The sequence below is a fragment of the Daphnia pulicaria genome, chromosome 11, assembly GCF_021234035.1.
Source record: "Daphnia pulicaria isolate SC F1-1A chromosome 11, SC_F0-13Bv2, whole genome shotgun sequence".
NCBI lineage: Eukaryota > Metazoa > Arthropoda > Branchiopoda > Diplostraca > Daphniidae > Daphnia > Daphnia pulicaria.
The window spans coordinates 91504-163592 of NC_060923.1; the positions used below are offsets into that span (position 1 = coordinate 91504).

The 72089-nt window shown below is 44.8% G+C and overlaps 4 protein-coding genes across 4 annotated transcripts; all 4 read left to right on the forward strand.

Annotated features, from left to right (window-relative positions):
- Nucleotides 1-12962: 12962 nt before the first annotated feature.
- LOC124315850 lies at nt 12963-14217 on the forward strand. The gene is made up of 2 exons (XM_046781554.1): nt 12963-13253; nt 13465-14217. Exon 2 carries the CDS (start codon nt 13479-13481, stop codon nt 14184-14186), a length of 708 nt encoding a protein of 235 aa, XP_046637510.1. The 5' UTR covers nt 12963-13253; nt 13465-13478; the 3' UTR covers nt 14187-14217.
- A 4013-nt stretch (nt 14218-18230) lies between these two features.
- LOC124315858 lies at nt 18231-19486 on the forward strand. Its single transcript, XM_046781568.1, has 2 exons — nt 18231-18521; nt 18734-19486. Exon 2 carries the CDS (start codon nt 18748-18750, stop codon nt 19453-19455), a length of 708 nt encoding a protein of 235 aa, XP_046637524.1. The 5' UTR covers nt 18231-18521; nt 18734-18747; the 3' UTR covers nt 19456-19486.
- Nucleotides 19487-23499: 4013 nt separating this feature from the next.
- Nucleotides 23500-24755, forward strand: LOC124315859. Its single transcript, XM_046781570.1, has 2 exons — nt 23500-23790; nt 24003-24755. Exon 2 carries the CDS (start codon nt 24017-24019, stop codon nt 24722-24724), a length of 708 nt encoding a protein of 235 aa, XP_046637526.1. The 5' UTR covers nt 23500-23790; nt 24003-24016; the 3' UTR covers nt 24725-24755.
- Nucleotides 24756-28768: 4013 nt separating this feature from the next.
- LOC124315851 lies at nt 28769-30023 on the forward strand. Its single transcript, XM_046781555.1, has 2 exons — nt 28769-29059; nt 29271-30023. The coding sequence occupies exon 2, from the start codon at nt 29285-29287 to the stop codon at nt 29990-29992; it is 708 nt and encodes a 235-aa protein (XP_046637511.1). The 5' UTR covers nt 28769-29059; nt 29271-29284; the 3' UTR covers nt 29993-30023.
- Nucleotides 30024-72089: the final 42066 nt, after the last annotated feature.

The window sequence follows — 72089 nt, forward strand, 5'->3', positions numbered from 1 at the left end:
ATTATATAAAGGAAGCCCAACGCCAATTATCGGACGAAAAAACATACCGGGAGCTCTCCAAAGAAGAAATGCAAAAAGAACTTATCACACTTGCTACGGATAGAGACGCACTGGCAAAACTCCTTTTGCGCGATAAATTTATATCGAAAAAAGATTTTAACAACATCAGGAACCGACCACCAAAAGCCTCAGCCATCTATTTTCTCCCGAAAATACACAAAGAAACTAGAGCGGACACAAACACTTTCGCAGGGCGACCAATCCTAGCGGCCATGGCTAGTACAACAAGAGATTTCGACCTCTTCCTGGCCGATCTAACGGAACCACTATTACGGTTAATCCCAGGCTCACTTCAAGACACAACAGCTCTTATTAACGACCTGGAATCTCTAGGGACACTCCCGGAAGGTTGCTCTCTCTTTTCTGCCGACGTGGTCGGTCTCTACCCCAGCATACCCTGGGAAGAAGGGATTAAGTCAGCAACACAATTTTATGCCGCAAACTTCCACATACTGCTCCATGAAGCACAGGCAAATAACAGATTGCGACCACCCAACCCAAGATTATTTAGACACATGCTAACACTTGTGGTTAAGAAAAATATCTTACATCTGCAGAACCAGCAGTGGTTCCACCAACTGAGTGGCACAGCCATGGGCTGCTCCATCTCAGTGTACTTTGCAAATACATTTATGTACTACAGAACGGCTCACCTACTCAATAACCCACCTCCAAGCCTCATTTATCTAGGGCGATACATCGACGACCTGATTGGGATATGGAAAGGGGATAAAAATGAAATAATACCAGCCTTTGACGGGGTAGTAGACGAAGCATTAAAACTCACATTTGTGATATCTGATGAACCACTGGAAGCATTGGATCTCAAAATATCCATCAATCCTCAAAATTCGTTGGACTTTAAACTCTTCAGAAAGCCAACGGATGGTCACCAATACGTACATTTCACCTCAATGCACCCACCGGCATTGCTTAAAAGCATCCCATACTCACAACTCCTGCGTATACGACGTAATACCACACACATTAAGGATTTCGATAACGAAGCCGCAATGTTATTACAAAGACTCGACAGGAGGGGTTATCCGGCCCATCTACTATTAACAGCCTTCAAAAAAACACTATATAAAAGGAGAAGAACTCTGTTACACCCATCCAGGCCCAATCAAACTGAAGAGGGATTTACCTTTATTACAAAATACGATCTAGGAAAAGAAAAAACCACAAGAAAAGCACTCAACTACCTGTGGAAAGAAATATCCAAGGAATTAGAAATATACAACACCTACATGGAAAATCAAATACCATTAGATCCACCGCGCATAGCTTACCAAGTGGCCAAAAGAATAGGCGACGGGTTAGGAAAACAATATAAACAAGGAGCACAGGACAACCCCCCTCCTTGAAATAATGGAGCTGGCAAGCCATCTTCCGCCTATGTAGCATAGACGGACAGACTGGAATAACCAGGCATATTTCAGGAGGACCTTGAACGACGAGCCCAGGGATCGAACCCGGGTTGTCGGTATGCGTTGCCAGTGTGGTGGCTACTGACCCACACGGCACATCATTTTCTAACTCAGTTTATGTTTCCGACCAACTAATCCTGGATGCTGACACCCTCTTTCTTTCAAAGCTCAGAATATTATGAACCACATAATTTATAAATAACACATATAAAAACAGACGCGGCTTTTCGCCTTAGAACACTTTCGTGGACGTCTGCCAGGGGAGGGAATATCCACGCCGTGATTGTGGCTCGGGTCCGTAAGGTCCCACAGTTTAGAGTCGTGCACCCGCCGTAACTTTAAGGAACCAATGCCGTCCGCTACAACGGGCACCAAGATCCTCTCAGCTCGACTTCGGGCCGTCCATGAGCGTTTGATCACAGCATATGCCCCAGTGGCGGTAGCGGCTCCCCACTTTTACATGGTTCGCGCCCCTGGGGACACACACGGTGGCTACTACTCATTAGCCTTAGACTTTTTTGGCAGAATCGCCTATGTCACCCACCATTTAAGCGGTGTCTCCGAGATTCGAACCCGGCCCTTCTGGATACTATTCCAGTGCACTACCATTTGTGCTAAGTGACATATCAACCAGCTAACATATTTGTGACCACTATGTTGGACTCTAGGCACTCTGAGCCTTAAACACATTTGTTTCTGGGATAAAAACATTTCTTGGACATCAATTGGGACCAGCCCACCTGGTTCCATGATAATCTGGAATTGGACGCACCGGGATTCGAACCCGGACGTTCTGAACACGAGTTCAGCGCTCTACCAACCGAGCTACTTGACATATCAACAAATAAACTTTTTGTTAGTCACTATATTGGACTTCGGGTATAACCAAGGTAAACTTCAAAATACGGGAATAACATATAAACGTACGTGCTTGTACACATGCCAGTTGCACCGGAATAAATTATATGACCATCGAAACAAATCGAAACGACTACTAAAGGTCATTACATATAATCTTTAAACTGGCCTACCTAACCTGACAGGCGGCCTAAACATTCCTGGATCTAGGAAAAATATCACAGAATACCGGCTCCGCCGGAATAAAATCCTACGACCTCGGACACAAATAGAAACGATTATTATTTCACATATAATCTTTAAACTGGCCTACCTAACCCGACAGGCGGTCTAAAAATTCCCGGATCTAGGTCAAAATATCACAGAATACCGGCTCCGCCGGAATAAAATTCTACGACCTCGGACGCAAATAGAAACGATTATTATTTCACATATAATCTTTAAACTGGCCTACCTAACCTGACAGGCGGTCTCAACATTCCCAGATCTAGGAAAAATATCACAGAATACCGGCTCTGCCGGAATAAAAATTCTACGACCTCGGACGCAAACAGAAAAGATTAGATAATCTAAAATTGGATCCACTGGGATTTGAACCCGGACGTCCTGAACACGAGATCAGCGCTCTTCCAACTGAGCTACTTGACATATCAGCCAACAAACTTTGTGTTAGTCACTATATTGGACTTCTGGTATAACCAATGTAAATTTCAAAATCGATTCTGGCAAAGCTTGAAAAATGAAACCTGCAATAATCGACCTCTTTTCGGGATAATCTGGAATTGGATCCACCGGGAATTGAACCCGGACGTTCTGAACACGAGTTCAGCGCTCTTCCGACTGAGCTACTTGACATATCAGCCAATAAACTTTTTGTTGGTCACTATATTGGACTTCTGGTGTAACCAATGCAAATGTAAAAATACAGGGAATACCGCAGATACGTACGTGCCTGTACACATACCGGTTGTGCCGGAATAGATTATATGGCCGCTGAAATAAATAAAAACGACTACTAGTTTTTTACATTTAATCTTTAAACTGGCCTACCTAACCTGACAGGCGGGCTAAAAACATTCAAAACCGGATTTAGGAAAAATATCATAGAACACCGGCGTCGCCGGAATAATTCTATGGCCCTAGACGCAAATAGAAACAATTATTATTGCACACATAATCATCGATCCTGGCAAAAACTTGGAAAACGACTCGATCAAACCCGCAGTAACGAACCAGGCAAAATTCTTCAAAATCGATCCTGGCACAACTTGGAAAAATACCAGACTAAACCTACAGTAAAAGAATCAGTAAAAATTATTCAAAATTGATCCTGGTAAGGCTTGGAGGACGACCAGATCGGTTCTGCAGTGGCGGACCCACCGGGATTCGAACCCGGACGTTCTGAACACGAGTTCAGCGCTCTACCAACTGAGCTAATTGACATGTCGACCAATACATTTTTTGTTAGTTACTATATTGGACTTCGGGTATAACCAATGCAAATTTCAAAATACGGGGAATACCGCATAAACGTAGGTAACGAATCGGTAAAAACCTACAAAATCAACCCTGGCAAAGCTCGGAAAACGACCAGATCAAACCAGCAGTAACGAATCAAGCAAAATTCTTCAAAATCGATCCTGGCAAAGCTTGGAAAATATTTTCCAGCAACACAAAAAATACGAAAACGGCATTTTTTAATTATCCGACGGTCGACAACTGGCCACCGGCAGCAAACCAGTAGGGAAAGCGGATAAAACTGAACTCCCTCGCGGACATTACGACCGCCCGGGATAGCCTTAGAGCCCGGGAGGATCAGGGAATGACGGGTTCGGCGAGAACGGTTAATCTTGCGCCCAATACTCGGCCCGCCCAACCGGACCTTATTTAGACCAGACGATACAGCTTAAACAAAAAAGCTCACAATTTTAAGCCGAAAATGTATTCATGGGACACGCCGTAATTCCACGGCTTTTATTTATTTTACAAAAAACATAAAAAACCTTTCAAAAAAATATAAAATATGGACGACATATCTTGGATTAGTGCAACCACCACATGAATCCAATACGGAACGTTCTGGAAGATTCTAGAACGTCCTGGAAGGTTCGAGAAAAATCCTCGAACGCCCGCGATTTATTAATTGACACTATTGTCTGCCCAACCCACGGGGTATTCCTTACCCCCTGAACTTTAAACGCCACCGCTGCGAATCTGGGTATATAAACCCCCGACGTTTATCGTTCCTACATCATTCGACTACACGAGAGCCACGAACAGCTCGTTCCGGAATAGTCTACTAAGTATCTTTTTGCACTTTTTGGTATACCTTTTTGTTTAATTTTTTTGTCGTATCCAATTAAGTGCTTTGTTCGCGTCGTGTCTGGCTCCCCCAAGAGTCGGCACATGGTTTGCGGTTTTTTACTACTCCAGCCAAACGTATCTTCCTTCATTTGAACTACCGCCCGACGCCACAGCCACTGGACATCGCAGCACCAGCAGCCTGGATCTACCTCCTGCTAGGACCATCCTTCCAGCTGAGATAGAGCCACACCCACCGAAGGAGCCTTTTTTCAACTGACGTCGCTCCCGGCCCGTCCGCAATCCGAGACAACGCCGTCACTTACCTTCTCTTTACTTCATAAACAATCTCACTCTGCAGATTTGTAACATTGGTTACACGGCCTGGTATTTAATAATAACCCGCCCACTCGAAACACAGAAACCTGGTTTCTTTTTTATCCTGGCCTGGTGTTTAACACACACCTCCCAGTTGATTTATTTATCTATCCTGGCCCGGTGTTTAGCACACACCCCCCAGTGGAATCATTTTTCGGCTAAGCGCCAACCGGGATTCGAACCCGGGTCTCCTGAAACTAGAATCCAGTGCTATACCGACTGAGCCAAACCTCTTGTCCGACGGTTACAAATATAAAAATGTCAACGGATTAACACTTCAATTAAGCACCATTACCACAATTAACGAATGCCAGACTGGGCAACGGTGCAAGCAGCAGCATACAGCTCCCATTGCAAAATCATTTTAAGAGTGCCACTACCAGCACGGGAACACCGCTCTGCTTACTATTACCAGTTACATCCGTCGATTGCGATCCGCAATAAATATATCCTGGTCATCCCAACCGATTCGGGGGATTCAGCAATCTTCCACCGCTTCTACGCCAGTGACCAGCATAAATCAAGATACGGTTGCAGCAGATTATATAACATCTCACTCAAAGGCAACTGGGGTTTTTTCCTACCCCATCAAGGAAGCCAGTGGTACGAATACCTCACAATCCCAAAAACTCACTGGGTATTCGACGGACTTTGGGCCCACCCAAAAGAAGGACTAATCTCAACTGAACAACTACGCCGTGACCCCCAAATAATCTGGGAAAATCAAATACCGGTTCCTCCACACGACACAGAAAGTGAATCGGAAACCGAACACACATACCGTGGCGAAAACCAATCAGAGGAAGACGAAATTAACCTGGAAGAAGACGTCCCCAACTGCTCCGATTACCACGAAGCTGAACCGGAAGCCGTAGATAATTTATTCCGCCACTACCAGGCAGGGACAATTACACCCACAGTAATTTCGGAAACATTGGAATCGATTCTAGGTAGCTCAGGTAGCTCGACCAGTATCCCGTCTCCGGATTTACTTAATACATACGTTGAACAACTCATTGAGGTTGACGAACCCTACAGGGCGATCCTTCCAGAGCTGGGACAACTAGCAAACATAAGCCCTCCAGCGAGACCAAATTCCGACGACTTGCTGCAACCACCGCTATCACAGTCAACATCACCGGTAGAGAGACCAAACTCTCTCCAAATCCCAAGTTTCCAGCCACAAACAGCTTTTCACAAAACAAGCACACCAATGGATCGAATGGCCAACCTTCACATGCACCTGAAACAAACAGGCTTTGTAGCAGGTAGCTCACAACACCCTATACGAGCGGAAACTACCACTCCACATCCGGGTATAAATCCCAGAATGCTTTCCGACCAACGAATTCGGGAACTAGGCACATTGGATGCACAATTATCAAACCTGGAAACCGCCATTATTAGAAATAACAATAAATTGAGCGATGGGCGCCCCCCGATCAGCTTCACGGGTACCAAAATTCAAAGTCCGAGCCCCGAATTGGTACTCACGGACGACTTACTCACAGAGTTTAACACAATCGCATTGGCAGCAATGACAAAAATGTCGACTCTACTCATAGACGCACAATTAAAAGCTATGTCCACAATCTGGGAAAACAGAAAGGATCTCTTAGACCAATGGAAGCCCGACGAACAAGAAATAGAGGCCGCCAAAAAATTCGAAGCCTCTCGCACTCACAAGGAAACGGTCTTTAAAACCAAGCCAATAGCGGGCGGTAAAACAACATATAAATTCGAAGACCAGGAAAAAGGCATCGCGTTTGTCCCGGCGTTGGAAATCCCATCTGGAAACCGACCACCATCCACAAAAAATATCACACGCCCGCGGAGGCCTCAAACCCCGCCAAGGGATCCCGAGCGCTACACAGGAGCTAGACCACGCTCTACATCGACTCGCGCCCGAATGGACCGGCAAAAATACGGCGCCCAAGACGAGGACTCCGACCAGGAAAGACCCAGGTTTAACCAGCATCGTAATACAAGATTTTTCCAGCCGCACCCAAACTAACAAAGAGGCGACGGCACCACCGAAGGACAAAATTACGTAAAATCAAAACAACTACCAAAACAACAGATATAAACGATTTTGTCCTCAATGATGCCGAAATAAAAATCGGAACCGGCTTAGCCGAATTATTACACAAAGGTCTCTCCTTTATCCCTACTCCTACAAAGAAACAACCGACACAGATAAAAAATGATCTGCAACGACTTAGGCGTTCACTCAACCTTAAAATATACTGGGGCCTCAGAGGAAACCCCTCATTTCCTAAGTCACTGCTATCCAAACAGTGGAAATCCACATGGGAACCTCCAGAATACATCAAATTCACGGAAATATGGCAAGAAACATATAAAAAACTAGCTTCAACGGATATGACTCGCAGTAATCTATCGGAAGCTGGTAGAAAAGCCTGCGAAGAGCTTCACAAAGCAACGGAGGCTTACACCCTAAAAGCCGACAAAGGTGGCAAAACAGTCACCTGGTCTAAAAACAATTATATAAAGGAAGCCCAACGCCAATTATCGGACGAAAAAACATACCGGGAGCTCTCCAAAGAAGAAATGCAAAAAGAACTTATCACACTTGCTACGGATAGAGACGCACTGGCAAAACTCCTTTTGCGCGATAAATTTATATCGAAAAAAGATTTTAACAACATCAGGAACCGACCACCAAAAGCCTCAGCCATCTATTTTCTCCCGAAAATACACAAAGAAACTAGAGCGGACACAAACACTTTCGCAGGGCGACCAATCCTAGCGGCCATGGCTAGTACAACAAGAGATTTCGACCTCTTCCTGGCCGATCTAACGGAACCACTATTACGGTTAATCCCAGGCTCACTTCAAGACACAACAGCTCTTATTAACGACCTGGAATCTCTAGGGACACTCCCGGAAGGTTGCTCTCTCTTTTCTGCCGACGTGGTCGGTCTCTACCCCAGCATACCCTGGGAAGAAGGGATTAAGTCAGCAACACAATTTTATGCCGCAAACTTCCACATACTGCTCCATGAAGCACAGGCAAATAACAGATTGCGACCACCCAACCCAAGATTATTTAGACACATGCTAACACTTGTGGTTAAGAAAAATATCTTACATCTGCAGAACCAGCAGTGGTTCCACCAACTGAGTGGCACAGCCATGGGCTGCTCCATCTCAGTGTACTTTGCAAATACATTTATGTACTACAGAACGGCTCACCTACTCAATAACCCACCTCCAAGCCTCATTTATCTAGGGCGATACATCGACGACCTGATTGGGATATGGAAAGGGGATAAAAATGAAATAATACCAGCCTTTGACGGGGTAGTAGACGAAGCATTAAAACTCACATTTGTGATATCTGATGAACCACTGGAAGCATTGGATCTCAAAATATCCATCAATCCTCAAAATTCGTTGGACTTTAAACTCTTCAGAAAGCCAACGGATGGTCACCAATACGTACATTTCACCTCAATGCACCCACCGGCATTGCTTAAAAGCATCCCATACTCACAACTCCTGCGTATACGACGTAATACCACACACATTAAGGATTTCGATAACGAAGCCGCAATGTTATTACAAAGACTCGACAGGAGGGGTTATCCGGCCCATCTACTATTAACAGCCTTCAAAAAAACACTATATAAAAGGAGAAGAACTCTGTTACACCCATCCAGGCCCAATCAAACTGAAGAGGGATTTACCTTTATTACAAAATACGATCTAGGAAAAGAAAAAACCACAAGAAAAGCACTCAACTACCTGTGGAAAGAAATATCCAAGGAATTAGAAATATACAACACCTACATGGAAAATCAAATACCATTAGATCCACCGCGCATAGCTTACCAAGTGGCCAAAAGAATAGGCGACGGGTTAGGAAAACAATATAAACAAGGAGCACAGGACAACCCCCCTCCTTGAAATAATGGAGCTGGCAAGCCATCTTCCGCCTATGTAGCATAGACGGACAGACTGGAATAACCAGGCATATTTCAGGAGGACCTTGAACGACGAGCCCAGGGATCGAACCCGGGTTGTCGGTATGCGTTGCCAGTGTGGTGGCTACTGACCCACACGGCACATCATTTTCTAACTCAGTTTATGTTTCCGACCAACTAATCCTGGATGCTGACACCCTCTTTCTTTCAAAGCTCAGAATATTATGAACCACATAATTTATAAATAACACATATAAAAACAGACGCGGCTTTTCGCCTTAGAACACTTTCGTGGACGTCTGCCAGGGGAGGGAATATCCACGCCGTGATTGTGGCTCGGGTCCGTAAGGTCCCACAGTTTAGAGTCGTGCACCCGCCGTAACTTTAAGGAACCAATGCCGTCCGCTACAACGGGCACCAAGATCCTCTCAGCTCGACTTCGGGCCGTCCATGAGCGTTTGATCACAGCATATGCCCCAGTGGCGGTAGCGGCTCCCCACTTTTACATGGTTCGCGCCCCTGGGGACACACACGGTGGCTACTACTCATTAGCCTTAGACTTTTTTGGCAGAATCGCCTATGTCACCCACCATTTAAGCGGTGTCTCCGAGATTCGAACCCGGCCCTTCTGGATACTATTCCAGTGCACTACCATTTGTGCTAAGTGACATATCAACCAGCTAACATATTTGTGACCACTATGTTGGACTCTAGGCACTCTGAGCCTTAAACACATTTGTTTCTGGGATAAAAACATTTCTTGGACATCAATTGGGACCAGCCCACCTGGTTCCATGATAATCTGGAATTGGACGCACCGGGATTCGAACCCGGACGTTCTGAACACGAGTTCAGCGCTCTACCAACCGAGCTACTTGACATATCAACAAATAAACTTTTTGTTAGTCACTATATTGGACTTCGGGTATAACCAAGGTAAACTTCAAAATACGGGAATAACATATAAACGTACGTGCTTGTACACATGCCAGTTGCACCGGAATAAATTATATGACCATCGAAACAAATCGAAACGACTACTAAAGGTCATTACATATAATCTTTAAACTGGCCTACCTAACCTGACAGGCGGCCTAAACATTCCTGGATCTAGGAAAAATATCACAGAATACCGGCTCCGCCGGAATAAAATCCTACGACCTCGGACACAAATAGAAACGATTATTATTTCACATATAATCTTTAAACTGGCCTACCTAACCCGACAGGCGGTCTAAAAATTCCCGGATCTAGGTCAAAATATCACAGAATACCGGCTCCGCCGGAATAAAATTCTACGACCTCGGACGCAAATAGAAACGATTATTATTTCACATATAATCTTTAAACTGGCCTACCTAACCTGACAGGCGGTCTCAACATTCCCAGATCTAGGAAAAATATCACAGAATACCGGCTCTGCCGGAATAAAAATTCTACGACCTCGGACGCAAACAGAAAAGATTAGATAATCTAAAATTGGATCCACTGGGATTTGAACCCGGACGTCCTGAACACGAGATCAGCGCTCTTCCAACTGAGCTACTTGACATATCAGCCAACAAACTTTGTGTTAGTCACTATATTGGACTTCTGGTATAACCAATGTAAATTTCAAAATCGATTCTGGCAAAGCTTGAAAAATGAAACCTGCAATAATCGACCTCTTTTCGGGATAATCTGGAATTGGATCCACCGGGAATTGAACCCGGACGTTCTGAACACGAGTTCAGCGCTCTTCCGACTGAGCTACTTGACATATCAGCCAATAAACTTTTTGTTGGTCACTATATTGGACTTCTGGTGTAACCAATGCAAATGTAAAAATACAGGGAATACCGCAGATACGTACGTGCCTGTACACATACCGGTTGTGCCGGAATAGATTATATGGCCGCTGAAATAAATAAAAACGACTACTAGTTTTTTACATTTAATCTTTAAACTGGCCTACCTAACCTGACAGGCGGGCTAAAAACATTCAAAACCGGATTTAGGAAAAATATCATAGAACACCGGCGTCGCCGGAATAATTCTATGGCCCTAGACGCAAATAGAAACAATTATTATTGCACACATAATCATCGATCCTGGCAAAAACTTGGAAAACGACTCGATCAAACCCGCAGTAACGAACCAGGCAAAATTCTTCAAAATCGATCCTGGCACAACTTGGAAAAATACCAGACTAAACCTACAGTAAAAGAATCAGTAAAAATTATTCAAAATTGATCCTGGTAAGGCTTGGAGGACGACCAGATCGGTTCTGCAGTGGCGGACCCACCGGGATTCGAACCCGGACGTTCTGAACACGAGTTCAGCGCTCTACCAACTGAGCTAATTGACATGTCGACCAATACATTTTTTGTTAGTTACTATATTGGACTTCGGGTATAACCAATGCAAATTTCAAAATACGGGGAATACCGCATAAACGTAGGTAACGAATCGGTAAAAACCTACAAAATCAACCCTGGCAAAGCTCGGAAAACGACCAGATCAAACCAGCAGTAACGAATCAAGCAAAATTCTTCAAAATCGATCCTGGCAAAGCTTGGAAAATATTTTCCAGCAACACAAAAAATACGAAAACGGCATTTTTTAATTATCCGACGGTCGACAACTGGCCACCGGCAGCAAACCAGTAGGGAAAGCGGATAAAACTGAACTCCCTCGCGGACATTACGACCGCCCGGGATAGCCTTAGAGCCCGGGAGGATCAGGGAATGACGGGTTCGGCGAGAACGGTTAATCTTGCGCCCAATACTCGGCCCGCCCAACCGGACCTTATTTAGACCAGACGATACAGCTTAAACAAAAAAGCTCACAATTTTAAGCCGAAAATGTATTCATGGGACACGCCGTAATTCCACGGCTTTTATTTATTTTACAAAAAACATAAAAAACCTTTCAAAAAAATATAAAATATGGACGACATATCTTGGATTAGTGCAACCACCACATGAATCCAATACGGAACGTTCTGGAAGATTCTAGAACGTCCTGGAAGGTTCGAGAAAAATCCTCGAACGCCCGCGATTTATTAATTGACACTATTGTCTGCCCAACCCACGGGGTATTCCTTACCCCCTGAACTTTAAACGCCACCGCTGCGAATCTGGGTATATAAACCCCCGACGTTTATCGTTCCTACATCATTCGACTACACGAGAGCCACGAACAGCTCGTTCCGGAATAGTCTACTAAGTATCTTTTTGCACTTTTTGGTATACCTTTTTGTTTAATTTTTTTGTCGTATCCAATTAAGTGCTTTGTTCGCGTCGTGTCTGGCTCCCCCAAGAGTCGGCACATGGTTTGCGGTTTTTTACTACTCCAGCCCGGCAGCAAACCAGTAGGGAAAGCGGATAAAACTGAACTCCCTCGCGGACATTACGACCGCCCGGGATAGCCTTAGAGCCCGGGAGGATCAGGGAATGACGGGTTCGGCGAGAACGGTTAATCTTGCGCCCAATACTCGGCCCGCCCAACCGGACCTTATTTAGACCAGACGATACAGCTTAAACAAAAAAGCTCACAATTTTAAGCCGAAAATGTATTCATGGGACATGCCGTAATTCCACGGCTTTTATTTATTTTACAAAAAACATAAAAAACCTTTCAAAAAAATATAAAATATGGACGACATATCTTGGATTAGTGCAACCACCACATGAATCCAATACGGAACGTTCTGGAAGATTCTAGAACGTCCTGGAAGGTTCGAGAAAAATCCTCGAACGCCCGCGATTTATTAATTGACACTATTGTCTGCCCAACCCACGGGGTATTCCTTACCCCCTGAACTTTAAACGCCACCGCTGCGAATCTGGGTATATAAACCCCCGACGTTTATCGTTCCTACATCATTCGACTACACGAGAGCCACGAACAGCTCGTTCCGGAATAGTCTAAGTATCCTCCGCCTCTTTTGGTATACCAAACTTTTTTGTTTAATTTTTTTGTTAAAATGTATCCAAAACAGGTGTTTCTGCTCGCGTCGTGTCTGGCTTCCCATAGTCGGCACTTGGTTTGCGGAATTTCGCCACTCTACCCAACTTCTCTTCCTTCACTTGAATTACCGCCCGACGCCTTAGCCACAACTGGACATCGCAGCACCAGCAGCCTGGATCTACCTCCTGCTAGGACCATCTTTCCAGCTGAGATAGAGCCACACCAATCGAAGGAGCCCTTTCTACAATTGACGTCGCTCCCGGCCCGTCTGCAATCCGAGACAACGCCGTCACTTACCTTCTCTTTACTTCTGGAAAAACCTCATTCTGTAGGTCGATAACACAAACCCACTTTTTTTTCTGTGTTGCATTCCTGGCCTGTGTATTGTACACTCCCAGTCGAATTTTTTACTCTTTCCTGGCTTGGCAATACGCCCCCAGTTGATAAACCCTTTACATATTTTTTGATAAAAATATTGTGTACTCTGTACCATAAAAATTAAAATTAATTGTTTTTAATAAAACACCCCTCTAATATAGAGAGAGAACCCAGGATGGCCCACACGAACGAAAACATCATCAGAGCAGAGGCCATTGTAAAAGACTGCTTCACTGCCTCGCTCCTAGCCGGAGATCGGAACGGCATCCGCGAGAGACTCTCCCGGATTCTCCCAGCAGGAGCTTATCCACTCTGCAACCTCCGGAGCGGATATGATCCTACCCAATCCGGGCCCTCCGGATCTGGATATACAACTCGACATCAACCCATGAGACGCCGGGGAGCTCCATATGGAGCCAGACCTCCACCATCCATTCCGATGGCTTACCTCTCAGTCGCCCAGCGAGACGAACTGCAACAACTGGAGCAAGAAAAAAGCAGACAAATATTAGCCCGGGCTGAAGCACGGGAAGCTGGCAGCTTCATCGCTCAAGAGGAGCGCCGACTGGCTACCATGGCGAATATCAATCTACAACAGGCCGAATTGGACCGCCAAAAAGCGGCTCTCCAACGTCCACCATCATTCATCCCTGGAAAACGGAATGCATTCAGCCCAGGGCAGCAAACGTCATCACTGACTCCACAGATCCCACTGCTAAAAATTACAATTCCGGCCACTTCAACTACGGATGCTGAAAGCCAACTCCTTGCATCACCAAGCAAGGATGTTACAATGAAAGACAAAATTTCTGATCGGTCCGAAGAACTTTTTGGCCGGAATACACCACTTACCATTTCTGATGATGTAACACTCACAAAATAACCAAAAAAATAATAAATGGCACTAGCAACAACTACCTTGTTCACCCAATGCATTGATTCTATTACAAAAAAGCAAGTGTCATGGTAGCCCGGTACTGACCGGGGAGGTCTTCCCCAGTGGGGTGACCCCGTTCGGCATCACTGGGCGTCCCCAGGAGGCTTCGCCCTACCACAGCACCTGCATGTCGCAAGTCCCTGATCAATGGGATACACTGGCGATCCCGGGAATCGAACCCGGAATGGCGGCGTGCCCCGCCAGCTGGCTAACCATCAAGCCAGACGACATATCGGCCAATAAACTTTTTTGGCATATCTTTTGCCGCGACCACAAGTATTAATGAAATACGAATTAAAAACCAAGGATCTCGAGTGGAGAGACTCTGACGTACCCGGGGATCGAACCCGGTGCGTCGGAGTGCCTCGACGGCTCGCTACCAACTGAGCTATACTGCATACTACTTGGGCAAACTTTTTCAACATAACTCTTTTGGCTATGAGAATCAGCAGTAGATGTGTCATATCGCCCTCTGCGACAACCCAGACCACACGGTCGGCGGCTGTAGGCCTCCCCCAACTGAGGCGGAGCCTTATTTATCGATGGAGCCTTTTGCGGCACCAACGTAGCTCGTGGCCTGACTGCAATCCTAGCCCCACTCGGCGAGAGAGGGCTTCGGCATCAGCAGCTACCGGGTATCGAACCCGGGCCTCCCGTGTGCCTCCTGGAGACGTTCCAGACGAGCCATATGATCACACTAACGGAATCATGGCTTAGATACTCATATTACGAACCATATAATCTACAATGAACATATACATAAAAACAGACGCGGCTTTTCGCCTTAGAACACTTTCGTGGACGTCTGCCAGGGGAGGGAATATCCACGCCGTGATTGTGGCTCGGGTCCGTAAGGTCCCACAGTTTAGAGTCGTGCACCCGCCGTAACTTTAAGGAACCAATGCCGTCCGCTACAACGGGCACCAAGATCCTCTCAGCTCGACTTCGGGCCGTCCATGAGCGTTTGATCACAGCATATGCCCCAGTGGCGGTAGCGGCTCCCCACTTTTACATGGTTCGCGCCCCTGGGGACACACACGGTGGCTACTACTCATTAGCCTTAGACTTTTTTGGCAGAATCGCCTATGTCACCCACCATTTAAGCGGTGTCTCCGAGATTCGAACCCGGCCCTTCTGGATACTATTCCAGTGCACTACCATTTGTGCTAAGTGACATATCAACCAGCTAACATATTTGTGACCACTATGTTGGACTCTAGGCACTCTGAGCCTTAAACACATTTTTTTCTGGGATAAAAACATTTCTTGGACATCAATTGGGACCTGCCCACCTGGTTCCATGAGAATCTGGAATCGGACGCACCGGGATTCGAACCCGGACGTTCTGAACACGAGTTCAGCGCTCTACCAACCGAGCTACTTGACATATCAACAAATAAACTTTTTGTTAGTTACTATATTGGACTTCGGGTATAACCAAGGTAATCTTCAAAATACGGGAATACCATATAAACGTACGTGCTTGTACACATGCCAGTTGCACCGGAATAAATTATATGACCATCGAAACAAATCGAAACGACTACTAAAGGTCATTACATATAATCTTTAAACTGGCCTACCTAACCTGACAGGCGGTCTAAACATTCCTGGATCTAGGAAAAATATCACGGAATACCGGCTCCGCCGGAATAAAATCCTACGACCTCGGACACAAATAGAAACGATTATTATTTCACATATAATCTTTAAACTGGCCTACCTAACCCGACAGGCGGTCTAAAAATTCCCGAATCTAGGTCAAAATATCACAGAATACCGGCTCCGCCGGAATAAAATTCTACGACCTCGGACGCAAATAGAAACGATTATTATTTCACATATAATCTTTAAACTGGCCTACCTAACCTGACAGGCGGTCTCAACATTCCCAGATCTAGGAAAAATATCACAGAATACCGGCGCTGCCGGAATAAAAATTCTACGACCTCGGACGCAAACAGAAAAGATTAGATAATCTAAAATTGGATCCACTGGGATTTGAACCCGGACGCTCTGAGCACGAGTTCGGCGCTCTTCCAACTGAGCTACTTGACATACCAGCCAACAAACTTTGTGTTAGTCACTATATTGGACTTCTGGTATAACCAATGTAAATTTCAAAATCGATTCTGGCAAAGCTTGAAAAATGAAACCTGCAATCGACCTCTTTTCGGGATAATCTGGAATTGGATCTACCGGGAATTGAACCCGGACGTTCTGAACACGAGTTCAGCGCTCTTCCAACTGAGCTACTTGACATATCAGCCAACAAACTTTGTGTTAGTCACTATATTGGACTTCTGGTATAACCAATGTAAATTTCAAAATCGATTCTGGCAAAGCTTGAAAAATGAAACCTGCAATAATCGACCTCTTTTCGGGATAATCTGGAATTGGATCCACCGGGAATTGAACCCGGACGTTCTGAACACGAGTTCAGCGCTCTTCCGACTGAGCTACTTGACATATCAGCCAATAAACTTTTTGTTGGTCACTATATTGGACTTCTGGTGTAACCAATGCAAATGTCAAAATACAGGGAATACCGCAGATACGTACGTGCCTGTACACATACCGGTTGTGCCGGAATAGATTATATGGCCGCTGAAATAAATAAAAACGACTACTAGTTTTTTACATTTAATCTTTAAACTGGCCTACCTAACCTGACAGGCGGGCTAAAAACATTCAAAACCGGATTTAGGAAAAATATCATAGAACACCGGCGTCGCCGGAATAATTCTATGGCCCTAGACGCAAATAGAAACAATTATTATTGCACACATAATCATCGATCCTGGCAAAACTTGGAAAACGACTCGATCAAACCCGCAGTAACGAACCAGGCAAAATTCTTCAAAATCGATCCTGGCACAACTTGGAAAAAATACCAGACTAAACCTACAGTAAAAGAATCAGTAAAAATTATTCAAAATTGATCCTGGTAAGGCTTGGAGGACGACCAGATCGGTTCTGCAGTGGCGGACCCACCGGGATTCGAACCCGGACGTTCTGAACACGAGTTCAGCGCTCTACCAACTGAGCTAATTGACATGTCGACCAATACATTTTTTGTTAGTTACTATATTGGACTTCGGGTATAACCAATGCAAATTTCAAAATACGGGGAATACCGCATAAACGTAGGTAACGAATCGGTAAAAACCTACAAAATCAACCCCGGCAAAGCTCGGAAAACGACCAGATCAAACCAGCAGTAACGAATCAAGCAAAATTCTTCAAAATCGATCCTGGCAAAGCTTGGAAAATATTTTCCAGCAACACAAAAAATACGAAAACGGCATTTTTTAATTATCCGACGGTCGACAACTGGCCACCGGCAGCAAACCAGTAGGGAAAGCGGATAAAACTGAACTCCCTCGCGGACATTACGACCGCCCGGGATAGCCTTAGAGCCCGGGAGGATCAGGGAATGACGGGTTCGGCGAGAACGGTTAATCTTGCGCCCAATACTCGGCCCGCCCAACCGGACCTTATTTAGACCAGACGATACAGCTTAAACAAAAAAGCTCACAATTTTAAGCCGAAAATGTATTCATGGGACATGCCGTAATTCCACGGCTTTTATTTATTTTACAAAAAACATAAAAAACCTTTCAAAAAAATATAAAATATGGACGACATATCTTGGATTAGTGCAACCACCACATGAATCCAATACGGAACGTTCTGGAAGATTCTAGAACGTCCTGGAAGGTTCGAGAAAAATCCTCGAACGCCCGCGATTTATTAATTGACACTATTGTCTGCCCAACCCACGGGGTATTCCTTACCCCCTGAACTTTAAACGCCACCGCTGCGAATCTGGGTATATAAACCCCCGACGTTTATCGTTCCTACATCATTCGACTACACGAGAGCCACGAACAGCTCGTTCCGGAATAGTCTAAGTATCCTCCGCCTCTTTTGGTATACCAAACTTTTTTGTTTAATTTTTTTGTTAAAATGTATCCAAAACAGGTGTTTCTGCTCGCGTCGTGTCTGGCTTCCCATAGTCGGCACTTGGTTTGCGGAATTTCGCCACTCTACCCAACTTCTCTTCCTTCACTTGAATTACCGCCCGACGCCTTAGCCACAACTGGACATCGCAGCACCAGCAGCCTGGATCTACCTCCTGCTAGGACCATCTTTCCAGCTGAGATAGAGCCACACCAATCGAAGGAGCCCTTTCTACAATTGACGTCGCTCCCGGCCCGTCTGCAATCCGAGACAACGCCGTCACTTACCTTCTCTTTACTTCTGGAAAAACCTCATTCTGTAGGTCGATAACACAAACCCACTTTTTTTTTCTGTGTTGCATTCCTGGCCTGTGTATTGTACACTCCCAGTCGAATTTTTTACTCTTTCCTGGCTTGGCAATACGCCCCCAGTTGATAAACCCTTTACATATTTTTTGATAAAAATATTGTGTACTCTGTACCATAAAAATTAAAATTAATTGTTTTTAATAAAACACCCCTCTAATATAGAGAGAGAACCCAGGATGGCCCACACGAACGAAAACATCATCAGAGCAGAGGCCATTGTAAAAGACTGCTTCACTGCCTCGCTCCTAGCCGGAGATCGGAACGGCATCCGCGAGAGACTCTCCCGGATTCTCCCAGCAGGAGCTTATCCACTCTGCAACCTCCGGAGCGGATATGATCCTACCCAATCCGGGCCCTCCGGATCTGGATATACAACTCGACATCAACCCATGAGACGCCGGGGAGCTCCATATGGAGCCAGACCTCCACCATCCATTCCGATGGCTTACCTCTCAGTCGCCCAGCGAGACGAACTGCAACAACTGGAGCAAGAAAAAAGCAGACAAATATTAGCCCGGGCTGAAGCACGGGAAGCTGGCAGCTTCATCGCTCAAGAGGAGCGCCGACTGGCTACCATGGCGAATATCAATCTACAACAGGCCGAATTGGACCGCCAAAAAGCGGCTCTCCAACGTCCACCATCATTCATCCCTGGAAAACGGAATGCATTCAGCCCAGGGCAGCAAACGTCATCACTGACTCCACAGATCCCACTGCTAAAAATTACAATTCCGGCCACTTCAACTACGGATGCTGAAAGCCAACTCCTTGCATCACCAAGCAAGGATGTTACAATGAAAGACAAAATTTCTGATCGGTCCGAAGAACTTTTTGGCCGGAATACACCACTTACCATTTCTGATGATGTAACACTCACAAAATAACCAAAAAAATAATAAATGGCACTAGCAACAACTACCTTGTTCACCCAATGCATTGATTCTATTACAAAAAAGCAAGTGTCATGGTAGCCCGGTACTGACCGGGGAGGTCTTCCCCAGTGGGGTGACCCCGTTCGGCATCACTGGGCGTCCCCAGGAGGCTTCGCCCTACCACAGCACCTGCATGTCGCAAGTCCCTGATCAATGGGATACACTGGCGATCCCGGGAATCGAACCCGGAATGGCGGCGTGCCCCGCCAGCTGGCTAACCATCAAGCCAGACGACATATCGGCCAATAAACTTTTTTGGCATATCTTTTGCCGCGACCACAAGTATTAATGAAATACGAATTAAAAACCAAGGATCTCGAGTGGAGAGACTCTGACGTACCCGGGGATCGAACCCGGTGCGTCGGAGTGCCTCGACGGCTCGCTACCAACTGAGCTATACTGCATACTACTTGGGCAAACTTTTTCAACATAACTCTTTTGGCTATGAGAATCAGCAGTAGATGTGTCATATCGCCCTCTGCGACAACCCAGACCACACGGTCGGCGGCTGTAGGCCTCCCCCAACTGAGGCGGAGCCTTATTTATCGATGGAGCCTTTTGCGGCACCAACGTAGCTCGTGGCCTGACTGCAATCCTAGCCCCACTCGGCGAGAGAGGGCTTCGGCATCAGCAGCTACCGGGTATCGAACCCGGGCCTCCCGTGTGCCTCCTGGAGACGTTCCAGACGAGCCATATGATCACACTAACGGAATCATGGCTTAGATACTCATATTACGAACCATATAATCTACAATGAACATATACATAAAAACAGACGCGGCTTTTCGCCTTAGAACACTTTCGTGGACGTCTGCCAGGGGAGGGAATATCCACGCCGTGATTGTGGCTCGGGTCCGTAAGGTCCCACAGTTTAGAGTCGTGCACCCGCCGTAACTTTAAGGAACCAATGCCGTCCGCTACAACGGGCACCAAGATCCTCTCAGCTCGACTTCGGGCCGTCCATGAGCGTTTGATCACAGCATATGCCCCAGTGGCGGTAGCGGCTCCCCACTTTTACATGGTTCGCGCCCCTGGGGACACACACGGTGGCTACTACTCATTAGCCTTAGACTTTTTTGGCAGAATCGCCTATGTCACCCACCATTTAAGCGGTGTCTCCGAGATTCGAACCCGGCCCTTCTGGATACTATTCCAGTGCACTACCATTTGTGCTAAGTGACATATCAACCAGCTAACATATTTGTGACCACTATGTTGGACTCTAGGCACTCTGAGCCTTAAACACATTTTTTTCTGGGATAAAAACATTTCTTGGACATCAATTGGGACCTGCCCACCTGGTTCCATGAGAATCTGGAATCGGACGCACCGGGATTCGAACCCGGACGTTCTGAACACGAGTTCAGCGCTCTACCAACCGAGCTACTTGACATATCAACAAATAAACTTTTTGTTAGTTACTATATTGGACTTCGGGTATAACCAAGGTAATCTTCAAAATACGGGAATACCATATAAACGTACGTGCTTGTACACATGCCAGTTGCACCGGAATAAATTATATGACCATCGAAACAAATCGAAACGACTACTAAAGGTCATTACATATAATCTTTAAACTGGCCTACCTAACCTGACAGGCGGTCTAAACATTCCTGGATCTAGGAAAAATATCACGGAATACCGGCTCCGCCGGAATAAAATCCTACGACCTCGGACACAAATAGAAACGATTATTATTTCACATATAATCTTTAAACTGGCCTACCTAACCCGACAGGCGGTCTAAAAATTCCCGAATCTAGGTCAAAATATCACAGAATACCGGCTCCGCCGGAATAAAATTCTACGACCTCGGACGCAAATAGAAACGATTATTATTTCACATATAATCTTTAAACTGGCCTACCTAACCTGACAGGCGGTCTCAACATTCCCAGATCTAGGAAAAATATCACAGAATACCGGCGCTGCCGGAATAAAAATTCTACGACCTCGGACGCAAACAGAAAAGATTAGATAATCTAAAATTGGATCCACTGGGATTTGAACCCGGACGCTCTGAGCACGAGTTCGGCGCTCTTCCAACTGAGCTACTTGACATACCAGCCAACAAACTTTGTGTTAGTCACTATATTGGACTTCTGGTATAACCAATGTAAATTTCAAAATCGATTCTGGCAAAGCTTGAAAAATGAAACCTGCAATCGACCTCTTTTCGGGATAATCTGGAATTGGATCTACCGGGAATTGAACCCGGACGTTCTGAACACGAGTTCAGCGCTCTTCCAACTGAGCTACTTGACATATCAGCCAACAAACTTTGTGTTAGTCACTATATTGGACTTCTGGTATAACCAATGTAAATTTCAAAATCGATTCTGGCAAAGCTTGAAAAATGAAACCTGCAATAATCGACCTCTTTTCGGGATAATCTGGAATTGGATCCACCGGGAATTGAACCCGGACGTTCTGAACACGAGTTCAGCGCTCTTCCGACTGAGCTACTTGACATATCAGCCAATAAACTTTTTGTTGGTCACTATATTGGACTTCTGGTGTAACCAATGCAAATGTCAAAATACAGGGAATACCGCAGATACGTACGTGCCTGTACACATACCGGTTGTGCCGGAATAGATTATATGGCCGCTGAAATAAATAAAAACGACTACTAGTTTTTTACATTTAATCTTTAAACTGGCCTACCTAACCTGACAGGCGGGCTAAAAACATTCAAAACCGGATTTAGGAAAAATATCATAGAACACCGGCGTCGCCGGAATAATTCTATGGCCCTAGACGCAAATAGAAACAATTATTATTGCACACATAATCATCGATCCTGGCAAAACTTGGAAAACGACTCGATCAAACCCGCAGTAACGAACCAGGCAAAATTCTTCAAAATCGATCCTGGCACAACTTGGAAAAAATACCAGACTAAACCTACAGTAAAAGAATCAGTAAAAATTATTCAAAATTGATCCTGGTAAGGCTTGGAGGACGACCAGATCGGTTCTGCAGTGGCGGACCCACCGGGATTCGAACCCGGACGTTCTGAACACGAGTTCAGCGCTCTACCAACTGAGCTAATTGACATGTCGACCAATACATTTTTTGTTAGTTACTATATTGGACTTCGGGTATAACCAATGCAAATTTCAAAATACGGGGAATACCGCATAAACGTAGGTAACGAATCGGTAAAAACCTACAAAATCAACCCCGGCAAAGCTCGGAAAACGACCAGATCAAACCAGCAGTAACGAATCAAGCAAAATTCTTCAAAATCGATCCTGGCAAAGCTTGGAAAATATTTTCCAGCAACACAAAAAATACGAAAACGGCATTTTTTAATTATCCGACGGTCGACAACTGGCCACCGGCAGCAAACCAGTAGGGAAAGCGGATAAAACTGAACTCCCTCGCGGACATTACGACCGCCCGGGATAGCCTTAGAGCCCGGGAGGATCAGGGAATGACGGGTTCGGCGAGAACGGTTAATCTTGCGCCCAATACTCGGCCCGCCCAACCGGACCTTATTTAGACCAGACGATACAGCTTAAACAAAAAAGCTCACAATTTTAAGCCGAAAATGTATTCATGGGACATGCCGTAATTCCACGGCTTTTATTTATTTTACAAAAAACATAAAAAACCTTTCAAAAAAATATAAAATATGGACGACATATCTTGGATTAGTGCAACCACCACATGAATCCAATACGGAACGTTCTGGAAGATTCTAGAACGTCCTGGAAGGTTCGAGAAAAATCCTCGAACGCCCGCGATTTATTAATTGACACTATTGTCTGCCCAACCCACGGGGTATTCCTTACCCCCTGAACTTTAAACGCCACCGCTGCGAATCTGGGTATATAAACCCCCGACGTTTATCGTTCCTACATCATTCGACTACACGAGAGCCACGAACAGCTCGTTCCGGAATAGTCTAAGTATCCTCCGCCTCTTTTGGTATACCAAACTTTTTTGTTTAATTTTTTTGTTAAAATGTATCCAAAACAGGTGTTTCTGCTCGCGTCGTGTCTGGCTTCCCATAGTCGGCACTTGGTTTGCGGAATTTCGCCACTCTACCCAACTTCTCTTCCTTCACTTGAATTACCGCCCGACGCCTTAGCCACAACTGGACATCGCAGCACCAGCAGCCTGGATCTACCTCCTGCTAGGACCATCTTTCCAGCTGAGATAGAGCCACACCAATCGAAGGAGCCCTTTCTACAATTGACGTCGCTCCCGGCCCGTCTGCAATCCGAGACAACGCCGTCACTTACCTTCTCTTTACTTCTGGAAAAACCTCATTCTGTAGGTCGATAACACAAACCCACTTTTTTTTTCTGTGTTGCATTCCTGGCCTGTGTATTGTACACTCCCAGTCGAATTTTTTACTCTTTCCTGGCTTGGCAATACGCCCCCAGTTGATAAACCCTTTACATATTTTTTGATAAAAATATTGTGTACTCTGTACCATAAAAATTAAAATTAATTGTTTTTAATAAAACACCCCTCTAATATAGAGAGAGAACCCAGGATGGCCCACACGAACGAAAACATCATCAGAGCAGAGGCCATTGTAAAAGACTGCTTCACTGCCTCGCTCCTAGCCGGAGATCGGAACGGCATCCGCGAGAGACTCTCCCGGATTCTCCCAGCAGGAGCTTATCCACTCTGCAACCTCCGGAGCGGATATGATCCTACCCAATCCGGGCCCTCCGGATCTGGATATACAACTCGACATCAACCCATGAGACGCCGGGGAGCTCCATATGGAGCCAGACCTCCACCATCCATTCCGATGGCTTACCTCTCAGTCGCCCAGCGAGACGAACTGCAACAACTGGAGCAAGAAAAAAGCAGACAAATATTAGCCCGGGCTGAAGCACGGGAAGCTGGCAGCTTCATCGCTCAAGAGGAGCGCCGACTGGCTACCATGGCGAATATCAATCTACAACAGGCCGAATTGGACCGCCAAAAAGCGGCTCTCCAACGTCCACCATCATTCATCCCTGGAAAACGGAATGCATTCAGCCCAGGGCAGCAAACGTCATCACTGACTCCACAGATCCCACTGCTAAAAATTACAATTCCGGCCACTTCAACTACGGATGCTGAAAGCCAACTCCTTGCATCACCAAGCAAGGATGTTACAATGAAAGACAAAATTTCTGATCGGTCCGAAGAACTTTTTGGCCGGAATACACCACTTACCATTTCTGATGATGTAACACTCACAAAATAACCAAAAAAATAATAAATGGCACTAGCAACAACTACCTTGTTCACCCAATGCATTGATTCTATTACAAAAAAGCAAGTGTCATGGTAGCCCGGTACTGACCGGGGAGGTCTTCCCCAGTGGGGTGACCCCGTTCGGCATCACTGGGCGTCCCCAGGAGGCTTCGCCCTACCACAGCACCTGCATGTCGCAAGTCCCTGATCAATGGGATACACTGGCGATCCCGGGAATCGAACCCGGAATGGCGGCGTGCCCCGCCAGCTGGCTAACCATCAAGCCAGACGACATATCGGCCAATAAACTTTTTTGGCATATCTTTTGCCGCGACCACAAGTATTAATGAAATACGAATTAAAAACCAAGGATCTCGAGTGGAGAGACTCTGACGTACCCGGGGATCGAACCCGGTGCGTCGGAGTGCCTCGACGGCTCGCTACCAACTGAGCTATACTGCATACTACTTGGGCAAACTTTTTCAACATAACTCTTTTGGCTATGAGAATCAGCAGTAGATGTGTCATATCGCCCTCTGCGACAACCCAGACCACACGGTCGGCGGCTGTAGGCCTCCCCCAACTGAGGCGGAGCCTTATTTATCGATGGAGCCTTTTGCGGCACCAACGTAGCTCGTGGCCTGACTGCAATCCTAGCCCCACTCGGCGAGAGAGGGCTTCGGCATCAGCAGCTACCGGGTATCGAACCCGGGCCTCCCGTGTGCCTCCTGGAGACGTTCCAGACGAGCCATATGATCACACTAACGGAATCATGGCTTAGATACTCATATTACGAACCATATAATCTACAATGAACATATACATAAAAACAGACGCGGCTTTTCGCCTTAGAACACTTTCGTGGACGTCTGCCAGGGGAGGGAATATCCACGCCGTGATTGTGGCTCGGGTCCGTAAGGTCCCACAGTTTAGAGTCGTGCACCCGCCGTAACTTTAAGGAACCAATGCCGTCCGCTACAACGGGCACCAAGATCCTCTCAGCTCGACTTCGGGCCGTCCATGAGCGTTTGATCACAGCATATGCCCCAGTGGCGGTAGCGGCTCCCCACTTTTACATGGTTCGCGCCCCTGGGGACACACACGGTGGCTACTACTCATTAGCCTTAGACTTTTTTGGCAGAATCGCCTATGTCACCCACCATTTAAGCGGTGTCTCCGAGATTCGAACCCGGCCCTTCTGGATACTATTCCAGTGCACTACCATTTGTGCTAAGTGACATATCAACCAGCTAACATATTTGTGACCACTATGTTGGACTCTAGGCACTCTGAGCCTTAAACACATTTTTTTCTGGGATAAAAACATTTCTTGGACATCAATTGGGACCTGCCCACCTGGTTCCATGAGAATCTGGAATCGGACGCACCGGGATTCGAACCCGGACGTTCTGAACACGAGTTCAGCGCTCTACCAACCGAGCTACTTGACATATCAACAAATAAACTTTTTGTTAGTTACTATATTGGACTTCGGGTATAACCAAGGTAATCTTCAAAATACGGGAATACCATATAAACGTACGTGCTTGTACACATGCCAGTTGCACCGGAATAAATTATATGACCATCGAAACAAATCGAAACGACTACTAAAGGTCATTACATATAATCTTTAAACTGGCCTACCTAACCTGACAGGCGGTCTAAACATTCCTGGATCTAGGAAAAATATCACGGAATACCGGCTCCGCCGGAATAAAATCCTACGACCTCGGACACAAATAGAAACGATTATTATTTCACATATAATCTTTAAACTGGCCTACCTAACCCGACAGGCGGTCTAAAAATTCCCGAATCTAGGTCAAAATATCACAGAATACCGGCTCCGCCGGAATAAAATTCTACGACCTCGGACGCAAATAGAAACGATTATTATTTCACATATAATCTTTAAACTGGCCTACCTAACCTGACAGGCGGTCTCAACATTCCCAGATCTAGGAAAAATATCACAGAATACCGGCGCTGCCGGAATAAAAATTCTACGACCTCGGACGCAAACAGAAAAGATTAGATAATCTAAAATTGGATCCACTGGGATTTGAACCCGGACGCTCTGAGCACGAGTTCGGCGCTCTTCCAACTGAGCTACTTGACATACCAGCCAACAAACTTTGTGTTAGTCACTATATTGGACTTCTGGTATAACCAATGTAAATTTCAAAATCGATTCTGGCAAAGCTTGAAAAATGAAACCTGCAATCGACCTCTTTTCGGGATAATCTGGAATTGGATCTACCGGGAATTGAACCCGGACGTTCTGAACACGAGTTCAGCGCTCTTCCAACTGAGCTACTTGACATATCAGCCAACAAACTTTGTGTTAGTCACTATATTGGACTTCTGGTATAACCAATGTAAATTTCAAAATCGATTCTGGCAAAGCTTGAAAAATGAAACCTGCAATAATCGACCTCTTTTCGGGATAATCTGGAATTGGATCCACCGGGAATTGAACCCGGACGTTCTGAACACGAGTTCAGCGCTCTTCCGACTGAGCTACTTGACATATCAGCCAATAAACTTTTTGTTGGTCACTATATTGGACTTCTGGTGTAACCAATGCAAATGTCAAAATACAGGGAATACCGCAGATACGTACGTGCCTGTACACATACCGGTTGTGCCGGAATAGATTATATGGCCGCTGAAATAAATAAAAACGACTACTAGTTTTTTACATTTAATCTTTAAACTGGCCTACCTAACCTGACAGGCGGGCTAAAAACATTCAAAACCGGATTTAGGAAAAATATCATAGAACACCGGCGTCGCCGGAATAATTCTATGGCCCTAGACGCAAATAGAAACAATTATTATTGCACACATAATCATCGATCCTGGCAAAACTTGGAAAACGACTCGATCAAACCCGCAGTAACGAACCAGGCAAAATTCTTCAAAATCGATCCTGGCACAACTTGGAAAAAATACCAGACTAAACCTACAGTAAAAGAATCAGTAAAAATTATTCAAAATTGATCCTGGTAAGGCTTGGAGGACGACCAGATCGGTTCTGCAGTGGCGGACCCACCGGGATTCGAACCCGGACGTTCTGAACACGAGTTCAGCGCTCTACCAACTGAGCTAATTGACATGTCGACCAATACATTTTTTGTTAGTTACTATATTGGACTTCGGGTATAACCAATGCAAATTTCAAAATACGGGGAATACCGCATAAACGTAGGTAACGAATCGGTAAAAACCTACAAAATCAACCCCGGCAAAGCTCGGAAAACGACCAGATCAAACCAGCAGTAACGAATCAAGCAAAATTCTTCAAAATCGATCCTGGCAAAGCTTGGAAAATATTTTCCAGCAACACAAAAAATACGAAAACGGCATTTTTTAATTATCCGACGGTCGACAACTGGCCACCGGCAGCAAACCAGTAGGGAAAGCGGATAAAACTGAACTCCCTCGCGGACATTACGACCGCCCGGGATAGCCTTAGAGCCCGGGAGGATCAGGGAATGACGGGTTCGGCGAGAACGGTTAATCTTGCGCCCAATACTCGGCCCGCCCAACCGGACCTTATTTAGACCAGACGATACAGCTTAAACAAAAAAGCTCACAATTTTAAGCCGAAAATGTATTCATGGGACATGCCGTAATTCCACGGCTTTTATTTATTTTACAAAAAACATAAAAAACCTTTCAAAAAAATATAAAATATGGACGACATATCTTGGATTAGTGCAACCACCACATGAATCCAATACGGAACGTTCTGGAAGATTCTAGAACGTCCTGGAAGGTTCGAGAAAAATCCTCGAACGCCCGCGATTTATTAATTGACACTATTGTCTGCCCAACCCACGGGGTATTCCTTACCCCCTGAACTTTAAACGCCACCGCTGCGAATCTGGGTATATAAACCCCCGACGTTTATCGTTCCTACATCATTCGACTACACGAGAGCCACGAACAGCTCGTTCCGGAATAGTCTAAGTATCCTCCGCCTCTTTTGGTATACCAAACTTTTTTGTTTAATTTTTTTGTTAAAATGTATCCAAAACAGGTGTTTCTGCTCGCGTCGTGTCTGGCTTCCCATAGTCGGCACTTGGTTTGCGGAATTTCGCCACTCTACCCAACTTCTCTTCCTTCACTTGAATTACCGCCCGACGCCTTAGCCACAACTGGACATCGCAGCACCAGCAGCCTGGATCTACCTCCTGCTAGGACCATCTTTCCAGCTGAGATAGAGCCACACCAATCGAAGGAGCCCTTTCTACAATTGACGTCGCTCCCGGCCCGTCTGCAATCCGAGACAACGCCGTCACTTACCTTCTCTTTACTTCTGGAAAAACCTCATTCTGTAGGTCGATAACACAAACCCACTTTTTTTTCTGTGTTGCATTCCTGGCCTGTGTATTGTACACTCCCAGTCGAATTTTTTACTCTTTCCTGGCTTGGCAATACGCCCCCAGTTGATAAACCCTTTACATATTTTTTGATAAAAATATTGTGTACTCTGTACCATAAAAATTAAAATTAATTGTTTTTAATAAAACACCCCTCTAATATAGAGAGAGAACCCAGGATGGCCCACACGAACGAAAACATCATCAGAGCAGAGGCCATTGTAAAAGACTGCTTCACTGCCTCGCTCCTAGCCGGAGATCGGAACGGCATCCGCGAGAGACTCTCCCGGATTCTCCCAGCAGGAGCTTATCCACTCTGCAACCTCCGGAGCGGATATGATCCTACCCAATCCGGGCCCTCCGGATCTGGATATACAACTCGACATCAACCCATGAGACGCCGGGGAGCTCCATATGGAGCCAGACCTCCACCATCCATTCCGATGGCTTACCTCTCAGTCGCCCAGCGAGACGAACTGCAACAACTGGAGCAAGAAAAAAGCAGACAAATATTAGCCCGGGCTGAAGCACGGGAAGCTGGCAGCTTCATCGCTCAAGAGGAGCGCCGACTGGCTACCATGGCGAATATCAATCTACAACAGGCCGAATTGGACCGCCAAAAAGCGGCTCTCCAACGTCCACCATCATTCATCCCTGGAAAACGGAATGCATTCAGCCCAGGGCAGCAAACGTCATCACTGACTCCACAGATCCCACTGCTAAAAATTACAATTCCGGCCACTTCAACTACGGATGCTGAAAGCCAACTCCTTGCATCACCAAGCAAGGATGTTACAATGAAAGACAAAATTTCTGATCGGTCCGAAGAACTTTTTGGCCGGAATACACCACTTACCATTTCTGATGATGTAACACTCACAAAATAACCAAAAAAATAATAAATGGCACTAGCAACAACTACCTTGTTCACCCAATGCATTGATTCTATTACAAAAAAGCAAGTGTCATGGTAGCCCGGTACTGACCGGGGAGGTCTTCCCCAGTGGGGTGACCCCGTTCGGCATCACTGGGCGTCCCCAGGAGGCTTCGCCCTACCACAGCACCTGCATGTCGCAAGTCCCTGATCAATGGGATACACTGGCGATCCCGGGAATCGAACCCGGAATGGCGGCGTGCCCCGCCAGCTGGCTAACCATCAAGCCAGACGACATATCGGCCAATAAACTTTTTTGGCATATCTTTTGCCGCGACCACAAGTATTAATGAAATACGAATTAAAAACCAAGGATCTCGAGTGGAGAGACTCTGACGTACCCGGGGATCGAACCCGGTGCGTCGGAGTGCCTCGACGGCTCGCTACCAACTGAGCTATACTGCATACTACTTGGGCAAACTTTTTCAACATAACTCTTTTGGCTATGAGAATCAGCAGTAGATGTGTCATATCGCCCTCTGCGACAACCCAGACCACACGGTCGGCGGCTGTAGGCCTCCCCCAACTGAGGCGGAGCCTTATTTATCGATGGAGCCTTTTGCGGCACCAACGTAGCTCGTGGCCTGACTGCAATCCTAGCCCCACTCGGCGAGAGAGGGCTTCGGCATCAGCAGCTACCGGGTATCGAACCCGGGCCTCCCGTGTGCCTCCTGGAGACGTTCCAGACGAGCCATATGATCACACTAACGGAATCATGGCTTAGATACTCATATTACGAACCATATAATCTACAATGAACATATACATAAAAACAGACGCGGCTTTTCGCCTTAGAACACTTTCGTGGACGTCTGCCAGGGGAGGGAATATCCACGCCGTGATTGTGGCTCGGGTCCGTAAGGTCCCACAGTTTAGAGTCGTGCACCCGCCGTAACTTTAAGGAACCAATGCCGTCCGCTACAACGGGCACCAAGATCCTCTCAGCTCGACTTCGGGCCGTCCATGAGCGTTTGATCACAGCATATGCCCCAGTGGCGGTAGCGGCTCCCCACTTTTACATGGTTCGCGCCCCTGGGGACACACACGGTGGCTACTACTCATTAGCCTTAGACTTTTTTGGCAGAATCGCCTATGTCACCCACCATTTAAGCGGTGTCTCCGAGATTCGAACCCGGCCCTTCTGGATACTATTCCAGTGCACTACCATTTGTGCTAAGTGACATATCAACCAGCTAACATATTTGTGACCACTATGTTGGACTCTAGGCACTCTGAGCCTTAAACACATTTTTTTCTGGGATAAAAACATTTCTTGGACATCAATTGGGACCTGCCCACCTGGTTCCATGAGAATCTGGAATCGGACGCACCGGGATTCGAACCCGGACGTTCTGAACACGAGTTCAGCGCTCTACCAACCGAGCTACTTGACATATCAACAAATAAACTTTTTGTTAGTTACTATATTGGACTTCGGGTATAACCAAGGTAATCTTCAAAATACGGGAATACCATATAAACGTACGTGCTTGTACACATGCCAGTTGCACCGGAATAAATTATATGACCATCGAAACAAATCGAAACGACTACTAAAGGTCATTACATATAATCTTTAAACTGGCCTACCTAACCTGACAGGCGGTCTAAACATTCCTGGATCTAGGAAAAATATCACGGAATACCGGCTCCGCCGGAATAAAATCCTACGACCTCGGACACAAATAGAAACGATTATTATTTCACATATAATCTTTAAACTGGCCTACCTAACCCGACAGGCGGTCTAAAAATTCCCGAATCTAGGTCAAAATATCACAGAATACCGGCTCCGCCGGAATAAAATTCTACGACCTCGGACGCAAATAGAAACGATTATTATTTCACATATAATCTTTAAACTGGCCTACCTAACCTGACAGGCGGTCTCAACATTCCCAGATCTAGGAAAAATATCACAGAATACCGGCGCTGCCGGAATAAAAATTCTACGACCTCGGACGCAAACAGAAAAGATTAGATAATCTAAAATTGGATCCACTGGGATTTGAACCCGGACGCTCTGAGCACGAGTTCGGCGCTCTTCCAACTGAGCTACTTGACATACCAGCCAACAAACTTTGTGTTAGTCACTATATTGGACTTCTGGTATAACCAATGTAAATTTCAAAATCGATTCTGGCAAAGCTTGAAAAATGAAACCTGCAATCGACCTCTTTTCGGGATAATCTGGAATTGGATCTACCGGGAATTGAACCCGGACGTTCTGAACACGAGTTCAGCGCTCTTCCAACTGAGCTACTTGACATATCAGCCAACAAACTTTGTGTTAGTCACTATATTGGACTTCTGGTATAACCAATGTAAATTTCAAAATCGATTCTGGCAAAGCTTGAAAAATGAAACCTGCAATAATCGACCTCTTTTCGGGATAATCTGGAATTGGATCCACCGGGAATTGAACCCGGACGTTCTGAACACGAGTTCAGCGCTCTTCCGACTGAGCTACTTGACATATCAGCCAATAAACTTTTTGTTGGTCACTATATTGGACTTCTGGTGTAACCAATGCAAATGTCAAAATACAGGGAATACCGCAGATACGTACGTGCCTGTACACATACCGGTTGTGCCGGAATAGATTATATGGCCGCTGAAATAAATAAAAACGACTACTAGTTTTTTACATTTAATCTTTAAACTGGCCTACCTAACCTGACAGGCGGGCTAAAAACATTCAAAACCGGATTTAGGAAAAATATCATAGAACACCGGCGTCGCCGGAATAATTCTATGGCCCTAGACGCAAATAGAAACAATTATTATTGCACACATAATCATCGATCCTGGCAAAACTTGGAAAACGACTCGATCAAACCCGCAGTAACGAACCAGGCAAAATTCTTCAAAATCGATCCTGGCACAACTTGGAAAAAATACCAGACTAAACCTACAGTAAAAGAATCAGTAAAAATTATTCAAAATTGATCCTGGTAAGGCTTGGAGGACGACCAGATCGGTTCTGCAGTGGCGGACCCACCGGGATTCGAACCCGGACGTTCTGAACACGAGTTCAGCGCTCTACCAACTGAGCTAATTGACATGTCGACCAATACATTTTTTGTTAGTTACTATATTGGACTTCGGGTATAACCAATGCAAATTTCAAAATACGGGGAATACCGCATAAACGTAGGTAACGAATCGGTAAAAACCTACAAAATCAACCCCGGCAAAGCTCGGAAAACGACCAGATCAAACCAGCAGTAACGAATCAAGCAAAATTCTTCAAAATCGATCCTGGCAAAGCTTGGAAAATATTTTCCAGCAACACAAAAAATACGAAAACGGCATTTTTTAATTATCCGACGGTCGACAACTGGCCACCGGCAGCAAACCAGTAGGGAAAGCGGATAAAACTGAACTCCCTCGCGGACATTACGACCGCCCGGGATAGCCTTAGAGCCCGGGAGGATCAGGGAATGACGGGTTCGGCGAGAACGGTTAATCTTGCGCCCAATACTCGGCCCGCCCAACCGGACCTTATTTAGACCAGACGATACAGCTTAAACAAAAAAGCTCACAATTTTAAGCCGAAAATGTATTCATGGGACATGCCGTAATTCCACGGCTTTTATTTATTTTACAAAAAACATAAAAAACCTTTCAAAAAAATATAAAATATGGACGACATATCTTGGATTAGTGCAACCACCACATGAATCCAATACGGAACGTTCTGGAAGATTCTAGAACGTCCTGGAAGGTTCGAGAAAAATCCTCGAACGCCCGCGATTTATTAATTGACACTATTGTCTGCCCAACCCACGGGGTATTCCTTACCCCCTGAACTTTAAACGCCACCGCTGCGAATCTGGGTATATAAACCCCCGACGTTTATCGTTCCTACATCATTCGACTACACGAGAGCCACGAACAGCTCGTTCCGGAATAGTCTAAGTATCCTCCGCCTCTTTTGGTATACCAAACTTTTTTGTTTAATTTTTTTGTTAAAATGTATCCAAAACAGGTGTTTCTGCTCGCGTCGTGTCTGGCTTCCCATAGTCGGCACTTGGTTTGCGGAATTTCGCCACTCTACCCAACCTAACCTAACCTAACCTAACCTAACCTAACCTAACCTAACCTAACCTAACCTAACCTAACCTAACCTAACCTAACCTAACCTAACCTAACCTAACCTAACCTAACCTAACCTAACCTAACCTAACCTAACCTAACCTAACCTAACCTAACCTAACCTAACCTAACCTAACCTAACCTAACCTAACCTAACCTAACCTAACCTAACCTAACCTAACCTAACCTAACCTAACCTAACCTAACCTAACCTAACCTAACCTAACCTAACCTAACCTAACCTAACCTAACCTAACCTAACCTAACCTAACCTAACCTAACCTAACCTAACCTAACCTAACCTAACCTAACCTAACCTAACCTAACCTAACCAATATTGTGTACTCTGTACCATAAAAATTAAAATTAATTGTTTTTAATAAAACACCCCTCTAATATAGAGAGAGAACCCAGGACCTAACCTAACCTAACCTAACCTAACCTAACCTATCCTCGAACGCCCGCGATTTATTAACTGACACTATTGTCTACCCAACCCACGGGGAATTCCTTACCCCCTGAACTTTAAACGCCACCGCTGCGAATCTGGGTATATAAACCCCCGACGTTTATCGTTCCTACATCATTCGACTACAAGAGAGCCAAGAACAAGCTCGTTCCGGAATAGTCTCCCAAAAAAACTCCACTGTTTGGTATACGCTTTTTGTTTTTGATTTTCTTCATTTGTATCCAAATTAGTGCTCGTCTTGCGTCGTGTCTGGCTTCCCCAAGAGTCGGCACATGGCTTGCGGTTTTCTCTACTCCAACCAAACGTATCTTCCTTCACTTGAACTACCGCCCGACGCATCCACTACTGGACTCCGCAGCACCAGCAGCCCGGATCCACCTCCTGCCAGGACTTTCTTCCAGCCGAGGTGGAGCCGTATCCACCGAAGGAATATCTTTTTTCAACCGACGTCGCTCTTGGCCTGTCCGAAATCCTCGACAACCTCGTCGCCTCTTCTCTCTTCTTCAAGATCTTCACTCTGCAGGATCACCACGAAGCATCCAGCTTCCAATTTTGGATTTGTGTCCATCACCATCCAAAAGGGAAAAAAAAGGCATCCACCCTTTTCCTGGCCCGGTGTTCTATACACCCCCCAGTTTTGTATATTCCTGGCTTGGCACCTCGCCTCCCAGATGCAACCATAATTGGTTTAATTCCCTCTGAAATTCTCAGAGGCGTGTATGATTCCTGGGTAAAACCAGAAGACCGGCCACTCGGTATTTTTTACGACGAATTGCACTAAAATTGCACTCGTTTTATTAATAAAAACCAACATATTTTCAAATTATCGAAATATTCCTGGCTAACTTAGTCCAGATAATTGAACTTACATATTTTGCACTCACTGCACACATAATATATAGAACAACCCAGTAACCCGGACATCCGGAATATTCTACAACTTGCACCAAGTGCACTAGTATTAGAATTACTTTACAATATTTCTGGCTAACGGTGTCCAGATAACTGAATCAACGATTCACACCAAGTGTACACATTTTTATAAAATGGTCAACAGGATCTAAACGATCTTAAAACTGAATATTAAAACAAGTCTCCTGCAGTCGAGACCGGGATTTGAACCACGACCCAAACTGTGGCCGCTCCTTTGGTGATGGGCCGCTGGCCACACGCCACCATCGACATTAGCCAAAAAACCAGTTGCTCATCTTCCGCTCATACTTCGGTATGAACGGATTGACTGAAATAAAACTGATTCCGCTACAATAGAGACGGACCACCCGGCTACCAAAAACTTAAAAGGTTTCCACCACAACAAAACAGACGTTGGCTTTTCGCCTCAGAACACTTTCGTGGACGTCTGCCAGGGGAGGGAATATCCACGCCGCACATGTGGCTCGGGTCCGTAAGGTCCCACAGTTTAGAGTCGTGCACCCGCCGTAACCTTAAGGAACCAATACCGTCCGCTACAACGGGTACCAAGATCCTCTCAGCTCGACTTCGGGCCGTCCATGAGCGTTTGATCACAGCATATGCCCCAGTGGCGGTAGCGGCTCCCCACTTTTACATGGTTCGCGCCCCTGGGGACACACACGGTGGCTACTACTCATTAGCCTTAGACTTTTTTGGCAGAATCGCCTATGTCACCCACCATTTAAGCGGTGTCTCCGAGATTCGAACTCGGCTCTACTGAATACTATTTCAGCGCACTATCCATTGTGCTAAGTGACATGTCGACCAACAAACATTTTTTCGACCACTATATTGGATTCCAGGCACTTGGTGCGGTCAATACGTTTTTTTACTGTATAAAACATTTCTTGGACATGTATCTGGGACTTGTCCACCTCTCTCCGGGATAGCCTAGAGTTGGACCCACCGGGATTCGAACCCGGACATTCTGAACATGAGTCCAGCGCTCTACAAACTGAGCTAAGTGACATATCGACCAACAAATTTTTGATGAGTCACTATATTGGATCCCTGGCACTTGGTGTTATAACTGCATATATTTACGTTATAAAAAAATATTTCTTAACGTAAATCCAACACTTGGCCGCTTGCTTTCGAGCCAACCGGACTTGGGATCCTTCGGGAATCGAACCCGGTCCCTCTGAACTCGAGTTCAGCGCTCTACTAACTGAGCTAAGTGACATATCGACCAACAAATTTTCGATTACTCACTATATTGGATTCTTTGCACTTGGTACAACCACTGCAAATTTTAAACACTATATGGGACGACAAGATCAAACCCGCAGAAATAAACGCGGCCGTACATATACCGGCTACGCCGGAATAAATGCTATGGCCTCGAAAGCAAATGGAAAATAAAACACCGGCTACGCCGGAATAAATTCCATGGCCCCAGTAGCAAATAGAAACGATCACTATTTTTACATACAATCTTAAAACTGGCCCACCTAACCTGACAGGCGGTCTAAACATTAAAAATTGAACTTAGGAAAAATATCTGCAGAGATTTACAATGTAAAATACTTTCTTAACAGTAATCTAACACTTGGCCGCTTACTCTCGAGCCAGCCAAGTTAGGGACCCATCGGGATTCGAACCCGGACCTTCTGAACACGAGTTCTGCGCTCTACCAACTGAGCTAAGTGACATATCGATCAACAAATCTTCGATTAATCACTATATTGGATTCTTTGCACTTGGTACAACCACTGCAAATTTTAAACGCTATATTGGACGACAAGATCCAACCCGTAGAAATAAACGCTGCTGTACATTCTATGGCCTCGAAAGCAAATAGAAAATAAAACACCGGCTACGCCGGAATAAACTCTATGGCCCCAGTAGCAAATAGAAATGATCTCTATTTTACATATAATCTTAAAACTGGCCCACCTAACCTGACAGGCGGTCTACACATTAAAAGCCGAGCTTAGGTAAAATATCACAACACACCGGCGTCGCCGGAATTAATTCTATGGCCTCGGAAGCAAATAGAAACGATTATTATTCTACATATAATCTTAAAACTGGCCTACCTAACCCAACAGGCGGTCTAACAATTCAAAATTTGAACTTAGGAAAAACATCACAACACACCGGCGTCGCCTGATTTAATTCTATGGCCTCGGAAGCAAATAGAACCGATTATTATTTTACATATAATCTTTAAACTGGCCTACCTAACCTGACAGGCGGCCCAAACATTCAAAACCGGACTCAGGAAAAATATTACAAAACACCGGCGTCGCCGGAATTAAATCCTAAGGACTCGGAAACAATTAAAAACGATTAAAAATGTTACGACGACCCAACTACATCTTGAGACATGGCTAAAAATAGCAAATGTTAAAATAAACTCAAGAAAGCCGCCGAGCCTTGGCAAGATTCGAACACGGAGCGCCTGGACTCGGATCTGGAGCTCTACCAACTGAGCTAGATATCATGCCGGCTGAGGAAAAATTAAATTAACACTATATTGGACGACCAGGCCAAAACCTACAATCAAACCTGTAGCAACGAATCAGGCAAAATTCTTCAAAAATCGATTCTGGCAAAACTCGGAAAACGACCAGATCAAACCTACAGCAGCGAATCGGAAAATTCCTCAAAATCGATTCTGGCAAAGCTTGGAAAACGACCAGATCAAACCTGCAGTAACGAATCAGGCAAAAATTCTTCAAAATCGAATCTGGCAAAGCTTGGAAAATATTTTCCAGCAACACAAAAAATACAAATACGGCATTTTTATTATCCGACGGTCGACAATTGGCCACCGGCAGCAAACCAGTGGGGAAAGCGGAGAAAGCTGAACTCCCTCGCGGACATTACGACCGCCCGGGATAGCCTTAGAGCCCGGGGGGATCAGGGAATGACGGGTTCGGCGAGAACGGTTACTCTTGCGCCTAGTACTCGGCCCGCTCAACCGGACCTTTTTAGACCAGACGATTCAGCTTAAATGAAAAGCTCACAATTTTAAGCCGAAAATGTATCCATGGGACACGCCGTAATTTCACGGCTTTTATTTATTTTATAAAAAACATAAAAAACCTTTCAAAAAAATATAAAATATGGACGACATATCTTGGATTAGTGCAACTTCCACATGAATCCAATACGGAATGTTCTAGAAGATTCTAGAACGTTCGGGAAGATTCGAGAACAATCCTCGAACGCCCGCGATTTATTAACTGACACTATTGTCTACCCAACCCACGGGGAATTCCTTACCCCCTGAACTTTAAACGCCACCGCTGCGAATCTGGGTATATAAACCCCCGACGTTTATCGTTCCTACATCATTCGACTACAAGAGAGCCAAGAACAAGCTCGTTCCGGAATAGTCTCCCAAAAAAACTCCACTGTTTGGTATACGCTTTTTGTTTTTGATTTTCTTCATTTGTATCCAAATTAGTGCTCGTCTTGCGTCGTGTCTGGCTTCCCCAAGAGTCGGCACATGGCTTGCGGTTTTCTCTACTCCAACCAAACGTATCTTCCTTCACTTGAACTACCGCCCGACGCATCCACTACTGGACTCCGCAGCACCAGCAGCCCGGATCCACCTCCTGCCAGGACTTTCTTCCAGCCGAGGTGGAGCCGTATCCACCGAAGGAATATCTTTTTTCAACCGACGTCGCTCTTGGCCTGTCCGAAATCCTCGACAACCTCGTCGCCTCTTCTCTCTTCTTCAAGATCTTCACTCTGCAGGATCACCACGAAGCATCCAGCTTCCAATTTTGGATTTGTGTCCATCACCATCCAAAAGGGAAAAAAAAGGCATCCACCCTTTTCCTGGCCCGGTGTTCTATACACCCCCCAGTTTTGTATATTCCTGGCTTGGCACCTCGCCTCCCAGATGCAACCATAATTGGTTTAATTCCCTCTGAAATTCTCAGAGGCGTGTATGATTCCTGGGTAAAACCAGAAGACCGGCCACTCGGTATTTTTTACGACGAATTGCACTAAAATTGCACTCGTTTTATTAATAAAAACCAACATATTTTCAAATTATCGAAATATTCCTGGCTAACTTAGTCCAGATAATTGAACTTACATATTTTGCACTCACTGCACACATAATATATAGAACAACCCAGTAACCCGGACATCCGGAATATTCTACAACTTGCACCAAGTGCACTAGTATTAGAATTACTTTACAATATTTCTGGCTAACGGTGTCCAGATAACTGAATCAACGATTCACACCAAGTGTACACATTTTTATAAAATGGTCAACAGGATCTAAACGATCTTAAAACTGAATATTAAAACAAGTCTCCTGCAGTCGAGACCGGGATTTGAACCACGACCCAAACTGTGGCCGCTCCTTTGGTGATGGGCCGCTGGCCACACGCCACCATCGACATTAGCCAAAAAACCAGTTGCTCATCTTCCGCTCATACTTCGGTATGAACGGATTGACTGAAATAAAACTGATTCCGCTACAATAGAGACGGACCACCCGGCTACCAAAAACTTAAAAGGTTTCCACCACAACAAAACAGACGTTGGCTTTTCGCCTCAGAACACTTTCGTGGACGTCTGCCAGGGGAGGGAATATCCACGCCGCACATGTGGCTCGGGTCCGTAAGGTCCCACAGTTTAGAGTCGTGCACCCGCCGTAACCTTAAGGAACCAATACCGTCCGCTACAACGGGTACCAAGATCCTCTCAGCTCGACTTCGGGCCGTCCATGAGCGTTTGATCACAGCATATGCCCCAGTGGCGGTAGCGGCTCCCCACTTTTACATGGTTCGCGCCCCTGGGGACACACACGGTGGCTACTACTCATTAGCCTTAGACTTTTTTGGCAGAATCGCCTATGTCACCCACCATTTAAGCGGTGTCTCCGAGATTCGAACTCGGCTCTACTGAATACTATTTCAGCGCACTATCCATTGTGCTAAGTGACATGTCGACCAACAAACATTTTTTCGACCACTATATTGGATTCCAGGCACTTGGTGCGGTCAATACGTTTTTTTACTGTATAAAACATTTCTTGGACATGTATCTGGGACTTGTCCACCTCTCTCCGGGATAGCCTAGAGTTGGACCCACCGGGATTCGAACCCGGACATTCTGAACATGAGTCCAGCGCTCTACAAACTGAGCTAAGTGACATATCGACCAACAAATTTTTGATGAGTCACTATATTGGATCCCTGGCACTTGGTGTTATAACTGCATATATTTACGTTATAAAAAAAATATTTCTTAACGTAAATCCAACACTTGGCCGCTTGCTTTCGAGCCAACCGGACTTGGGATCCTTCGGGAATCGAACCCGGTCCCTCTGAACTCGAGTTCAGCGCTCTACTAACTGAGCTAAGTGACATATCGACCAACAAATTTTCGATTACTCACTATATTGGATTCTTTGCACTTGGTACAACCACTGCAAATTTTAAACACTATATGGGACGACAAGATCAAACCCGCAGAAATAAACGCGGCCGTACATATACCGGCTACGCCGGAATAAATGCTATGGCCTCGAAAGCAAATGGAAAATAAAACACCGGCTACGCCGGAATAAATTCCATGGCCCCAGTAGCAAATAGAAACGATCACTATTTTTACATACAATCTTAAAACTGGCCCACCTAACCTGACAGGCGGTCTAAACATTAAAAATTGAACTTAGGAAAAATATCTGCAGAGATTTACAATGTAAAATACTTTCTTAACAGTAATCTAACACTTGGCCGCTTACTCTCGAGCCAGCCAAGTTAGGGACCCATCGGGATTCGAACCCGGACCTTCTGAACACGAGTTCTGCGCTCTACCAACTGAGCTAAGTGACATATCGATCAACAAATCTTCGATTAATCACTATATTGGATTCTTTGCACTTGGTACAACCACTGCAAATTTTAAACGCTATATTGGACGACAAGATCCAACCCGTAGAAATAAACGCTGCTGTACATTCTATGGCCTCGAAAGCAAATAGAAAATAAAACACCGGCTACGCCGGAATAAACTCTATGGCCCCAGTAGCAAATAGAAATGATCTCTATTTTACATATAATCTTAAAACTGGCCCACCTAACCTGACAGGCGGTCTACACATTAAAAGCCGAGCTTAGGTAAAATATCACAACACACCGGCGTCGCCGGAATTAATTCTATGGCCTCGGAAGCAAATAGAAACGATTATTATTCTACATATAATCTTAAAACTGGCCTACCTAACCCAACAGGCGGTCTAACAATTCAAAATTTGAACTTAGGAAAAACATCACAACACACCGGCGTCGCCTGATTTAATTCTATGGCCTCGGAAGCAAATAGAACCGATTATTATTTTACATATAATCTTTAAACTGGCCTACCTAACCTGACAGGCGGCCCAAACATTCAAAACCGGACTCAGGAAAAATATTACAAAACACCGGCGTCGCCGGAATTAAATCCTAAGGACTCGGAAACAATTAAAAACGATTAAAAATGTTACGACGACCCAACTACATCTTGAGACATGGCTAAAAATAGCAAATGTTAAAATAAACTCAAGAAAGCCGCCGAGCCTTGGCAAGATTCGAACACGGAGCGCCTGGACTCGGATCTGGAGCTCTACCAACTGAGCTAGATATCATGCCGGCTGAGGAAAAATTAAATTAACACTATATTGGACGACCAGGCCAAAACCTACAATCAAACCTGTAGCAACGAATCAGGCAAAATTCTTCAAAAATCGATTCTGGCAAAACTCGGAAAACGACCAGATCAAACCTACAGCAGCGAATCGGAAAATTCCTCAAAATCGATTCTGGCAAAGCTTGGAAAACGACCAGATCAAACCTGCAGTAACGAATCAGGCAAAAATTCTTCAAAATCGAATCTGGCAAAGCTTGGAAAATATTTTCCAGCAACACAAAAAATACAAATACGGCATTTTTATTATCCGACGGTCGACAATTGGCCACCGGCAGCAAACCAGTGGGGAAAGCGGAGAAAGCTGAACTCCCTCGCGGACATTACGACCGCCCGGGATAGCCTTAGAGCCCGGGGGGATCAGGGAATGACGGGTTCGGCGAGAACGGTTACTCTTGCGCCTAGTACTCGGCCCGCTCAACCGGACCTTTTTAGACCAGACGATTCAGCTTAAATGAAAAGCTCACAATTTTAAGCCGAAAATGTATCCATGGGACACGCCGTAATTTCACGGCTTTTATTTATTTTATAAAAAACATAAAAAACCTTTCAAAAAAATATAAAATATGGACGACATATCTTGGATTAGTGCAACTTCCACATGAATCCAATACGGAATGTTCTAGAAGATTCTAGAACGTTCGGGAAGATTCGAGAACAATCCTCGAACGCCCGCGATTTATTAACTGACACTATTGTCTACCCAACCCACGGGGAATTCCTTACCCCCTGAACTTTAAACGCCACCGCTGCGAATCTGGGTATATAAACCCCCGACGTTTATCGTTCCTACATCATTCGACTACAAGAGAGCCAAGAACAAGCTCGTTCCGGAATAGTCTCCCAAAAAAACTCCACTGTTTGGTATACGCTTTTTGTTTTTGATTTTCTTCATTTGTATCCAAATTAGTGCTCGTCTTGCGTCGTGTCTGGCTTCCCCAAGAGTCGGCACATGGCTTGCGGTTTTCTCTACTCCAACCATGCGTCGTGTCTGGCTTCCCCAAGAGTCGGCACATGGCTTGCGGTTTTCTCTACTCCAACCAAACCTAACCTAACCTAACCTAACCTAACCAACCTAACCTAACCTAACCTAACCTAACCTAACCTAACCTAACCTAACCTAACCTAACCTAACCTAACCTAACCTAACCTAACCTAACCTAACCTAACCTAACCTAACCTAACCTAACCTAACCTAACCTAACCTAACCTAACCTAACCTAACCTAACCTAACCTAACCTAACCTAACCTAACCTAACCTAACCTAACCTAACCTAACCTAACCTAACCTAACCTAACCTAACCTAACCTAACCTAACCTAACCTAACCTAACCTAACCTAACCTAACCTAACCTAACCTAACCTAACCTAACCTAACCTAACCTAACCTAACCTAACCTAACCTAACCTAACCTAACCTAACCTAACCTAACCTAACCTAACCTAACCTAACCTAACCTAACCTAACCCTCTTTGCACTTGGTACAACCACTGCAAATTTTAAACGCTATATTGGACGACAAGATCCAACCCGTAGAAATAAACGCTGCTGTACATATACCGGCTACGCCGGAATAAATTCTATGGCCTCGAAAGCAAATAGAAAATAAAACACCGGCTACGCCGGAATAAACTCTATGGCCCCAGTAGCAAATAGAAATGATCTCTATTTTACATATAATCTTAAAACTGGCCCACCTAACCTGACAGGCGGTCTACACATTAAAAGCCGAGCTTAGGTAAAATATCACAACACACCGGCGTCACCGGAATTAATTCTATGGCCTCGGAAGCAAATAGAAACGATTATTATTCTACATATAATCTTAAAACTGGCCTACCTAACCCAACAGGCGGTCTAACAATTCAAAATTTGAACTTAGGAAAAACATCACAACACACCGGCGTCGCCTGATTTAATTCTAGGGCCTCGGAAGCAAATAGAACCGATTATTATTTTACATGTAATCTTTAAACTTGCCTACCTAACCTGACAGGCGGCCCAAACATTCAAAACCGGACTGAGGAAAAATATTACAAAACACCGGCGTCGCCGGAATTAAATCCTAAGGACTCGGAAACAATTAAAAACGATTAAAAATGTTACGATGACCCAACTACATCTTGAGACATGGCTAAAAATAGCAAATGTTAAAATAAACTCAAGAAAGCCGCCGAGCCTTGGCAAGATTTGAACACGGAGCGCCTGGACTCGGATCTGGAGCTCTACCAACTGAGCTAGATATCATGCCGGCTGAGGAAAAATTAAATTAACACTATATTGGACGACCAGGCCAAAACCTACAATCAAACCTGTAGCAACGAATCAGGCAAAATTCTTCAAAATCGATCCTGGCAAAGCTTGGAAAGCGACCAGATCAAACCTACATTAACGAATCAGGCAAAATTCTTCAAAATCGATTCTGGCAAAACTCGGAAAACGACCAGATCAAACCTACAGTAGCGAATCGGCAAAAAATTCCTCAAAATCGATTCTGGCAAAGCTTGGAAAACGACCAGATCAAACCTGCAGTAACGAATCAGGCAAAAATTCTTCAAAATCGAATCTGGCAAAGCTTGGAAAATATTTTCCAGCAACACAAAAAATACAAATACGGCATTTTTATTATCCGACGGTCGACAATTGGCCACCGGCAGCAAACCAGTGGGGAAAGCGGAGAAAGCTGAACTCCCTCGCGGACATTACGACCGCCCGGGATAGCCTTAGAGCCCGGGGGGATCAGGGAATGACGGGTTCGGCGAGAACGGTTACTCTTGCGCCTAGTACTCGGCCCGCTCAACCGGACCTTTTTAGACCAGACGATTCAGCTTAAATGAAAAGCTCACAATTTTAAGCCGAAAATGTATCCATGGGACACGCCGTAATTTCACGGCTCTTAGTTATTTTATAAAAAACATAAAAAAACCTTTCAAAAAAATATAAAATATGGACGACATATCTTGGATTAGTGCAACTTCCACATGAATCCAATACGGAATGTTCTAGAAGATTCTAGAACGTTCGGGAAGGTTCGAGAAAAATCCTCGAACGCCCGCGATTTATTAACTGACACTATTGTCTACCCAACCCACGGGGAATTCCTTACCCCCTGAACTTTAAACGCCACCGCTGCGAATCTGGGTATATAAACCCCCGACGTTTATCGTTCCTACATCATTCGACTACAAGAGAGCCAAGAACAAGCTCGTTCCGGAATAGTCTTCAAAAAAACTCCACTGTTTGGTATACGCTTTTTGTTTTTGATTTTCTTCATTTGTATCCAAATTAGTGCTCGTCTTGCGTCGTGTCTGGCTTCCCCAAGAGTCGGCACATGGCTTGCGGTTTTCTCTACTCCAACCAAACGTATCTTCCTTCACTTGAACTACCGCCCGACGCATCCACTACTGGACTCCGCAGCACCAGCAGCCCGGATCCACCTCCTGCCAGGACTTCCTTCCAGCCGAGGTGGAGCCGTATCCACCGAAGGAATATCTTTTTTCAACCGACGTCGCTCTTGGCCTGTCCGAAATCCTCGACAACCTCGTCGCCTCTTCTCTCTTCTTCAAGATCTTCACTCTGCAGGATCACCACGAAGCATCCAGCTTCCAATTTTGGATTTGTGTCCATCACCATCCAAAAGAAAAAAGGCATCCACCCTTTTCCTGGTCCGGTGTTCTATACACCCCCCAGTTTTGTATATTCCTGGCTTGGCACCTCGCCTCCCAGATGCAACCATAATTGGTTTAATTCCCTCTGAAATTCTCAGAGGCGTGTATGATTCCTGGGTAAAACCAGAAGACCGGCCACTCGGTATTTTTTACGACGAATTGCACTAAAATTGCACTCGTTTTATTAATAAAAACCAACATATTTTCAAATTATCGAAATATTCCTGGCTAACTTAGTCCAGATAATTGAACTTACATATTTTGCACTCACTGCACACATAATATATAGAACAACCCAGTAACCCGGACATCCGGAATATTCTACAACTTGCACCAAGTGCACTAGTATTAGAATTACTTTACAATATTTCTGGCTAACGGTGTCCAGATAACTAAATCAACGAATCACACCAAGTGTACACATCTTTATAAATGGTCAACAGGATCTAAACGATCTTAAAACTGAATAATAAAACAAGTCTTCTTCAGTCGAGACCGGGATTGGAACCACGACCCAAACTGTGGCCGCTCCTTTGGTGATGGGCCGCTGGCCACACGCCACCACCGACATTAGCCAAAAAACCAGTTGCTCATCTTCCGCTCATACTTCGGTATGAACGGATTGACTGAAATAAAACTGATTCCGCTACAATAGAGACGGACCACCCGGCTACCAAAAATAAAAAAGGTTTCCACCACAACAAAACAGACGTTGGCTTTTCGCCTCAGAACACTTTCGTGGACGTCTGACAGGGGAGGGAATATCCACGCCGTGCATGTGGCTCGGGTCCGTAAGGTCCCACAGTTTAGAGTCGTGCACCCGCCGTAACCTTAAGGAACCAATACCGTCCGCTACAACGGGTACCAAGATCCTCTCAGCTCGACTTCGGGCCGTCCATGAGCGTTTGATCACAGCATATGCCCCAGTGGCGGTAGCGGCTCCCCACTTTTACATGGTTCGCGCCCCTGGGGACACACACGGTGGCTACTACTCATTAGCCTTAGACTTTTTTGGCAGAATCGCCTATGTCACCCACCATTTAAGCGGTGTCTCCGAGATTCGAACTCGGCTCTACTGAATACTATTTCAGCGCACTTACCATTGTGCTAAGTGACATGTCGACCAACAAACATTTTTGCGACCACTATATTGGATTCCAGGCACTTGGTGCGGTCAATACGTATTTTTACTGTATAAAACATTTTTTGGACATGTATCTGGGACTTGTCCACCTCTCTCCGGGATAGCCTAGAGTTGGACCCACCGGGATTCGAACCCGGACATTCTGAACATGAGTTCAGCGCTCTACCAACTGAGCTAAGTGACATATCGACCAACAAATTTTTGATTAGTCACTATATTGGATCCCTGGCACTTGGTGCTATAACTGCATATATTTACGTTTTAAAAAAATATTTCTTAACGTAAATCCAACACTTGGCCGCTTGCTTTCGAGCCAACCGGACATGGGATCCTTCGGGAATCGAACCCGGACCTTCTGAACTCGAGTTCAGCGCTTTACCAACTGAGCTAAGTGACATATCGACCAACAAATTTTCGATTACTCACTATATTGGATTCTTTGCACTTGGTACAACCACTGCAAATTTTAAACACTATATGGGACGACAAGATCAAACCCGCAGAAATAAACGCGGCCGTACATATACCGGCTACGCCGGAATAAATGCTATGGCCTCGAAAGCAAATGGAAAATAAAACACCGGCTACGCCGGAATAAATTCCATGGCCCCAGTAGCAAATAGAAACGATCACTATTTTTCCATACAATCTTAAAACTGGCCCACCTAACCTGACAGGCAGTCTAAACATTAAAAATTGAACTTAGGAAAAATATCTGCAGAGATTTACAATGTAAAATACTTTCTTAACAGTAATCTAACACTTGGCCGCTTACTCTCGAGCCAGCCAAGTTTGGGACCCATCGGGATTCGAACCCGGACCTTCTGAACACGAGTTAAGCGCTCTACCAACTGAGCTAAGTGACATATCGATCAACAAATCTTCGATTAATCACTATATTGGATTCTTTGCACTTGGTACAACCACTGCAAATTTTAAACGCTATATTGGACGACAAGATCCAACCCGTAGAAATAAACGCTGCTGTACATATACCGGCTACGCCGGAATAAATTCTATGGCCTCGAAAGCAAATAGAAAATAAAACACCGGCTACGCCGGAATAAACTCTATGGCCCCAGTAGCAAATAGAAATGATCTCTATTTTACATATAATCTTAAAACTGGCCCACCTAACCTGACAGGCGGTCTACACATTAAAAGCCGAGCTTAGGTAAAATATCACAACACACCGGCGTCACCGGAATTAATTCTATGGCCTCGGAAGCAAATAGAAACGATTATTATTCTACATATAATCTTAAAACTGGCCTACCTAACCCAACAGGCGGTCTAACAATTCAAAATTTGAACTTAGGAAAAACATCACAACACACCGGCGTCGCCTGATTTAATTCTAGGGCCTCGGAAGCAAATAGAACCGATTATTATTTTACATGTAATCTTTAAACTTGCCTACCTAACCTGACAGGCGGCCCAAACATTCAAAACCGGACTGAGGAAAAATATTACAAAACACCGGCGTCGCCGGAATTAAATCCTAAGGACTCGGAAACAATTAAAAACGATTAAAAATGTTACGATGACCCAACTACATCTTGAGACATGGCTAAAAATAGCAAATGTTAAAATAAACTCAAGAAAGCCGCCGAGCCTTGGCAAGATTTGAACACGGAGCGCCTGGACTCGGATCTGGAGCTCTACCAACTGAGCTAGATATCATGCCGGCTGAGGAAAAATTAAATTAACACTATATTGGACGACCAGGCCAAAACCTACAATCAAACCTGTAGCAACGAATCAGGCAAAATTCTTCAAAATCGATCCTGGCAAAGCTTGGAAAGCGACCAGATCAAACCTACATTAACGAATCAGGCAAAATTCTTCAAAATCGATTCTGGCAAAACTCGGAAAACGACCAGATCAAACCTACAGTAGCGAATCGGCAAAAAATTCCTCAAAATCGATTCTGGCAAAGCTTGGAAAACGACCAGATCAAACCTGCAGTAACGAATCAGGCAAAAATTCTTCAAAATCGAATCTGGCAAAGCTTGGAAAATATTTTCCAGCAACACAAAAAATACAAATACGGCATTTTTATTATCCGACGGTCGACAATTGGCCACCGGCAGCAAACCAGTGGGGAAAGCGGAGAAAGCTGAACTCCCTCGCGGACATTACGACCGCCCGGGATAGCCTTAGAGCCCGGGGGGATCAGGGAATGACGGGTTCGGCGAGAACGGTTACTCTTGCGCCTAGTACTCGGCCCGCTCAACCGGACCTTTTTAGACCAGACGATTCAGCTTAAATGAAAAGCTCACAATTTTAAGCCGAAAATGTATCCATGGGACACGCCGTAATTTCACGGCTCTTAGTTATTTTATAAAAAACATAAAAAAACCTTTCAAAAAAATATAAAATATGGACGACATATCTTGGATTAGTGCAACTTCCACATGAATCCAATACGGAATGTTCTAGAAGATTCTAGAACGTTCGGGAAGGTTCGAGAAAAATCCTCGAACGCCCGCGATTTATTAACTGACACTATTGTCTACCCAACCCACGGGGAATTCCTTACCCCCTGAACTTTAAACGCCACCGCTGCGAATCTGGGTATATAAACCCCCGACGTTTATCGTTCCTACATCATTCGACTACAAGAGAGCCAAGAACAAGCTCGTTCCGGAATAGTCTTCAAAAAAACTCCACTGTTTGGTATACGCTTTTTGTTTTTGATTTTCTTCATTTGTATCCAAATTAGTGCTCGTCTTGCGTCGTGTCTGGCTTCCCCAAGAGTCGGCACATGGCTTGCGGTTTTCTCTACTCCAACCAAACGTATCTTCCTTCACTTGAACTACCGCCCGACGCATCCACTACTGGACTCCGCAGCACCAGCAGCCCGGATCCACCTCCTGCCAGGACTTCCTTCCAGCCGAGGTGGAGCCGTATCCACCGAAGGAATATCTTTTTTCAACCGACGTCGCTCTTGGCCTGTCCGAAATCCTCGACAACCTCGTCGCCTCTTCTCTCTTCTTCAAGATCTTCACTCTGCAGGATCACCACGAAGCATCCAGCTTCCAATTTTGGATTTGTGTCCATCACCATCCAAAAGAAAAAAGGCATCCACCCTTTTCCTGGTCCGGTGTTCTATACACCCCCCAGTTTTGTATATTCCTGGCTTGGCACCTCGCCTCCCAGATGCAACCATAATTGGTTTAATTCCCTCTGAAATTCTCAGAGGCGTGTATGATTCCTGGGTAAAACCAGAAGACCGGCCACTCGGTATTTTTTACGACGAATTGCACTAAAATTGCACTCGTTTTATTAATAAAAACCAACATATTTTCAAATTATCGAAATATTCCTGGCTAACTTAGTCCAGATAATTGAACTTACATATTTTGCACTCACTGCACACATAATATATAGAACAACCCAGTAACCCGGACATCCGGAATATTCTACAACTTGCACCAAGTGCACTAGTATTAGAATTACTTTACAATATTTCTGGCTAACGGTGTCCAGATAACTAAATCAACGAATCACACCAAGTGTACACATCTTTATAAATGGTCAACAGGATCTAAACGATCTTAAAACTGAATAATAAAACAAGTCTTCTTCAGTCGAGACCGGGATTGGAACCACGACCCAAACTGTGGCCGCTCCTTTGGTGATGGGCCGCTGGCCACACGCCACCACCGACATTAGCCAAAAAACCAGTTGCTCATCTTCCGCTCATACTTCGGTATGAACGGATTGACTGAAATAAAACTGATTCCGCTACAATAGAGACGGACCACCCGGCTACCAAAAATAAAAAAGGTTTCCACCACAACAAAACAGACGTTGGCTTTTCGCCTCAGAACACTTTCGTGGACGTCTGACAGGGGAGGGAATATCCACGCCGTGCATGTGGCTCGGGTCCGTAAGGTCCCACAGTTTAGAGTCGTGCACCCGCCGTAACCTTAAGGAACCAATACCGTCCGCTACAACGGGTACCAAGATCCTCTCAGCTCGACTTCGGGCCGTCCATGAGCGTTTGATCACAGCATATGCCCCAGTGGCGGTAGCGGCTCCCCACTTTTACATGGTTCGCGCCCCTGGGGACACACACGGTGGCTACTACTCATTAGCCTTAGACTTTTTTGGCAGAATCGCCTATGTCACCCACCATTTAAGCGGTGTCTCCGAGATTCGAACTCGGCTCTACTGAATACTATTTCAGCGCACTTACCATTGTGCTAAGTGACATGTCGACCAACAAACATTTTTGCGACCACTATATTGGATTCCAGGCACTTGGTGCGGTCAATACGTATTTTTACTGTATAAAACATTTTTTGGACATGTATCTGGGACTTGTCCACCTCTCTCCGGGATAGCCTAGAGTTGGACCCACCGGGATTCGAACCCGGACATTCTGAACATGAGTTCAGCGCTCTACCAACTGAGCTAAGTGACATATCGACCAACAAATTTTTGATTAGTCACTATATTGGATCCCTGGCACTTGGTGCTATAACTGCATATATTTACGTTTTAAAAAAATATTTCTTAACGTAAATCCAACACTTGGCCGCTTGCTTTCGAGCCAACCGGACATGGGATCCTTCGGGAATCGAACCCGGACCTTCTGAACTCGAGTTCAGCGCTTTACCAACTGAGCTAAGTGACATATCGACCAACAAATTTTCGATTACTCACTATATTGGATTCTTTGCACTTGGTACAACCACTGCAAATTTTAAACACTATATGGGACGACAAGATCAAACCCGCAGAAATAAACGCGGCCGTACATATACCGGCTACGCCGGAATAAATGCTATGGCCTCGAAAGCAAATGGAAAATAAAACACCGGCTACGCCGGAATAAATTCCATGGCCCCAGTAGCAAATAGAAACGATCACTATTTTTCCATACAATCTTAAAACTGGCCCACCTAACCTGACAGGCAGTCTAAACATTAAAAATTGAACTTAGGAAAAATATCTGCAGAGATTTACAATGTAAAATACTTTCTTAACAGTAATCTAACACTTGGCCGCTTACTCTCGAGCCAGCCAAGTTTGGGACCCATCGGGATTCGAACCCGGACCTTCTGAACACGAGTTAAGCGCTCTACCAACTGAGCTAAGTGACATATCGATCAACAAATCTTCGATTAATCACTATATTGGATTCTTTGCACTTGGTACAACCACTGCAAATTTTAAACGCTATATTGGACGACAAGATCCAACCCGTAGAAATAAACGCTGCTGTACATATACCGGCTACGCCGGAATAAATTCTATGGCCTCGAAAGCAAATAGAAAATAAAACACCGGCTACGCCGGAATAAACTCTATGGCCCCAGTAGCAAATAGAAATGATCTCTATTTTACATATAATCTTAAAACTGGCCCACCTAACCTGACAGGCGGTCTACACATTAAAAGCCGAGCTTAGGTAAAATATCACAACACACCGGCGTCACCGGAATTAATTCTATGGCCTCGGAAGCAAATAGAAACGATTATTATTCTACATATAATCTTAAAACTGGCCTACCTAACCCAACAGGCGGTCTAACAATTCAAAATTTGAACTTAGGAAAAACATCACAACACACCGGCGTCGCCTGATTTAATTCTAGGGCCTCGGAAGCAAATAGAACCGATTATTATTTTACATGTAATCTTTAAACTTGCCTACCTAACCTGACAGGCGGCCCAAACATTCAAAACCGGACTGAGGAAAAATATTACAAAACACCGGCGTCGCCGGAATTAAATCCTAAGGACTCGGAAACAATTAAAAACGATTAAAAATGTTACGATGACCCAACTACATCTTGAGACATGGCTAAAAATAGCAAATGTTAAAATAAACTCAAGAAAGCCGCCGAGCCTTGGCAAGATTTGAACACGGAGCGCCTGGACTCGGATCTGGAGCTCTACCAACTGAGCTAGATATCATGCCGGCTGAGGAAAAATTAAATTAACACTATATTGGACGACCAGGCCAAAACCTACAATCAAACCTGTAGCAACGAATCAGGCAAAATTCTTCAAAATCGATCCTGGCAAAGCTTGGAAAGCGACCAGATCAAACCTACATTAACGAATCAGGCAAAATTCTTCAAAATCGATTCTGGCAAAACTCGGAAAACGACCAGATCAAACCTACAGTAGCGAATCGGCAAAAAATTCCTCAAAATCGATTCTGGCAAAGCTTGGAAAACGACCAGATCAAACCTGCAGTAACGAATCAGGCAAAAATTCTTCAAAATCGAATCTGGCAAAGCTTGGAAAATATTTTCCAGCAACACAAAAAATACAAATACGGCATTTTTATTATCCGACGGTCGACAATTGGCCACCGGCAGCAAACCAGTGGGGAAAGCGGAGAAAGCTGAACTCCCTCGCGGACATTACGACCGCCCGGGATAGCCTTAGAGCCCGGGGGGATCAGGGAATGACGGGTTCGGCGAGAACGGTTACTCTTGCGCCTAGTACTCGGCCCGCTCAACCGGACCTTTTTAGACCAGACGATTCAGCTTAAATGAAAAGCTCACAATTTTAAGCCGAAAATGTATCCATGGGACACGCCGTAATTTCACGGCTCTTAGTTATTTTATAAAAAACATAAAAAAACCTTTCAAAAAAATATAAAATATGGACGACATATCTTGGATTAGTGCAACTTCCACATGAATCCAATACGGAATGTTCTAGAAGATTCTAGAACGTTCGGGAAGGTTCGAGAAAAATCCTCGAACGCCCGCGATTTATTAACTGACACTATTGTCTACCCAACCCACGGGGAATTCCTTACCCCCTGAACTTTAAACGCCACCGCTGCGAATCTGGGTATATAAACCCCCGACGTTTATCGTTCCTACATCATTCGACTACAAGAGAGCCAAGAACAAGCTCGTTCCGGAATAGTCTTCAAAAAAACTCCACTGTTTGGTATACGCTTTTTGTTTTTGATTTTCTTCATTTGTATCCAAATTAGTGCTCGTCTTGCGTCGTGTCTGGCTTCCCCAAGAGTCGGCACATGGCTTGCGGTTTTCTCTACTCCAACCAAACGTATCTTCCTTCACTTGAACTACCGCCCGACGCATCCACTACTGGACTCCGCAGCACCAGCAGCCCGGATCCACCTCCTGCCAGGACTTCCTTCCAGCCGAGGTGGAGCCGTATCCACCGAAGGAATATCTTTTTTCAACCGACGTCGCTCTTGGCCTGTCCGAAATCCTCGACAACCTCGTCGCCTCTTCTCTCTTCTTCAAGATCTTCACTCTGCAGGATCACCACGAAGCATCCAGCTTCCAATTTTGGATTTGTGTCCATCACCATCCAAAAGAAAAAAGGCATCCACCCTTTTCCTGGTCCGGTGTTCTATACACCCCCCAGTTTTGTATATTCCTGGCTTGGCACCTCGCCTCCCAGATGCAACCATAATTGGTTTAATTCCCTCTGAAATTCTCAGAGGCGTGTATGATTCCTGGGTAAAACCAGAAGACCGGCCACTCGGTATTTTTTACGACGAATTGCACTAAAATTGCACTCGTTTTATTAATAAAAACCAACATATTTTCAAATTATCGAAATATTCCTGGCTAACTTAGTCCAGATAATTGAACTTACATATTTTGCACTCACTGCACACATAATATATAGAACAACCCAGTAACCCGGACATCCGGAATATTCTACAACTTGCACCAAGTGCACTAGTATTAGAATTACTTTACAATATTTCTGGCTAACGGTGTCCAGATAACTAAATCAACGAATCACACCAAGTGTACACATCTTTATAAATGGTCAACAGGATCTAAACGATCTTAAAACTGAATAATAAAACAAGTCTTCTTCAGTCGAGACCGGGATTGGAACCACGACCCAAACTGTGGCCGCTCCTTTGGTGATGGGCCGCTGGCCACACGCCACCACCGACATTAGCCAAAAAACCAGTTGCTCATCTTCCGCTCATACTTCGGTATGAACGGATTGACTGAAATAAAACTGATTCCGCTACAATAGAGACGGACCACCCGGCTACCAAAAATAAAAAAGGTTTCCACCACAACAAAACAGACGTTGGCTTTTCGCCTCAGAACACTTTCGTGGACGTCTGACAGGGGAGGGAATATCCACGCCGTGCATGTGGCTCGGGTCCGTAAGGTCCCACAGTTTAGAGTCGTGCACCCGCCGTAACCTTAAGGAACCAATACCGTCCGCTACAACGGGTACCAAGATCCTCTCAGCTCGACTTCGGGCCGTCCATGAGCGTTTGATCACAGCATATGCCCCAGTGGCGGTAGCGGCTCCCCACTTTTACATGGTTCGCGCCCCTGGGGACACACACGGTGGCTACTACTCATTAGCCTTAGACTTTTTTGGCAGAATCGCCTATGTCACCCACCATTTAAGCGGTGTCTCCGAGATTCGAACTCGGCTCTACTGAATACTATTTCAGCGCACTTACCATTGTGCTAAGTGACATGTCGACCAACAAACATTTTTGCGACCACTATATTGGATTCCAGGCACTTGGTGCGGTCAATACGTATTTTTACTGTATAAAACATTTTTTGGACATGTATCTGGGACTTGTCCACCTCTCTCCGGGATAGCCTAGAGTTGGACCCACCGGGATTCGAACCCGGACATTCTGAACATGAGTTCAGCGCTCTACCAACTGAGCTAAGTGACATATCGACCAACAAATTTTTGATTAGTCACTATATTGGATCCCTGGCACTTGGTGCTATAACTGCATATATTTACGTTTTAAAAAAATATTTCTTAACGTAAATCCAACACTTGGCCGCTTGCTTTCGAGCCAACCGGACATGGGATCCTTCGGGAATCGAACCCGGACCTTCTGAACTCGAGTTCAGCGCTTTACCAACTGAGCTAAGTGACATATCGACCAACAAATTTTCGATTACTCACTATATTGGATTCTTTGCACTTGGTACAACCACTGCAAATTTTAAACACTATATGGGACGACAAGATCAAACCCGCAGAAATAAACGCGGCCGTACATATACCGGCTACGCCGGAATAAATGCTATGGCCTCGAAAGCAAATGGAAAATAAAACACCGGCTACGCCGGAATAAATTCCATGGCCCCAGTAGCAAATAGAAACGATCACTATTTTTCCATACAATCTTAAAACTGGCCCACCTAACCTGACAGGCAGTCTAAACATTAAAAATTGAACTTAGGAAAAATATCTGCAGAGATTTACAATGTAAAATACTTTCTTAACAGTAATCTAACACTTGGCCGCTTACTCTCGAGCCAGCCAAGTTTGGGACCCATCGGGATTCGAACCCGGACCTTCTGAACACGAGTTAAGCGCTCTACCAACTGAGCTAAGTGACATATCGATCAACAAATCTTCGATTAATCACTATATTGGATTCTTTGCACTTGGTACAACCACTGCAAATTTTAAACGCTATATTGGACGACAAGATCCAACCCGTAGAAATAAACGCTGCTGTACATATACCGGCTACGCCGGAATAAATTCTATGGCCTCGAAAGCAAATAGAAAATAAAACACCGGCTACGCCGGAATAAACTCTATGGCCCCAGTAGCAAATAGAAATGATCTCTATTTTACATATAATCTTAAAACTGGCCCACCTAACCTGACAGGCGGTCTACACATTAAAAGCCGAGCTTAGGTAAAATATCACAACACACCGGCGTCACCGGAATTAATTCTATGGCCTCGGAAGCAAATAGAAACGATTATTATTCTACATATAATCTTAAAACTGGCCTACCTAACCCAACAGGCGGTCTAACAATTCAAAATTTGAACTTAGGAAAAACATCACAACACACCGGCGTCGCCTGATTTAATTCTAGGGCCTCGGAAGCAAATAGAACCGATTATTATTTTACATGTAATCTTTAAACTTGCCTACCTAACCTGACAGGCGGCCCAAACATTCAAAACCGGACTGAGGAAAAATATTACAAAACACCGGCGTCGCCGGAATTAAATCCTAAGGACTCGGAAACAATTAAAAACGATTAAAAATGTTACGATGACCCAACTACATCTTGAGACATGGCTAAAAATAGCAAATGTTAAAATAAACTCAAGAAAGCCGCCGAGCCTTGGCAAGATTTGAACACGGAGCGCCTGGACTCGGATCTGGAGCTCTACCAACTGAGCTAGATATCATGCCGGCTGAGGAAAAATTAAATTAACACTATATTGGACGACCAGGCCAAAACCTACAATCAAACCTGTAGCAACGAATCAGGCAAAATTCTTCAAAATCGATCCTGGCAAAGCTTGGAAAGCGACCAGATCAAACCTACATTAACGAATCAGGCAAAATTCTTCAAAATCGATTCTGGCAAAACTCGGAAAACGACCAGATCAAACCTACAGTAGCGAATCGGCAAAAAATTCCTCAAAATCGATTCTGGCAAAGCTTGGAAAACGACCAGATCAAACCTGCAGTAACGAATCAGGCAAAAATTCTTCAAAATCGAATCTGGCAAAGCTTGGAAAATATTTTCCAGCAACACAAAAAATACAAATACGGCATTTTTATTATCCGACGGTCGACAATTGGCCACCGGCAGCAAACCAGTGGGGAAAGCGGAGAAAGCTGAACTCCCTCGCGGACATTACGACCGCCCGGGATAGCCTTAGAGCCCGGGGGGATCAGGGAATGACGGGTTCGGCGAGAACGGTTACTCTTGCGCCTAGTACTCGGCCCGCTCAACCGGACCTTTTTAGACCAGACGATTCAGCTTAAATGAAAAGCTCACAATTTTAAGCCGAAAATGTATCCATGGGACACGCCGTAATTTCACGGCTCTTAGTTATTTTATAAAAAACATAAAAAAACCTTTCAAAAAAATATAAAATATGGACGACATATCTTGGATTAGTGCAACTTCCACATGAATCCAATACGGAATGTTCTAGAAGATTCTAGAACGTTCGGGAAGGTTCGAGAAAAATCCTCGAACGCCCGCGATTTATTAACTGACACTATTGTCTACCCAACCCACGGGGAATTCCTTACCCCCTGAACTTTAAACGCCACCGCTGCGAATCTGGGTATATAAACCCCCGACGTTTATCGTTCCTACATCATTCGACTACAAGAGAGCCAAGAACAAGCTCGTTCCGGAATAGTCTTCAAAAAAACTCCACTGTTTGGTATACGCTTTTTGTTTTTGATTTTCTTCATTTGTATCCAAATTAGTGCTCGTCTTGCGTCGTGTCTGGCTTCCCCAAGAGTCGGCACATGGCTTGCGGTTTTCTCTACTCCAACTGAACTCGAGTTCAGCGCTCTACTAACTGAGCTAAGTGACATATCGACCAACAAATTTTCGATTACTCACTATATTGGATTCTTTGCACTTGGTACAACCACTGCAAATTTTAAACACTATATGGGACGACAAGATCAAACCCGCAGAAATAAACGCGGCCGTACATATACCGGCTACGCCGGAATAAATGCTATGGCCTCGAAAGCAAATGGAAAATAAAACACCGGCTACGCCGGAATAAATTCCATGGCCCCAGTAGCAAATAGAAACGATCACTATTTTTACATACAATCTTAAAACTGGCCCCCCTAACCTGACAGGCGGTCTAAACATTAAAAATTGAACTTAGGAAAAATATCTGCAGAGATTTACAATGTAAAATACTTTCTTAACAGTAATCTAACACTTGGCCGCTTACTCTCGAGCCAGCCAAGTTAGGGACCCATCGGGATTCGAACCCGGACCTTCTGAACACGAGTTCTGCGCTCTACCAACTGAGCTAAGTGACATATCGATCAACAAATCTTCGATTAATCACTATATTGGATTCTTTGCACTTGGTACAACCACTGCAAATTTTAAACGCTATATTGGACGACAAGATCCAACCCGTAGAAATAAACGCTGCTGTACATTCTATGGCCTCGAAAGCAAATAGAAAATAAAACACCGGCTACGCCGGAATAAACTCTATGGCCCCAGTAGCAAATAGAAATGATCTCTATTTTACATATAATCTTAAAACTGGCCCACCTAACCTGACAGGCGGTCTACACATTAAAAGCCGAGCTTAGGTAAAATATCACAACACACCGGCGTCGCCGGAATTAATTCTATGGCCTCGGAAGCAAATAGAAACGATTATTATTCTACATATAATCTTAAAACTGGCCTACCTAACCCAACAGGCGGTCTAACAATTCAAAATTTGAACTTAGGAAAAACATCACAACACACCGGCGTCGCCTGATTTAATTCTATGGCCTCGGAAGCAAATAGAACCGATTATTATTTTACATATAATCTTTAAACTGGCCTACCTAACCTGACAGGCGGCCCAAACATTCAAAACCGGACTCAGGAAAAATATTACAAAACACCGGCGTCGCCGGAATTAAATCCTAAGGACTCGGAAACAATTAAAAACGATTAAAAATGTTACGACGACCCAACTACATCTTGAGACATGGCTAAAAATAGCAAATGTTAAAATAAACTCAAGAAAGCCGCCGAGCCTTGGCAAGATTCGAACACGGAGCGCCTGGACTCGGATCTGGAGCTCTACCAACTGAGCTAGATATCATGCCGGCTGAGGAAAAATTAAATTAACACTATATTGGACGACCAGGCCAAAACCTACAATCAAACCTGTAGCAACGAATCAGGCAAAATTCTTCAAAAATCGATTCTGGCAAAACTCGGAAAACGACCAGATCAAACCTACAGCAGCGAATCGGAAAATTCCTCAAAATCGATTCTGGCAAAGCTTGGAAAACGACCAGATCAAACCTGCAGTAACGAATCAGGCAAAAATTCTTCAAAATCGAATCTGGCAAAGCTTGGAAAATATTTTCCAGCAACACAAAAAATACAAATACGGCATTTTTATTATCCGACGGTCGACAATTGGCCACCGGCAGCAAACCAGTGGGGAAAGCGGAGAAAGCTGAACTCCCTCGCGGACATTACGACCGCCCGGGATAGCCTTAGAGCCCGGGGGGATCAGGGAATGACGGGTTCGGCGAGAACGGTTACTCTTGCGCCTAGTACTCGGCCCGCTCAACCGGACCTTTTTAGACCAGACGATTCAGCTTAAATGAAAAGCTCACAATTTTAAGCCGAAAATGTATCCATGGGACACGCCGTAATTTCACGGCTTTTATTTATTTTATAAAAAACATAAAAAACCTTTCAAAAAAATATAAAATATGGACGACATATCTTGGATTAGTGCAACTTCCACATGAATCCAATACGGAATGTTCTAGAAGATTCTAGAACGTTCGGGAAGATTCGAGAACAATCCTCGAACGCCCGCGATTTATTAACTGACACTATTGTCTACCCAACCCACGGGGAATTCCTTACCCCCTGAACTTTAAACGCCACCGCTGCGAATCTGGGTATATAAACCCCCGACGTTTATCGTTCCTACATCATTCGACTACAAGAGAGCCAAGAACAAGCTCGTTCCGGAATAGTCTCCCAAAAAAACTCCACTGTTTGGTATACGCTTTTTGTTTTTGATTTTCTTCATTTGTATCCAAATTAGTGCTCGTCTTGCGTCGTGTCTGGCTTCCCCAAGAGTCGGCACATGGCTTGCGGTTTTCTCTACTCCAACCAACCGGATCCACCTCCTGCCAGGACTTCCTTCCAGCCGAGGTGGAGCCGTATCCACCGAAGGAATATCTTTTTTCAACCGACGTCGCTCTTGGCCTGTCCGAAATCCTCGACAACCTCGTCGCCTCTTCTCTCTTCTTCAAGATCTTCACTCTGCAGGATCACCACGAAGCATACAGCTTCCAATTTTGGATTTGTGTCCATCACCATCCAAAAGGAAAAAAGGCATCCACCCTTTTCCTGGTCCGGTGTTCTATACACCCCCCAGTTTTGTATATTCCTGGCTTGGCACCTCGCCTCCCAGATGCAACCATAATTGGTTTAATTCCCTCTGAAATTCTCAGAGGCGTGTATGATTCCTGGGTAAAACCAGAAGACCGGCCACTCGGTATTTTTTACGACGAATTGCACTAAAATTGCACTCGTTTTATTAATAAAAACCAACATATTTTCAAATTATCGAAATATTCCTGGCTAACTTAGTCCAGATAATTGAACTTACATATTTTGCACTCACTGCACACATAATATATAGAACAACCCAGTAACCCGGACATCCGGAATATTCTACAACTTGCACCAAGTGCACTAGTATTAGAATTACTTTACAATATTTCTGGCTAACGGTGTCCAGATAACTAAATCAACGAATCACACCAAGTGTACACATCTTTATAAATGGTCAACAGGATCTAAACGATCTTAAAACTGAATAATAAAACAAGTCTTCTTCAGTCGAGACCGGGATTGGAACCACGACCCAAACTGTGGCCGCCCCTTTGGTGATGGGCCGCTGGCCACACGCCACCACCGACATTAGCCAAAAAACCAGTTGCTCATCTTCCGCTCATACTTCGGTATGAACGGATTGACTGAAATAAAACTGATTCCGCTACAATAGAGACGGACCACCCGGCTACCAAAAATAAAAAAGGTTTCCACCACAACAAAACAGACGTTGGCTTTTCGCCTCAGAACACTTTCGTGGACGTCTGACAGGGGAGGGAATATCCACGCCGTGCATGTGGCTCGGGTCCGTAAGGTCCCACAGTTTAGAGTCGTGCACCCGCCGTAACCTTAAGGAACCAATACCGTCCGCTACAACGGGTACCAAGATCCTCTCAGCTCGACTTCGGGCCGTCCATGAGCGTTTGATCACAGCATATGCCCCAGTGGCGGTAGCGGCTCCCCACTTTTACATGGTTCGCGCCCCTGGGGACACACACGGTGGCTACTACTCATTAGCCTTAGACTTTTTTGGCAGAATCGCCTATGTCACCCACCATTTAAGCGGTGTCTCCGAGATTCGAACTCGGCTCTACTGAATACTATTTCAGCGCACTTACCATTGTGCTAAGTGACATGTCGACCAACAAACATTTTTGCGACCACTATATTGGATTCCAGGCACTTGGTGCGGTCAATACGTATTTTTACTGTATAAAACATTTTTTGGACATGTATCTGGGACTTGTCCACCTCTCTCCGGGATAGCCTAGAGTTGGACCCACCGGGATTCGAACCCGGACATTCTGAACATGAGTTCAGCGCTCTACCAACTGAGCTAAGTGACATATCGACCAACAAATTTTTGATTAGTCACTATATTGGATCCCTGGCACTTGGTGCTATAACTGCATATATTTACGTTTTAAAAAAATATTTCTTAACGTAAATCCAACACTTGGCCGCTTGCTTTCGAGCCAACCGGACATGGGATCCTTCGGGAATCGAACCCGGACCTTCTGAACTCGAGTTCAGCGCTTTACCAACTGAGCTAAGTGACATATCGACCAACAAATTTTCGATTACTCACTATATTGGATTCTTTGCACTTGGTACAACCACTGCGAATTTTAAACACTATATGGGACGACAAGATCAAACCCGCAGAAATAAACGCGGCCGTACATATACCGGCTACGCCGGAATAAATGCTATGGCCTCGAAAGCAAATGGAAAATAAAACACCGGCTACGCCGGAATAAATTCCATGGCCCCAGTAGCAAATAGAAACGATCACTATTTTTCCATACAATCTTAAAAACTGGCCCACCTAACCTGACAGGCAGTCTAAACATTAAAAATTGAACTTAGGAAAAATATCTGCAGAGATTTACAATGTAAAATACTTTCTTAACAGTAATCTAACACTTGGCCGCTTACTCTCGAGCCAGCCAAGTTTGGGACCCATCGGGATTCGAACCCGGACCTTCTGAACACGAGTTAAGCGCTCTACCAACTGAGCTAAGTGACATATCGATCAACAAATCTTCGATTAATCACTATATTGGATTCTTTGCACTTGGTACAACCACTGCAAATTTTAAACGCTATATTGGACGACAAGATCCAACCCGTAGAAATAAACGCTGCTGTACATATACCGGCTACGCCGGAATAAATTCTATGGCCTCGAAAGCAAATAGAAAATAAAACACCGGCTACGCCGGAATAAACTCTATGGCCCCAGTAGCAAATAGAAATGATCTCTATTTTACATATAATCTTAAAACTGGCCCACCTAACCTGACAGGCGGTCTACACATTAAAAGCCGAGCTTAGGTAAAATATCACAACACACCGGCGTCACCGGAATTAATTCTATGGCCTCGGAAGCAAATAGAAACGATTATTATTCTACATATAATCTTAAAACTGGCCTACCTAACCCAACAGGCGGTCTAACAATTCAAAATTTGAACTTAGGAAAAACATCACAACACACCGGCGTCGCCTGATTTAATTCTAGGGCCTCGGAAGCAAATAGAACCGATTATTATTTTACATATAATCTTTAAACTTGCCTACCTAACCTGACAGGCGGCCCAAACATTCAAAACCGGACTGAGGAAAAATATTACAAAACACCGGCGTCGCCGGAATTAAATCCTAAGGACTCGGAAACAATTAAAAACGATTAAAAATGTTACGATGACCCAACTACATCTTGAGACATGGCTAAAAATAGCAAATGTTAAAATAAACTCAAGAAAGCCGCCGAGCCTTGGCAAGATTTGAACACGGAGCGCCTGGACTCGGATCTGGAGCTCTACCAACTGAGCTAGATATCATGCCGGCTGAGGAAAAATTAAATTAACACTATATTGGACGACCAGGCCAAAACCTACAATCAAACCTGCAGCAACGAATCAGGCAAAATTCTTCAAAATCGATCCTGGCAAAGCTTGGAAAGCGACCAGATCAAACCTACATTAACGAATCAGGCAAAATTCTTCAAAATCGATTCTGGCAAAACTCGGAAAACGACCAGATCAAACCTACAGTAGCGAATCGGCAAAAAATTCCTCAAAATCGATTCTGGCAAAGCTTGGAAAACGACCAGATCAAACCTGCAGTAACGAATCAGGCAAAAATTCTTCAAAATCGAATCTGGCAAAGCTTGGAAAATATTTTCCAGCAACACAAAAAATACAAATACGGCATTTTTATTATCCGACGGTCGACAATTGGCCACCGGCAGCAAACCAGTGGGGAAAGCGGAGAAAGCTGAACTCCCTCGCGGACATTACGACCGCCCGGGATAGCCTTAGAGCCCGGGGGGATCAGGGAATGACGGGTTCGGCGAGAACGGTTACTCTTGCGCCTAGTACTCGGCCCGCTCAACCGGACCTTTTTAGACCAGACGATTCAGCTTAAATGAAAAGCTCACAATTTTAAGCCGAAAATGTATCCATGGGACACGCCGTAATTTCACGGCTCTTAGTTATTTTATAAAAAACATAAAAAAACCTTTCAAAAAAATATAAAATATGGACGACATATCTTGGATTAGTGCAACTTCCACATGAATCCAATACGGAATGTTCTAGAATCTTCTAGAACGTTCGGGAAGGTTCGAGAAAAATCCTCGAACGCCCGCGATTTATTAACTGACACTATTGTCTACCCAACCCACGGGGAATTCCTTACCCCCTGAACTTTAAACGCCACCGCTGCGAATCTGGGTATATAAACCCCCGACGTTTATCGTTCCTACATCATTCGACTACAAGAGAGCCAAGAACAAGCTCGTTCCGGAATAGTCTTCAAAAAAACTCCACTGTTTGGTATACGCTTTTTGTTTTTGATTTTCTTCATTTGTATCCAAATTAGTGCTCGTCTTGCGTCGTGTCTGGCTTCCCCAAGAGTCGGCACATGGCTTGCGGTTTTCTCTACTCCAACCAAAAATTCTTCAAAATCGAATCTGGCAAAGCTTGGAAAATATTTTCCAGCAACACAAAAAATACAAATACGGCATTTTTATTATCCGACGGTCGACAATTGGCCACCGGCAGCAAACCAGTGGGGAAAGCGGAGAAAGCTGAACTCCCTCGCGGACATTACGACCGCCCGGGATAGCCTTAGAGCCCGGGGGGATCAGGGAATGACGGGTTCGGCGAGAACGGTTACTCTTGCGCCTAGTACTCGGCCCGCTCAACCGGACCTTTTTAGACCAGACGATTCAGCTTAAATGAAAAGCTCACAATTTTAAGCCTAAAATGTATCCATGGGACACGCCGTAATTTCACGGCTTTTATTTATTTTATAAAAAACATAAAAAACCTTTCAAAAAAAATATAAAATATGGACGACATATCTTGGATTAGTGCAACTTCCACATGAATCCAATACGGAATGTTCTAGAAGATTCTAGAACGTTCGGGAAGATTCGAGAACAATCCTCGAACGCCCGCGATTTATTAACTGACACTATTGTCTACCCAACCCACGGGGAATTCCTTACCCCCTGAACTTTAAACGCCACCGCTGCGAATCTGGGTATATAAACCCCCGACGTTTATCGTTCCTACATCATTCGACTACAAGAGAGCCAAGAACAAGCTCGTTCCGGAATAGTCTCCCAAAAAAACTCCACTGTTTGGTATACGCTTTGTGTTTTTGATTTTCTTCATTTGTATCCAAATTAGTGCTCGTCTTGCGTCGTGTCTGGCTTCCCCAAGAGTCGGCACATGGCTTGCGGTTTTCTCTACTCCAACCAAACCTAACCTAACCTAACCTAACCTAACCTAACCTAACCTAACCTAACCTAACCTAACCTAACCTAACCTAACCTAACCTAACCTAACCTAACCTAACCTAACCTAACCTAACCTAACCTAACCTAACCTAACCTAACCTAACCTAACCTAACCTAACCTAACCTAACCTAACCTAACCTAACCTAACCTAACCTAACCTAACCTAACCTAACCTAACCTAACCTAACCTAACCTAACCTAACCTAACCTAACCTAACCTAACCTAACCTAACCTAACCTAACCTAACCTAACCTAACCTAACCTAACCTAACCTAACCTAACCCTTCAAAATCGATCCTGGCAAAGCTTGGAAAATATGTTCCAGCAACACAAAAAATACAAATACGGCATTTTTAATTATCCGACGGTCGACAATTGGCCACCGGCAGCAAACCAGTGGGGAAAGCGGAGAAAACTGAACTCCCTCGCGGACATTACGACCGCCCGGGATAGCCTTAGAGCCCGGGGGGATCAGGGAATGACGGGTTCGGCGAGAACGGTTACTCTTGCGCCCAGTGCTCGGCCCGCTTAACCGGACCTTTTTAGACCAGACGATTCAGCTTAAATGAAAAGCTCACAATTTTAAGCCGAAAATGTATCCATGGGACACGCCGTAATTTCACGGCTTTTATTTATTTTATAAAAAACATAAAAAAACCTTTCAAAAAAATATAAAATATGGACGACATATCTTGGATTAGTGCAACTTCCACATGAATCCAATACGGAATGTTCTAGAAGATTCTAGAACGTTCGGGAAGGTTCGAGAAAAATCCTCGAACGCCCGCGATTTATTAACTGACACTATTGTCTACCCAACCCACGGGGAATTCCTTACCCCCTGAACTTTAAACGCCACCGCTGCGAATCTGGGTATATAAACCCCCGACGTTTATCGTTCCTACATCATTCGACTACAAGAGAGCCAAGAACAAGCTCGTTCCGGAATAGTCTTCAAAAAACTCCACTGTTTGGTATACGCTTTTTGTTTTTGATTTTCTTCATTTGTATCCAAATTAGTGCTCGTCTTGCGTCGTGTCTGGCTTCCCCAAGAGTCGGCACATGGCTTGCGGTTTTCTCTACTCCAACCAAACGTATCTTCCTTCACTTGAACTACCGCCCGACGCATCCACTACTGGACTCCGCAGCACCAGCAGCCCGGATCCACCTCCTGCCAGGACTTTCTTCCAGCCGAGGTGGAGCCGTATCCACCGAAGGAATATCTTTTTTCAACCGACGTCGCTCTTGGCCTGTCTGAAATCCTCGACAACCTCGTCGCCTCTTCTCTCTTCTTCAAGATCTTCACTCTGCAGGATCACCACGAGGCATCCAGCTTCCAATTTTGGATTTGTGTCCATCACCATCCAAAAGAAAAAAGGCATCCACCCTTTTCCTGGCCCGGTGTTCTATACACCCCCCAGTTTTGTATATTCCTGGCTTGGCACCTCGCCTCCCAGATGCAACCATAATTGGTTTAATTCCCTCTGAAATTCTCAGAGGCGTGTATGATCCCTGGGTAAAACCAGAAGACCGGCCACTCGGTATTTTTTACGACGAATTGCACTAAAATTGCACTCGTTTTATTAATAAAAACCAACATATTTTCAAATTATCGAAATATTCCTGGCTAACTTAGTCCAGATAATTGAACTTACATATTTTGCACTCACTGCACACATAATATATAGAACAACCCAGTAACCCGGACATCCGGAATATTCTACAACTTGCACCAAGTGCACTAGTATTAGAATTACTTTACAATATTTCTGGCTAACGGTGTCCAGATAACTGAATCAACGATTCACACCAAGTGTACACATTCTTATAAAATGGTCAACAGGATCTAAACGATCTTAAAACTGAATATTAAAACAAGTCTCCTGCAGTCGAGACCGGGATTTGAACCACGACCCAAACTGTGGCCGCTCCTTTGGTGATAGGCCGCTGGCCACACGCCACCATCGACATTAGCCAAAAAACCAGTTGCTCATCTTCCGCTCATACTTCGGTATGAACGGATTGACTGAAATAAAACTGATTCCGCTACAATAGAGACGGACCACCCGGCTACCAAAAACTTAAAAGGTTTCCACCACAACAAAACAGACGTTGGCTTTTCGCCTCAGAACACTTTCGTGGACGTCTGACAGGGGAGGGAATATCCACGCCGTGCATGTGGCTCGGGTCCGTAAGGTCCCACAGTTTAGAGTCGTGCACCCGCCGTAACCTTAAGGAACCAATACCGTCCGCTACAACGGGTACCAAGATCCTCTCAGCTCGACTTCGGGCCGTCCATGAGCGTTTGATCACAGCATATGCCCCAGTGGCGGTAGCGGCTCCCCACTTTTACATGGTTCGCGCCCCTGGGGACACACACGGTGGCTACTACTCATTAGCCTTAGACTTTTTTTGGCAGAATCGCCTATGTCACCCACCATTTAAGCGGTGTCTCCGAGATTCGAACTCGGCTCTACTGAATACCAATTCAGCGCACTATCCATTGTGCTAAGTGACATATCAACCAGCTAACATATTTGTGACCACTATATTGGATTCCAGGCACTTGGTGCGGTCAATACATATTTTTACTGAGTAAAACATTTTTTGGACATGTATCTGAGACTTGTCCACCTCTCTCCGGGATAACCTAAAGTTGGACCCACCGGGATTCGAACCCGGACATTCTGAACATGAGTTCAGCGCTCTACCAATTGAGCTAAGTTACATATCGACCAATCAATTTTTTTGTTAGCAACTATATTGGATCCCTGGCACTTGGTGCTATAACTGCATATATTTACGATAAAAAAATATATTTCTTATCGTGAATCCAACACTTAGCCGCTTGCTTTCGAGCCAACCGGACTTGGGATCCTTCGGGAATCGAACCCGGACCCTCTGAACTCGAGTTCAGCGCTCTACCAACTGAGCTAAGTGACATATCGACCAACAAATTTTCGATTACTCACTATATTGGATTCTTTGCACTTGGTACAACCACTGCAAATTTTAAACACCATATGGGACGACAAGATCCAACTCGCTGAAATAAACGCGGCTGTACATATACCGGCTACGCCGGAATAAATGCTATGGCCTCGAAAGCAAATGGAAAATAAAACACCGGCTACGCCGGAATAAATTCCATGGCCGCAGTAGCAAATAGAAACGATCACTATTTTTACATACAATCTTAAAACTGGCCCACCTAACCTGACAGGCGGTCTAAACATTAAAAATTGAACTTAGGAAAAATATCTGCATAGATTTACAATGTAAAATACTTTCTTAACAGTAATCTAGCACTTGGCCGCTTACTCTCGAGCCAGCCGAGTTTGGGACCCACCGGGATTCGAACCCAGACCTTCTGAACACGAGTTCAGCGCTCTACCAACTGAGCTAAGTGGCATATCGATCAACAAATCTTCGATTAATCACTATATTGGATTCTTTGCACTGGGTACAACCACTGCAAATTTTAAACGCTATATTGGACGACAAGATCCAACCCGTAGAAATAAACACTGCTGTGCATATACCGGCTACGCCGGAATAAATTCTATGGCCTCGAAAGCAAATAGAAAATAAAACACCGGCTACGCCGGAATAAACTCTATGGCCCCAGTAGCAAATAGAAATGATTTCTATTTTACATATAATCTTAAAACTGGCCCACCTAACCTGACAGGCGGTCTACACATTAAAAGCCGAGCTTAGGTAAAATATCACAACACACCGGCGTCGCCGGAATTAATTCTATGGCCTCGGAAGCAAATAGAAACGATTATTATTTTTACATATAATCTTTAAACTGGCCTACCTAACCTGACAGGCGGCCCAAACATTCAAAACAAGACTAAGGAAAAATATCACAAAACACCGGCGTCGCCGGAATTAAATCCTAAGGACTCGGAAACAATTAAAAACGATTAAAAATGTTACGACGACCCAACCACATCCTGAGACATGGCTAAAAATAGCAAATGTTAAAATAAACTCAAGAAAGCCGCCGAGCCTTGGCAAGATTCGAACACGGAGCGCCTGGACTCGGATCTGGAGCTCTGCCAACTGAGCTAGATATCATGCCGGCTGAGGAAAAATTAAATCAACACTATATTGGACGACCAGACCAAAACCTTCAATCAAACCTGTAGTAACGAATAAGGCAAAATTCTTCATAATCGATCCTGGCAAAGCTTGGAAAGCGACCAGATCAAACCTACATTAACGAATCAGGCAAAATTCTTCAAAATCGATTCTGGCAAAACTCGGAAAACGACCAGATCAAACCCACAGTAGCGAATCGGCAAAAAATTCCTCAAAATCGATTCTGGCAAAGCTTGGAAAACGACCAGATCAAACCTGCAGTAACGAATCAGGCAAAAATTCTTCAAAATCGATCCTGGCAAAGCTTGGAAAATATGTTCCAGCAACACAAAAAATACAAATACGGCATTTTTAATTATCCGACGGTCGACAATTGGCCACCGGCAGCAAACCAGTGGGGAAAGCGGAGAAAACTGAACTCCCTCGCGGACATTACGACCGCCCGGGATAGCCTTAGAGCCCGGGGGGATCAGGGAATGACGGGTTCGGCGAGAACGGTTACTCTTGCGCCCAGTGCTCGGCCCGCTTAACCGGACCTTTTTAGACCAGACGATTCAGCTTAAATGAAAAGCTCACAATTTTAAGCCGAAAATGTATCCATGGGACACGCCGTAATTTCACGGCTTTTATTTATTTTATAAAAAACATAAAAAAACCTTTCAAAAAAATATAAAATATGGACGACATATCTTGGATTAGTGCAACTTCCACATGAATCCAATACGGAATGTTCTAGAAGATTCTAGAACGTTCGGGAAGGTTCGAGAAAAATCCTCGAACGCCCGCGATTTATTAACTGACACTATTGTCTACCCAACCCACGGGGAATTCCTTACCCCCTGAACTTTAAACGCCACCGCTGCGAATCTGGGTATATAAACCCCCGACGTTTATCGTTCCTACATCATTCGACTACAAGAGAGCCAAGAACAAGCTCGTTCCGGAATAGTCTTCAAAAAACTCCACTGTTTGGTATACGCTTTTTGTTTTTGATTTTCTTCATTTGTATCCAAATTAGTGCTCGTCTTGCGTCGTGTCTGGCTTCCCCAAGAGTCGGCACATGGCTTGCGGTTTTCTCTACTCCAACCAAACGTATCTTCCTTCACTTGAACTACCGCCCGACGCATCCACTACTGGACTCCGCAGCACCAGCAGCCCGGATCCACCTCCTGCCAGGACTTTCTTCCAGCCGAGGTGGAGCCGTATCCACCGAAGGAATATCTTTTTTCAACCGACGTCGCTCTTGGCCTGTCTGAAATCCTCGACAACCTCGTCGCCTCTTCTCTCTTCTTCAAGATCTTCACTCTGCAGGATCACCACGAGGCATCCAGCTTCCAATTTTGGATTTGTGTCCATCACCATCCAAAAGAAAAAAGGCATCCACCCTTTTCCTGGCCCGGTGTTCTATACACCCCCCAGTTTTGTATATTCCTGGCTTGGCACCTCGCCTCCCAGATGCAACCATAATTGGTTTAATTCCCTCTGAAATTCTCAGAGGCGTGTATGATCCCTGGGTAAAACCAGAAGACCGGCCACTCGGTATTTTTTACGACGAATTGCACTAAAATTGCACTCGTTTTATTAATAAAAACCAACATATTTTCAAATTATCGAAATATTCCTGGCTAACTTAGTCCAGATAATTGAACTTACATATTTTGCACTCACTGCACACATAATATATAGAACAACCCAGTAACCCGGACATCCGGAATATTCTACAACTTGCACCAAGTGCACTAGTATTAGAATTACTTTACAATATTTCTGGCTAACGGTGTCCAGATAACTGAATCAACGATTCACACCAAGTGTACACATTCTTATAAAATGGTCAACAGGATCTAAACGATCTTAAAACTGAATATTAAAACAAGTCTCCTGCAGTCGAGACCGGGATTTGAACCACGACCCAAACTGTGGCCGCTCCTTTGGTGATAGGCCGCTGGCCACACGCCACCATCGACATTAGCCAAAAAACCAGTTGCTCATCTTCCGCTCATACTTCGGTATGAACGGATTGACTGAAATAAAACTGATTCCGCTACAATAGAGACGGACCACCCGGCTACCAAAAACTTAAAAGGTTTCCACCACAACAAAACAGACGTTGGCTTTTCGCCTCAGAACACTTTCGTGGACGTCTGACAGGGGAGGGAATATCCACGCCGTGCATGTGGCTCGGGTCCGTAAGGTCCCACAGTTTAGAGTCGTGCACCCGCCGTAACCTTAAGGAACCAATACCGTCC

What these genes read in the sequence shown, in the direction of transcription:
- LOC124315850 (XM_046781554.1), top strand. Translation starts at nt 13,479, where the DNA reads ATGGCCCACACGAACGAAAACATCATCAGAGCAGAGGCCATTGTAAAA.
- LOC124315858 (XM_046781568.1), top strand. Translation starts at nt 18,748, where the DNA reads ATGGCCCACACGAACGAAAACATCATCAGAGCAGAGGCCATTGTAAAA.
- LOC124315859 (XM_046781570.1), top strand. Translation starts at nt 24,017, where the DNA reads ATGGCCCACACGAACGAAAACATCATCAGAGCAGAGGCCATTGTAAAA.
- LOC124315851 (XM_046781555.1), top strand. Translation starts at nt 29,285, where the DNA reads ATGGCCCACACGAACGAAAACATCATCAGAGCAGAGGCCATTGTAAAA.